The sequence below is a fragment of the Camellia sinensis genome, chromosome 3 (assembly GCF_055761805.1).
Source record: "Camellia sinensis isolate YWXY chromosome 3, ASM5576180v1, whole genome shotgun sequence".
Classification (NCBI taxonomy): Eukaryota; Viridiplantae; Streptophyta; class Magnoliopsida; order Ericales; family Theaceae; genus Camellia; species Camellia sinensis.
This window is the reverse complement of record NC_138963.1, coordinates 64,671,541-64,743,629: the sequence shown is the minus strand read 5'-3', so window position 1 is coordinate 64,743,629 and position 72,089 is coordinate 64,671,541. Positions and strand designations below refer to the sequence as shown.

Here is a 72,089-nt window from a genome sequence, read left to right as displayed (position 1 = left end):
CGTGCACACGGGCACGCAAACCGAGGCGGTGCATACGCAATGCAAATGACATGGAAAATGAAAAATGGACTTATACTAACATGAGAGAGCCTCAGCCACACTCACATAAGATGCCGATGGCAGAAAATGAGGTGCCTCGAAATGCGTGCACACGGGCACGCAAACCGAGGCGGTGCATACGCAATGCAAATGACATGGAAAATGACAAATGGACTTATACTAACATGAGAGAGCCTCAGCCACACTCACATAAGATGCCGATGGCAGAAAATGAAGTGCCTCGAAATGCGTGCACACGGGCACGCAAACCAAGGCGGTGCATACGCAATGCAAATGACATGGAAAATGCAAAATGGACTTATACTAACATGAGAGAGCCTCAGCCACACTCACATAAGATGCCGATGGCAGAAAATGAGGTGCCTCGAAATGCGTGCACACGGGCACGCAAACCGAGGCGGTGCATACGCAATGCAAATGACATGGAAAATGAAAAATGGACTTATACTAACATGAGAGAGCCTCAGCCACACTCACATAAGATGCCGATGGCAGAAAATGAGGTGCCTCGAAATGCGTGCACACGGGCACGCAAACCGAGGCGGTGCATACGCAATGCAAATGACATGGAAAATGACAAATGGACTTATACTAACATGAGAGAGCCTCAGCCACACTCACATAAGATGCCGATGGCAGAAAATGAAGTGCCTCGAAATGCGTGCACACGGGCACGCAAACCAAGGCGGTGCATACGCAATGCAAATGACATGGAAAATGCAAAATGGACTTATACTAACATGAGAGAGCCTCAGCCACACTCACATAAGATGCCGATGGCAGAAAATGAAGTGCCTCGAAATGCATGCACACGGGCACGCAAACCGAGGCGGTGATAAAATGCAATGAAACATGGAAAAAATGATATACAAGCATGCCAATGGAATTTCAGCAACAAAATATGGGGGAAAACAGTCCCGAAATGAAGCGAAATGACATGAAATGCAAGGAAAAGTCCCGAAATGCAACATTAGGCATCCGAAATGGCCTATAGCCATGCTAAACATGCATAATATGGACATGCAATGCAAAGACAGAAGCTAGACAGTCCCAAAATATGCACTTTCACAGTTATAAACATGGCCAAACAGCAAGCATAGGTAAGGGAAAAATAGCATACAAGAATAGGGGCCAAAAGAGGGGTAATGAAGCAAGTGGTATAAGCTAAATCCAAACTGAAAAATTTCTTTCTACAACACTCAAGATGGGCCAAAAATATGAACATTTACAGTATATGGCAGCCTCAAAATCAGTATACAAACATGCTAAAAATATGATGCAAAATGAGGCTCAAAAGGTGCTAAAGCATGAAGTATACAAAATAATCACCAAACAGAAAAAAAGTGTGAATAAAACATGAAGTATAGGCCAAAATAAGGCCACTTTCAGTTCGGACCAAGGTCCAAAAACAGAAGCAAAGAGGGCTATTAATTTACACAAAAATGGGGCCAAATAAGGGATTGAACTACAAGTGACATATAGAGACACCAAACAATGTTGAGCCCTTCTCCAATGTTGAAGAGGGGCTCAAAATAAGCCTTATATCAGTTTATAGAATGCTCGAAAATAAATTGCTCATGGGTCAAAAGTAGCATGCAAAAACATGACATACAAGAGGGTCAATGAAGCAAGTGTATTATGGAGGGCTCAAACAGGGTTGAGCCCTTAATGAGAAGTGAAGATGAGCTCAAAAGATGGCCCTTTTTAGTTAGGGCCGGAGCTTGAAACAAAAAGGAAGTGAGGCTTAGAAATGGATCAAGAAAAAGGGTCAAAAGGGTAAAAGTGTAACTTACCCTTGAAGATTCGAATTTTTGTTGCTTCTTGGGTTGATTTGCAGCTTCTTTAGCCTTCAAGAATCCCTCTTAGCTGCTGGAAATGAGATGGTGGTGGTGGAGCTTGGTGGTGTAGAAGGAATGAAGGTTAAAAAGTTAGGGTTTTTTGAAGAATTGAAGAAGAAGACAATGGAGTTTAGGGTTTATGCTTGGAGAAGAATTTTTCTAACCCTCATGAAGAAGACCCTCAGCTGGTTTATATGGTCAAGAAAGGGGTGTAAAAGGGGGGTCAAATGGAGAGGAAAACTCTCTCCCAAAATATCCCCCGGATACAGAAAATATCTAGGGGATATTGCCCCACAGCTGGAAAGGGCACAGTGAGGAGAGCACGGCCGGCCGCTCACTTTGGCCGGAGGTGGCCGGCCGGCCACACCCCCTAGCCGGCCGGCTAGGGGTCAAAAGGGTCAACCAGCTTTTCTGGCCGGCCAGGTATTGGGGAAGTAGCCCTATGTGTGTATAACACAACCATGTAATTGAAATTCCAAGAAAGTGGGCCCAAGGGGTTCAACAATGGCTCGGAAAGAGGGGGTCAAAAGGGTCAAGTTGACTTACTGGCCGGCCATGAACTTTTAGGAGCCTCTCAGGTGTGTACATCACAGATATGTGGTTCAAAGTTCAAGAAAAAAAGTCCAAGGGGTTCAACATTAGCCCGGAAGAAAGGGGTCAAAAGGGTCAGGTGACCTTAATGGCCGGCCATGAACTTTTAGGGGCCTCCCAGATGTGTAGATCACAGATATGTGGTTGAAAGTTGGCAACGCTAGCTCTAAGGTATTCAACATTAGCCCGGAAGTGCGAAAAACAGGCGCCGGGAGGCTCGGGAGGAGAGATAACTGGTTGCTGCAACAATTGCTGGCCTCCCACCCTTCAGTGACCTTCCTGGTGATAAAACAGAGGTACCTGCCAAAAATGAACGAAAACCGATGCAAAACGAATGTTCCGGAGCCAAAACACGCAGTTCGGGGTCCCGGAAATGGGCTGTTAAGGACCGAAAATTGTATTCGACCTCGAAGTGGGTTTCTTAGCCCCCAGTGTCCCTCAAAAGGGATGAAATAAGATGTATGCCAAAAATTAGAGCAAACGGAGATGGTTAGGCGGTCCCGAACCGAGGCACACGGCCTGACGGCTCCGAAAACCGGGAACCGGACTCCGAAATGGGAAAAATGGCCTACGGCCACCAAACGTAGCCCACGGGCACTGAGAGATAGTCTACGGGACCTCTCCCTTCCCTCAGGAAAAGAAACAGAGAAAACCGAGTCTGGTTCGCAAACCGAGACAAGGCACAGAAGAGGGTTCAGAAATCCGGAGGCGGGGCTCGCAGCCAAGACTCTGAAACTTCTGAACGAGCACATTATGCAATATCACCAAGTGCTCAACTGGTGACGTCTGAGTCTCAAGGTCGGTCAAAAATGGGGTGTCTACAGTTGCCCCTCTTTGACAGAACTCGGAAGTCACAAGTGACGGGAGTGAATGTCAAAGCCCAGAGACGACCCATTTTTGACAAGGCCGAAGACTTAGACAAACATACAAGATAAACAGAGACGTGCCCGCAGGCAGGGGGGCAAAAATGCAAATGATAATGCAAGAAGATTTTGAAGATTGGACTTATACGCTGCGCGAAGCCGGTTTTGAAAGTTGGACTTATACGCTACGCGAAGCCGGTTTTGAAAGTTGGGGATTCATACAATGCACTGTAATGTAGTGACTAAAATGCAATGTAATGGCCTAGAGGTAAAGGTACCTCACAGGGGTAATTGGCGATGACTTACCTCATGCTGTTGGGGATCTTCCGCTTCTTTTGGTTGAACTGCAGGTACAACTTTTCTCCCTGACCATGGTCGCAGCTTTCCCTATTCTCCAACAGGGTGACAGACTAGGTTGGATCAGTATCCAGAATTGAGGTGCATACAGGCTATCTCAACCTATGGGGCTTCCATACAGATTTCAAGCCGAGGACACGCCTCTGGGTATTTAAACCAGACTTTAGTCACGGAAATCCCGAACCTTTGTGTTCTAGGCATGAGCCATTCGAACTCTAGTTTCCACCGTCGCAGTTGGTCTCCTAGGAACTCACTGCAAACACAGGCAGGTGGCTATACCGGGCCACCGGAAGTCGTTCGGGCACGACAAACACCAAAGGAATTACACCTTTAGAGGATTTAAGGTCTCCTAGACCAGGAGTGCATAAGATAGTGCGAATAAAGATGCAGGATTTAAGGTCTCCGCAGACCGGAGGATTTAAGGTCTCCTAGACCGGGGAGTGCACAAGACAGTGCGATACAAATAAGGTGCGCAAGATAGCGCGATACAATGCACTAACAAGTACAGGTGAGATGCGCAAGATAGCGCGATGGAATGCATGCAAAATGCAAATAAGGTGCACAAAACAGTGCAATGCGCAAGAAAGCGCGAGTGATTTGAAATGCACAGGACCGTGCGATACGCTAAACAGCGCGATTGAAATGCACTAAACAGTGCGATTGATTCGAAATGCACAAGAAAGTGCGATTGAGATGCGTAAAATAGCGCGAAATGTAAACTGCACAAAACAGTGCGATGCCCAAAATGGCGCGAGTGATTTTTGAAATGCACTAAACAGTGCGATACGCTAAACAGCGCGATTGATTTTGAAATGCACTAGACAGTGCGATACGCTAAACAGCGCGATTGATTTGAAATGCACTAGACAGTGCGATACGCTAAACAGCGCGGTTGAAATGCACTAAACAGTGCGATACGCTAAACAGCGCGATTGATTTTGAAATGCACTAGACAGTGCGATACGCTAAACAGCGCGATTGATTTGAAATGCACTAGACAGTGCGATACGCTAAACAGCGCGATTGATTTGAAATGCACTAAACAGTGCGATACGCTAAACAGCGCGATTGATTTTGAAATGCACTAGACAGTGCGATACGCTAAACAGCGCGATTGAAATGCACTAACAGTGCGATACAACCACAAGATGTACAAGACAGTGCTAGTGAGATACAAAGTGTAAGTGCACAAGATAGTGCGAGTGAGATACAACCACAAGATGTGCAAGACAGTGCTAGTGAGATACAAAGTGTAAGTGCACAAGATAGTGCGAGTGAATGCATGTTCTATGCAAATGAGGTGCATTTTCTATGCAAAAGATACGAGCATATTCTATGCAAGTATGGAAGAGTGCATTTTCTATGCAAAAGATACGAGCATATTCTATGCAAGTATGGAAGAGTGCATTTTCTATGCAAAAGATACGAGCATATTCTATGCAAGTATGGAAGAGTGCATTTTCTATGCAAAAGATACGAGCATATTCTATGCAAGTATGGAAGAGTGCATTTTCTATGCAAAAGATATGAGCATTTTCTATGCAAGAAACAGGAGCATATTCTATGCAATATTGTAAGCAAATTCTATGCAGAATCGAAAGCAAGCATATTCTATGCATGAATCATAACGATGTGCGGCAGGCATGTCACAGAAGTGTATATGAAAGTGCACATTCTATGTAGTAGAGGAGCATCAAACATGTACTCTGGTGCCTCTGATTTACCTCTTAGAGGACTTTGCAACACACTCAGCTCAAAAGGGGCACACCCTGTTCATATTGGCGGGAGATAACATCTGCTGCTGCTGCTTTAATTGCCGTTCTGGCTTGAAGCATGCTTAAGCTTGGAGTAGAGGCACACTCATTCTTCAGGGCACTGGCAAGGCCTGAAGAGGTACATATGGAATGCAATCTCAGAATTTTCTGAAGGTGAAACACACTCAGATGCTCAAAATTTTCCTTATTTTCTTTTGCTTCGTAGTCCGGAACTTATATAGCTTCAGATAGGTCCTTGTTTTGCTGTTCTAACATAACCTGGGTTGAACCCTGCAGTTTTATGAAAGAATGAATCTCGTTTTGCACAGATGTGGAGAACGGCACGGCACTCGGAGCGCAAAACGATTTTATTTTGGAATTGATAAATGAGCTCTCGACCGGGTGTCGAGCCTACGACTGAACATAGCGAAAAAGACCCAACAAGGAAATAAAAGGCACACAACCTAGACACATCGAGTAACACTCGAAACGACTCAAAACAAGAAACGAGACAAACAAAGCAAAAGACATGACACACAGGCGTGCACAGGGAGCCTGTTTCACCGGGTATTATTCCCATCCTTTCTTATTTGTGATTCTCACATCACTCGGCTCTCAAGCTCGGTTTTTCTGAAAAAGCCCTCTTCTCACTTTTCCTCTCATCGCACATCTCTCTATTCTTCATTCTCTCATTTTTCATCCCTCCCCTGGGTGGTTGATGGACGAACAGCAAACTGTGGGCTCGTGTCCCTAGCATTCTGCTAGATTCTCTTTCTTCTGCTCACAACTAGTGAATTCTTCCCATGGAAAGGTTGCGCTACAACTGGGTGTGTAGCAAATCTGCAACTAACATCAGTTGATGATGCTTTGTTGGGGAGTTTGGACGTGGTAAGATCTGTCCGGATGACGGAGTGGAATATCTTGCCCCATTCTAGTTCGTGCTTCGCACTTTGCTCGATACCTCGTTGCTTGGAGGATGTGAGAGCTTTCTGCCCTTTGTTGTGCCCTTTTCTGGCAGATAGAGTGCCCTTCTTGGCAAGTATGTTGAAAATGGGAAAGACAGGAAGCCTGACTCAACTGTGCCCGTAGTTCATCATTTTGACCATTTTTTAGTTTTAGTTTTCTCCTAAAAAAAATTGACCAAAATGAGAGTTAGATTAACATGCTTGTTCAGTTTTCTGATTTAAAATCATGCAAGTTAGGCTATAAGCACTGAAAATTTTCCTCTTTTGGGTCCAAGAAAAGGTCCAGTTTTGAAAATGGAATACTTTTCGAGAAGATTAGTCAACCTCAGTAAAAATTCTCAAAAACTATTTTTGCAAACGACCACTGCTCAACGAGCATGGGACCTACTCTTGAGATGCGCAACCTCGGATCCATGGCAATGGAAAATTGCCCCTTGTCTGAAGGACACTGCATGGCAACGGAATGTTGCCCCTTGTTTGAATGGCACTGCGGCGTTCTGAATGGCAACGGAAAGTTGCCCCTTGTTTGGATAGCACCGCAGCGCATTGAATGGCAACGGAAAGTTGCCCCTTGTTTGAATGGCACAGTAGTGTATTGTAGTCAGTCCTCAGAGCGACGAACGCAACCAGACTCTCAGATATAGAGAAGGCAAAGATTATCAGAACCATTACATGGACATGATTGAGTTTGAAGTGTTTTATGGCTGGACTTCAGAATGAAGTTGCCTACGTATCCCAAAGATGGGAATCAAGCCTCACGTAGTTCGGGGTTAAGGTACACTCGGGTATTAACCTCTCCTTTTTAGGCTCTAACTTTTGCCAAGGCGCCCGTTGCGGGTTTTCGACCTTGCGAGCTTTGTTCTTCTTTTCTTTTCAATTCTTTTCATTTCTTTTTCCTTTTTTGATTTTTTCGTTCTTTTCTTTGCATCTTTCTTTTTTGTTCTCTTTTTTTCTTTTTGCATTTTTTTGCTTCTTCTTTTTTTTGTATTTTTCTCTTGCTCTAACTTTTGCCTGGGTCGCCCTTCCGGGTTTTCGGCCCAGCGAGCCTCTCAAGGGTAAAAGTATAACAAGTCCATGCCAAATGGTTTTGAGATCCTGGAGTCATCTGAATCCAGGAGAATGGCTGCTACTTTGCTTTGTAAGCTTCTTCTGATGAGATCTGATCTTCTTGACCTGTCTTTGGTGCCTCTTGTTCGAGGGCTGCTTCAAATCTAGCCACACAGGCCTCAAATCGTAGTTGACTGTCGAACCTTCTGATTTCAAGTTCAAGGTTTGGAAGCGAAGGGGTTGAGTCTCGAGACTGAGAGCGATCCTAGGCTGCACAATCTCAAGAGCGATTCCACACAGGTCTTCGCAAGACTGCGCAAAACATTTTGTTTTTGAAAGTTTTTAAGAAAGCGACAAATCGCTCGCGCTGAAGGTAGTGTGAAACCAGTCTGGATCAAGCCAGGGTCCTTCTCAGTACTCACGCTAACAAGCATGATTTCACTCATTAAGGGCTTAGCATGCCTCTCTTTCTCTCAAATGATCAAAGTTTTGCGAATCCCGAGGAATTCCTTCCTCTTCGTTTTCACCGCAGTGTTCAAAAAGTTTTGAAAAACTTAGGTTAAATGCAATGATTTTGGGGTGCAGAAGAGAGCAGGTGGAATGTACTGCCATTTCATTCAGATTCCGTCACAACTAGCACACGGCAGAAGCGAACATAGAAGTGCAAAAATTACTGCTGTTTCATTCAAATCTGTTGGTACAACTGGCTCCCTGGCAGAAACAGACTCAAAACAAAACGAAAAGACAAACACAAAAAAAAATGGTGACGCCCGAGGTAACACCCCCCGGAATCACCCGACTCCTGTACAACAGGACTGACTCGATACAACAAGACAGATCCAAAATAAAAAGAGACTGACTCAAAACAAAAAGACAGACTCAAAACAAAACAACAAGACTGACCCAATACCCGAGTCGGAAACCGGCATTCGCCAATGCTCAAAACAGTGCATGCCATCCACCATATCTGGAGTAAACTGAGCGCTGCCCGCAGGTGGTTCATCCCTCCAATCACATCACATTATCCCCTACAAATTCACTGATCAAGTGCCGATAGACTTTGCAGGACCTGGTGCGGGGATGACCCCATTGTCAAATAGATCCTGTACTTCATGGCGAAGACGGAAGCAGGCATTGGTAGTATGGCCAGTTTGTTGATGGTACGCGCAGTACTGGGTAGTATCATGTGTAGCCGGAAGAGGATTCGGGAGAGGCCGAGGCTCAAGGGGTTTGAGATGGCCTTGTCCAACAAGGATTTGGAGAGCTTTGGACAAAGGCATATAGAGGGCATGGAAGACCCTCCGACCTCGGGGTTGGTATTTCAAGGTTTGTGGATTTTTGCTGGACGCACCAACAGGGGGATTAGCAGATGCTGGCCTAGTTTGCTGATCTCTTCCGAGTGGAGGATTAGAGATAGCAGGATCGTCTCTAGTATGACAGTCCTTCTCCCGATGTTCCCTTTGATTCAGACCGCCCCCAACTTGAGCAGCGAAAGTGTCATCCACAGCTTTTGCAACAACTGCGAGGACTTGCTCTTTGTTCAGTCCCTCAGCTTTCAAAGCCTCAATATCCCACCGAAGGTGTTCATGGGGACCAATGCCTGCCCCTACTTTGCTCCTACTAGTCGCTTCCACTTTGTCAAGAGATTGGCTTTCCTCAAACGCAGCCCGTCCCAACATCGGGGAGTCTTTCGACATGAGGTTCCCGGTATGTGGTGTAGTCGATGATGGAGCCAATGTCTCGGAGGCCAGATCCGTCACGGTTTTTTGAAGATCTTTAATCATTCCCATCAACTCAGAAGTAGTGGGTTCACGGGTTTGAAATGGTTGAGGTTCGGGTGTACCCATCATGCATAAGTCCATGCTTTCTGGGATAAACACCTCAGGCTTGGGTAGATGGGTCGGGGTGATGTATATGCTGGGGTCAAAGGTGGATGGCAGTATGTGGATGTGATTGAGGTAGGCAGGAGATGCTTGGTCATTGGGGTCCGAAGGTGGAGCTATCATCCGGTCGTCGATGAGATTTTGGATCTCATGACGAAGGCGGTAGCAACGGTCGGTGCCATGACCGCGCTGCTGATGGTACACACAGTACTTGGCGGGGTTATGCCTGGCTGGGAGTGGGTTGGGAAGAGGTTGAGGATCGAGGGGTTTGAGATGTCCTTTTTCCATCAAGGCTTTTAGTGTGCTAGTCAGGCTCATATAGAGGGGGGTGAAAGTTCTACCCTGAGTTCGGGCTGGGCCAGCTGTTTGTAGGCTCGGTTTGGCAAAAGGGTCGGCTGTGGCGACCGTATTGATTTCGGTGGGTTTGGGAATAGCGCTACTACCAGTGTTGGTACTCCTTGAAATCACCTTCCTTGTCAGTTCCCTTGTCCTGGGAATGATCCCGCTGTTGAACGCATTCTCGACTTGAACCCCCAGTTCATGCAAACTTTTGAAAGTGAATAGTGGAGCGACTATCAACTTTTGCAACATATCATGCTCGAGGTTTCGGACCATCATCTGCACTTGATCCTTCTCAGAAGGGCGACGATCTGTCATTTGTGCTGCCTTTGCTCTCCACCTTGCAATGAATTCCACAAAAGGCTCTGTTGGGTTTTGGCGAGTTGCTTCAAGCTCTTGGATGGTCATTTCAACTTGGGTATTGTAGGAATACTGATCGACAAAGGCCTCAGCCAGTTCTTCCCAGTTTTGCTTCACTGTATCCTCCAATTTGGTATACCAAGTGGCTGCCACACCCGACAGGGTTCTTCCATACAAAGAGAGTTTCTGTGGCTTAGTCAGACCCATCGGCTTCAGGACATCTAAGAAAACTCGGATATGTACCATTGGATCTCCAGACCCGTCGAAACGGTCGATATATGGCATTTTGAATCTGTCTGGGAGCCGGATGGAAGCCTCGGTGTGCCCATCCTCAATGCCAGGAATGGAGTTAAGGCCCTGTGCCCTTTTGAATTGCTTCTCAAGGTTTGCAATTTTCACTGCAGTCGGATTGAACTCATCAACATGAAAGGGTTGAGTTTTCTCATTAGGCTGCACCAGGGGTCTGAGCACCTGAGCTTGAGCCAACCCTTCTTGAGGATTCAGACACTGCAAATCTTCAACTGGCGGAATTGGATCAAAGTTCGGCTGGGGTCCCAAAGCTAGATGTGAGGCAGATGCTCCAGATGGGCGCTGCGTTTCAATACTGGTCTCAGCCTGCATGGCAGTTCCCTGACTTAGCGCTGCTGTCACGGCCGCAAACTCTTCCGAACCTTGTGCCATCACGGCCTGCTGAGTCTGAACAAAGGTGATGTGACTGGTGACTGGTGACTGGCGGATTAGATGAACATATGAGCCCTGACCGGCTTTTCTTTACCTTGCCTCAGCGAAAGAACACTGATTACCCTTGAACTGAATCTCTGACCTGACAAAGTCTATAAGCACAAGTTCGATGAACCTCGGGGGATATCGGAGCCTTCTGAAGCGACAGTTCCAAGACTACCTAGCAAAAGAGAAAACAGACAGCACCTCAGCCTGATTTCACCTGAACAGATACGAGCATAGTTGAATGAGTGTGCCCTCTACTGAATTCTGCCCAAAATTCGGCCTCAAAATCTGAGTCTGAAACCCACGGGTAAAGCTGACTCCCAAACACTGATAGTAATGCCCGCAGGCCTGATGCCAAAATTCGCAAACTGGTGCCCGCAGGCCTGATGCCCAAACTCATATACTGATACATGCATTCCTGTAGAGACGCACTCTAAAGCACATAACAGATAAGTGAGAGCCAAAACACCCCTATGTTGGGGTAGGGTTTCCCTGTCCTATTTTGTCAGGAGCTAGGGTTTCATTACGCACACAGCGGCTTCAAACAACCTATAAACGGGTAAGCAACCTGTCCTAATTTGGAATGGTCACTATGGATCCGAATATGCACTAGGTCGAATGGTCAAAGAGGGTGCCCCGGTAAAACCGGGGTTTGTGTTCCCATACTGGCAGAGCCCACAACCGGTCAGCCTTATGGTCATGCCTTGACAAGACAAGCCTCTGGCAAACCGTTCAGGAATAGCAGATGGCAAACACGGTGTCCTAGGCGCACCAATGCAAATGCAATGCAAAGAAACACACAAGTGTAGTCAAAAACAGATATCAAGAGTTCGAGTCAAGTTCTCTAAATCCCCAGCAGAGTCGCCAGAAACTGTAACAAGCCCGCGGGGGACCTCGCTACAGCTCGGACTCGATTTTGTTGTCACGGTTCTAAATCTGAACCAAAGAGTCCAAATCCGGCAAATCGTTTTGAGAAAACAGATTTTTGAAAGAAGTGCCAAACATGGACTGCTTTGCCAGATACAGAGTCGCCACCTAAATATTTTATTTTGGGAAATTTAGGAAACCCTGACTCGGTGCCAAAAGGCCACGTGTCCGTCATCACCAAAGTTGCCTCGGCTCGGGAACTTGGGTACGATTGGGGAAGGTCACTTCGTGAGCACCCCCGCTCGCCCGATCAAAGATCGGCCTCTACTAACCGTGATATCTATTTTTGAAAACTTTGTGTGTTCTTATTCCGGTTATTAGCCTAGGTTACTATGTGATGCACACAGCATATAAGTATAGACTGGATCGCCCGAATTGGAACAAAACATTTCATGCTTGTTTATTTGAAAGATGATTTGCTACTCGCAAGTAGGCTTAAAATGCAGATTTTACCACCCGCAGGTGGGTTTAGAAAAGATGGTTTTGCCACTATCTAGTGGGCTTAAAACAAACAGTCGATGATTTATTCCAATCTAAACAACTCAACCTTCACCCACAGGCATTCAGGCAGATATATCACATAAGCACATAGCCTCATGGTAAGCATGCTATTCATGGCAGTCACTCACACGCATGCGAGGATGCTAAAGCATAGAACTTACCGAGTACTCCAAGCCAAAATAGGAACTACATTAGAAATCATGCATGATCCTAAGTATACAAAAATGCTTAATGCAACACATGCAAAATGCAACTATAGTAGGCTCGGCTATTCTAAGATGGCATATGAAATGCTACAACTAACATGTATTCAACTTGGAATTGAAAATACAATGCAGTTAGTATGATGCGCCGAGCCCGGTGCATGCAAAACAGATGAATGATGCAAACATGCTGTCATACTGTATGCTAATTTAAACATGCCCTAATCTAACCATCATAAGCGGATAAATAAAAGGGAGAAAGACGTGGGGTTGGAAGACATACATCACACTCACGCACACTTATTACAGTTGTGCCCTCAGTCGGAGGGTCCGAATAAATAATACAGTCCAAATATTACAGTCCCCAAAATAAAAGAATATTACAGTCCAAAATATTACAGAATTCTAATTAATTAATGAATTAACTAGAAAGCAAATAAACTGGCGTGCAAGCCAGGGACTGCCTTGCTTCTGGTGGATGATGCATGTCCGGATTGTCTTGCGCGGAAATCCACCGGAATGCCCCAATTAGCCTCTGTTTACACCTGTTATTCTTGAAAAGCGTGCCAAGTCCCGGAAAGTTGCTGATTCCTGATTTTGCTGCAACAGAGAGCAGGAAAGGGGCATAGCAATGTATTTGCACAAATATATGCATGTCTCGATCCTCGTGCCACCAATCACGCATACCGAGACATGATGGCAGAGGAGTCGAAATGCACAACTCAATATAGGATGAATGCACATGAAACTACAGCTAAAACCTAACTCCATCATGGATAATCCGGAGTGTCGGTGACTGGGGAATTGAGACACATTCCGTCACTCGGAGTACGAAATGTACCTCGTTTCCCGTGCCCGGACTAACCCCTATTCCGGACACGATGCAATATGCATGATATGCGTGAAATGCAACTAAGATACAATCCTAACATACTCAATGCTATGAAAAAGAGATGCCTCGAAATGCGTGCACGCAGGCACGCAAACCGAGAAAATACAGAATGCTATGAAATGAGATGCTTCGAAATACGTGCACACGGGCACGCAAACCGAGAAAATGGCATGTGTCTCGAAATGCGTGCACACGGGCACGCAAATCGAGGCGATGATGTGTGTCTCGAAATACGTGCACGCGGGCACGCAAACCGAAGCGATGATATGATGATGCAAATGACATGGAAAATGAAACATGGACTTATACTAACATGAGAGAGCCTCAGCCGCACTCACATAGGATGCCGACGGATAAAAATGGAGTGCCTCGAAATGCGTGCACACGGGCACGCAAACCGAGGCGGTGACAGAATGTAATGGAATGACATGGAAATGACGAATGGGCTTATACCAACATGAGTGAGCCTCAGCGACACTCACATCGGATGCCGACGGCAGAAAATGAGGTGCCTCGAAATGCGTGCACACGGGCACGCGAACCGAGGCGGTGACAGAATGTAATGGAATGACATGGAAATGACGAATGGGCTTATACCAACATGAGTGAGCCTCAGCGACACTCACATCGGATGCCGACGGCAGAAAATGAGGTGCCTCGAAATGCGTGCACACGGGCACGCAAACCGAGGCGGTGCATACGCAATGCAAATGACATGGAAAATGACAAATGGACTTATACTAACATGAGAGAGCCTCAGCCACACTCACATAAGATGCCGATGGCAGAAAATGAGGTGCCTCGAAATGCGTGCACACGGGCACGCAAACCGAGGCGGTGCATACGCAATGCAAATGACATGGAAAATGAAAAATGGACTTATACTAACATGAGAGAGCCTCAGCCACACTCACATAAGATGCCGATGGCAGAAAATGAGGTGCCTCGAAATGCGTGCACACGGGCACGCAAACCGAGGCGGTGCATACGCAATGCAAATGACATGGAAAATGACAAATGGACTTATACTAACATGAGAGAGCCTCAGCCACACTCACATAAGATGCCGATGGCAGAAAATGAAGTGCCTCGAAATGCGTGCACACGGGCACGCAAACCGAGGCGGTGCATACGCAATGCAAATGACATGGAAAATGACAAATGGACTTATACTAACATGAGAGAGCCTCAGCCACACTCACATAAGATGCCGATGGCAGAAAATGAGGTGCCTCGAAATGCGTGCACACGGGCACGCAAACCGAGGCGGTGCATACGCAATGCAAATGACATGGAAAATGAAAAATGGACTTATACTAACATGAGAGAGCCTCAGCCACACTCACATAAGATGCCGATGGCAGAAAATGAGGTGCCTCGAAATGCGTGCACACGGGCACGCAAACCGAGGCGGTGCATACGCAATGCAAATGACATGGAAAATGACAAATGGACTTATACTAACATGAGAGAGCCTCAGCCACACTCACATAAGATGCCGATGGCAGAAAATGAAGTGCCTCGAAATGCGTGCACACGGGCACGCAAACCAAGGCGGTGCATACGCAATGCAAATGACATGGAAAATGCAAAATGGACTTATACTAACATGAGAGAGCCTCAGCCACACTCACATAAGATGCCGATGGCAGAAAATGAGGTGCCTCGAAATGCGTGCACACGGGCACGCAAACCGAGGCGGTGCATACGCAATGCAAATGACATGGAAAATGAAAAATGGACTTATACTAACATGAGAGAGCCTCAGCCACACTCACATAAGATGCCGATGGCAGAAAATGAGGTGCCTCGAAATGCGTGCACACGGGCACGCAAACCGAGGCGGTGCATACGCAATGCAAATGACATGGAAAATGACAAATGGACTTATACTAACATGAGAGAGCCTCAGCCACACTCACATAAGATGCCGATGGCAGAAAATGAAGTGCCTCGAAATGCGTGCACACGGGCACGCAAACCAAGGCGGTGCATACGCAATGCAAATGACATGGAAAATGCAAAATGGACTTATACTAACATGAGAGAGCCTCAGCCACACTCACATAAGATGCCGATGGCAGAAAATGAAGTGCCTCGAAATGCATGCACACGGGCACGCAAACCGAGGCGGTGATAAAATGCAATGAAACATGGAAAAAATGATATACAAGCATGCCAATGGAATTTCAGCAACAAAATATGGGGGAAAACAGTCCCGAAATGAAGCGAAATGACATGAAATGCAAGGAAAAGTCCCGAAATGCAACATTAGGCATCCGAAATGGCCTATAGCCATGCTAAACATGCATAATATGGACATGCAATGCAAAGACAGAAGCTAGACAGTCCCAAAATATGCACTTTCACAGTTATAAACATGGCCAAACAGCAAGCATAGGTAAGGGAAAAATAGCATACAAGAATAGGGGCCAAAAGAGGGGTAATGAAGCAAGTGGTATAAGCTAAATCCAAACTGAAAAATTTCTTTCTACAACACTCAAGATGGGCCAAAAATATGAACATTTACAGTATATGGCAGCCTCAAAATCAGTATACAAACATGCTAAAAATATGATGCAAAATGAGGCTCAAAAGGTGCTAAAGCATGAAGTATACAAAATAATCACCAAAAAGAAAAAAAGTGTGAATAAAACATGAAGTATAGGCCAAAATAAGGCCACTTTCAGTTCGGACCAAGGTCCAAAAACAGAAGCAAAGAGGGCTATTAATTTACACAAAAATGGGGCCAAATAAGGGATTGAACTACAAGTGACATATAGAGACACCAAACAATGTTGAGCCCTTCTCCAATGTTGAAGAGGGGCTCAAAATAAGCCTTATATCAGTTTATAGAATGCTCGAAAATAAATTGCTCATGGGTCAAAAGTAGCATGCAAAAACATGACATACAAGAGGGTCAATGAAGCAAGTGTATTATGGAGGGCTCAAACAGGGTTGAGCCCTTAATGAGAAGTGAAGATGAGCTCAAAAGATGGCCCTTTTTAGTTAGGGCCGGAGCTTGAAACAAAAAGGAAGTGAGGCTTAGAAATGGATCAAGAAAAAGGGTCAAAAGGGTAAAAGTGTAACTTACCCTTGAAGATTCGAATTTTTGTTGCTTCTTGGGTTGATTTGCAGCTTCTTTAGCCTTCAAGAATCCCTCTTAGCTGCTGGAAATGAGATGGTGGTGGTGGAGCTTGGTGGTGTAGAAGGAATGAAGGTTAAAAAGTTAGGGTTTTTTGAAGAATTGAAGAAGAAGACAATGGAGTTTAGGGTTTATGCTTGGAGAAGAATTTTTCTAACCCTCATGAAGAAGACCCTCAGCTGGTTTATATGGTCAAGAAAGGGGTGTAAAAGGGGGGTCAAATGGAGAGGAAAACTCTCTCCCAAAATATCCCCCGGATACAGAAAATATCTAGGGGATATTGCCCCACAGCTGGAAAGGGCACAGTGAGGAGAGCACGGCCGGCCGCTCACTTTGGCCGGAGGTGGCCGGCCGGCCACACCCCCTAGCCGGCCGGCTAGGGGTCAAAAGGGTCAACCAGCTTTTCTGGCCGGCCAGGTATTGGGGAAGTAGCCCTATGTGTGTATAACACAACCATGTAATTGAAATTCCAAGAAAGTGGGCCCAAGGGGTTCAACAATGGCTCGGAAAGAGGGGGTCAAAAGGGTCAAGTTGACTTACTGGCCGGCCATGAACTTTTAGGAGCCTCTCAGGTGTGTACATCACAGATATGTGGTTCAAAGTTCAAGAAAAAAAGTCCAAGGGGTTCAACATTAGCCCGGAAGAAAGGGGTCAAAAGGGTCAGGTGACCTTAATGGCCGGCCATGAACTTTTAGGGGCCTCCCAGATGTGTAGATCACAGATATGTGGTTGAAAGTTGGCAACGCTAGCTCTAAGGTATTCAACATTAGCCCGGAAGTGCGAAAAACGGGCGCCGGGAGGCTCGGGAGGAGAGATAACTGGTTGCTGCAACAATTGCTGGCCTCCCACCCTTCAGTGACCTTCCTGGTGATAAAACAGAGGTACCTGCCAAAAATGAACGAAAACCGATGCAAAACGAATGTTCCGGAGCCAAAACACGCAGTTCGGGGTCCCGGAAATGGGCTGTTAAGGACCGAAAATTGTATTCGACCTCGAAGTGGGTTTCTTAGCCCCCAGTGTCCCTCAAAAGGGATGAAATAAGATGTATGCCAAAAATTAGAGCAAACGGAGATGGTTAGGCGGTCCCGAACCGAGGCACACGGCCTGACGGCTCCGAAAACCGGGAACCGGACTCCGAAATGGGAAAAATGGCCTACGGCCACCAAACGTAGCCCACGGGCACTGAGAGATAGTCTACGGGACCTCTCCCTTCCCTCAGGAAAAGAAACAGAGAAAACCGAGTCTGGTTCGCAAACCGAGACAAGGCACAGAAGAGGGTTCAGAAATCCGGAGGCGGGGCTCGCAGCCAAGACTCTGAAACTTCTGAACGAGCACATTATGCAATATCACCAAGTGCTCAACTGGTGACGTCTGAGTCTCAAGGTCGGTCAAAAATGGGGTGTCTACAATGGCGCGCTACGACCGCGGTGACCGTCATTACACTTGGACCGAGCTAACTATCTCCACTCCGACCGTGGTGACTGTCATTACACTTGGACCGAGCTAACACTTGCAATCCACTTGCTAAGCACTTTTTACCGCGGCTGACACCTTTACCTCGGCTGACCCCTTTACCTCGGCTGATATCTTTACCTCGGCTAACATTGCGGTCAACCAAGTTACTTCGGCTCTTCTCTCCGTTTGACTATCTTGCTTGGTAGCTCGGCCATAGCGTTGACCGCCACTAGGAAGTAGCTAAGTCCTCTAGTTAGGTCCCGTGGCTAGGTCTCATAGCTAGGCCGCGTAACTAGGTCCAATAACTTGGTCCCGTAGCTAGGTTTTGTAGCTCGGTCTCATAGCTAGGTCCAACAGCTTGGTTCTGTAGCTAGGTCCTATAGCTAGGTCCCTTAGCTAGGTCCTAAAAACATCTTAATCGCCACTCCAACCTAGCTCGGCCCAATTTGGCTACACAAATTACCCTCTCAATGTCTATTTTTATTAAGTAAAATCAATTAAAAACATAATATTTTAGTTATTAAATTTAATGAAAAATAATATTTTAGACATTTATATATACTTATATTGAGTTGAATAACTAAAATTTACTTTTCTGTCAATTTACTTAACAAAAGTAGGCAAATGATTTAGATTCAAAATCAATCAAAATATTGGAGTGTAAATTGACAAATAAAAAATTCAGAATCTATTTTGTCATAAGTCTCAAATTGCAGTTTTTTTTTTTTTTTTGGTGTGGTAATTGTGCCTAAAATTTAGGGTAAATTACACTTTGCCCCCCTAAAATTTCACCTATTTCTCGCTTTGGTCCTTTAAGTTTTGTTTTTCTTACTTTGGCCATGTTTAAGTTTGATTTTTCCCACTTTGACCCTTCATGTTTGTAATACTTCCCACTTTGGCCATTTATGTTTGTAATCATTCACACTTTACTCCTAGACTAACTTCCATCTGAAAAAGTAACATAATTTGTCACATCACTAACACATTAACTCCATATGTGATGTAAAAAAATTCACTAAAGATGCAAAAAAATAAAAAAATTGAAATTTATTTTTAGTCTTTAGTGAATTTTTTTTTTCTTTTTCAAATTTATTCATAAACATTATTATATTATAGATGCATCTAGATTAGATGCAACTATAAATATAAAAACAAATTTAACTAAAAAAAGAAAAAAGTTCACTAAAGACCAAAAAAATAATAGTAAATTTTTCATTTCAAAATTGGCAATACAGGTGTTTGAGTCAGGATATTTTCATTTTTTTTCGTCTTTAATAAACTTTTTTCTTTTTTTAGTTAAATTTGTTTTTATTTTTTTAGCTGTATCTAATCTAAATGCATCTATAATATAATAATGTTTATGAATAAATTTAAAAAAAAAAAGTTCACTAAAAACTAAAAAAATTTACAATTTTTTTGTTTTCTATTTTTTATTTTTTTTCCATATTTAGTGAATTTTTTACATCACACATTGAGTTGATGTGTTAGTGATGTGGCAGATTATATTAATTTTTTGGATGAAAGCTAGTCAAGGAATAAAGTGGGAATGATTACAAATATGAAGGGTTAAAGTGGAAAAAATTAAACTTAAAGGACCAAAATAGGAAGGATTACAAACATGAAGGGCCAAAGTGAGAAAAATTAAATTTAAAGGGCTAAAGTGAGAAATAGGTGAAACTTTAGGGGGACAAAGTGTAATTTATCCTAAAATTTATCATTAACTTAAGTGCCAATAATTTTTTTTTTTAATCCAATTGACTTAAAATAATCCATTTGATTAGATTAGAATGTAAGATAATATCAAAATTGAAAGTGATAGAAAATGAAGTGAATTAAAAAAATAGAAAAAAAACTTATTTTGTTGTACACATTTTGGTTAAGAAATTTGAAAAAAAAGTTACAGCAATCAGCTACTTTAATGGAACATAAATTTCTTATATATATATTTTTTATTAGAAATTAAAAGGTAAGTTACCAAGTTGATGTGTGTTATACAATAAAATTATTTACTTATTTTTTTTTTTTTTTTTTGAGGAAATCTCTGGTCTCTAATTAAAATTTTAATTAGATCAGACAATTGAGGCTTCTAATAAGAGTTATTAAACAAGAAATTCTTACCGGTCAGAGTCTTAAAAAAAATTTAGCTGGACCATATTTTCATAAATTTTTTTCAATAAGAATATTTCGTTTAATGATTTTTACTAATCAAAAAACTTAACTGTGTTTAGTTCAACTTTGAATTTGAGACAAGTTAAATCCTTTTATAACATTTCTATGGGAAACAAACCTGTGATTTTTTTTTCTTCTTATTTCTTTCTGCTATGTTTGTCTATCTACCAATTTACTTTTGTTTTAATGAGGTTGTTTGGGAAGTGAAATTTTAGCCTAATTTAGGTTAAAATTCACAAAAAGACAAAATAGGTTAAAATAGTCCATAAGATAAAATGTTATATTAAATCCATAATCATTTCATTTTTTCTCTCAAAAAAATCACATCTAACTATAAAAAAATTCAATCATCTTTCTAAACACAAAAATTATAGTCTATTAAAATAGTCAAAAACTAAAATAGTTTACTAAAATAGTAACTTTTCAAACACCTCCAATATATCAGCTATATTGATGGGATTCTTCTTTGTATTCCGTTTGAGGTGTTGGTTTTTTTTATTAAAATAATTAAAAAATCAAAACACTTAATCATATCGCTCTTTTTATTTATTTGTATGTTTTTTAATAAAAAATAAAAAAATTAACTAAAATAATTACTTTCCAAATGAGAATTTATTTGGTGCTCCTGGGATACGGCTCTGTGATGCCCCAAGAATATTGTGATTGATGGATCCACAATTTTGTGTTAGGAGATTCAGAAACAACATAAGGCATGGTGTATGGTGATTAATGAAAAAAACCACCACGTAACATCCCATCAGCCCCAAATAATTTTTTCTCCCCAAACACGCTCAAAATTCTTTATTCTCTATTTTAATGCATTCACAATTGAATAATATAGTTGGTGTATTTCAAAAAAATTTATTATTTGTTGTACGAGCACGAAATAATTCTTCTCGTATAATCCTGTTGATCAAGTATGCGCTCCTCCAAACTTCGTCGCGTTACTTCCTGAAAACACAAACGTGAGCTAGCCGGCGGGTGTGTGCCGGAAATCCCTCCGATACGTAAGTCAGCAAATAGACAATAGACAAAAGCTGTGTGTATTTAGTAGTCAAAATTGTGATACCTGTACATAGGTCCTATTACGAGCTTTTATAGATTCCGCATGGCACAATCCTAGCAGGACTCTTTATTCCTCAATGTAGAGTCTTCCTAGGAATCACATCTCTAAGAGATAATACTTATCCCTTAACACCCTTCTCACTGCTTTAACCAAGTGAAATGATTTTACCTCGGTAGTATGACAAAACGACCGAACTAACACTGCCATGCTCAAGCTTGGCAAATTTAGCTGAGCTCCACTTAGCTCAGTCCCACCTTGCTCTTCCGAGGCAGTCTTCCTGTACCTCGGTTTAACTTACTCCAACTGTTCTATCTCAGTCATTTATGACCGAGCTAACAAGGCCCAATGGCAAAGCCCATTTTACTCAGCGCATAGCTCGGCTCACTTCTGTCCCGTCTTAGCTCGGCCCAGATTTATACATTTTACCCTCTCAATTGCCCCTTAATGCCATCTGCAACGCATGATTTGGGATTATACTTCTCCATCCGAGCTAGAAACATTCAAGCCAACTGAGCTCACATTCCACCGAGCTACCGATGAGTCTGGTCCATAAATGTCTTTTTAATTGCTCTGTCACAGCTGTATTCGTACTCCGAAAATTTTGAACAGTCCCGCCTATTTTGTGTGTTTTATACAAAAACCTTATTTTTCCCAAATCAAACACTCCACTGTTCATCTTCTCTCATTCGCTTTCTGAATCTTCATTTTCACGACCATAGCGCCTGAAAAGCTCGTGCTCTAGCTTGGCATCTTCACTGTTTTGATCCTTATCCTCTTAACTCAAAACTGTAAGTGACCCACTCCTTCGCTTTCTTTGTTTATTTCATGAGTATGTATAGCATAGATATCTATATATACATATATTTTCCAAAACACACTCCTATAGTTTTGCACGAATAGGTAAGGACCACGAAAACTTGAAAACCACATCCTCAGACCATAATCACTAAAGCTGAATCCTTAATCAATTTGGAATGCGATCCTTTTGATCAAAAATAACACCATGACCGAACTAGGAGCTAGTTTGTGATAGGTGCATACCCGGCCGAACTAGAAAATCTTACCTAATAACCGAGCTAAAAACTCGTGTTTTGACCGAGCTAAGATCCTTAATGCTCAATAACCGGGCTAAAAACTCGCGCTATGATTGAGCTAAGGGTAGCAACCCACTTAGCCGATCTAAAGTTTATATTTATTTATCCTTCTTTCTTTAGCCCGGTTCAGTTATCTGGGCATAACACTTTTTATCTCCTCTTTGCAGACTTTGACTAGGTTGGCCAGGCACACCTTTGTACGCTCAACTGAGATATTTAACGTCATCTCACCACCGAGATAAGCTACCGCGCTAACTTATAACCAAATTAAGTTAAATGGGTAAATACTGTTTCTTAGTAAACTCCCTAAGGGCCATTGCCGAATTCTGCAAGGACTACAACATTCCTGACGATGTCCATCTCTCACTAGCCGAACTAGATGCCACGCCCTGGGAAAAACCGGGCTTTGTTCCTTTTATCATAATATCCATTGTAGAAGCTGGTCTTCGATTTCCCGTTCAGCCACTCCTTTGTGAATTCCTCAGGCAGACAAGGCTCTGCCCCACTCAACTCTCTGCAAACTTATACAAAAAAATAAATGGCATCGCTGAGCTAAACCGCCGGTTTGGCCTCAACCTCGGTTTAGCCGAGCTATTTCATCAATATTCACTTGGCCAAAATAAAGATGGCTAGGTGTATTATTTAAGAATAAGAAGACGCCGAGAGAAAATTTAAGAATAAGAAGACGCCGAGAGAAAATAATTAAAAATACACCGGACAAAGACGTGAATGACGATGACTTTTTCTGGATTTCTAGCAATTTTGAAGACCAGGAAGCCTAGATACTAGGATACGGTATTAACTGGAATAAAGGAACAGCCGGTATGAATACCTCGGCTTAGTTTGTCCATTTTTTGCTCTTGCTGTTTATAAGTTTTACATCGCACTAACTGTTGCCTTTCTCCTTATGCAAATTTGAACCAGCTAAAGTCACAATACCAATACCCCAATTTAGACGCGCCGCGCTTCGATACCGTGATCGAGGTTGGGCCGAGCTACTTAACTTCGAACCGACCTACAGATATAGCGGAAGGAGGAAGACCAGGGTGACAGACTTTTTCCTTGAGCCATCACCTGAACCAGATCCCACACTTCCTCAAATCAAGCTGATCCTACTAACAGATGAACAAGAAATGGCAAAGAAAAGAGCTGTGCGAGTGCTCATCACCGAGCAAACCACTGGTGAAGCTCAAACTGGGCTAGAGCCAGCTGGCTAGCCGCATGATACCGTGGTGGCCCTTCCAACTGCAAGGCCCTCCACATCTCGGCCGAGCAAACGTGCATGAACCGCATCAGTCGAGCCGCAACGCCTGGTTGAAGAGGACATTGTGTTTCCAGATACCTCAATGCCGAGCCCCGAGCTCGTGCATTCGAATTGAGCTAGCCCTTCGATGTGGGCTCCGAAAATAACTTACAAGAACCGCGCTATCTCGGACGCCGACTCAGTGGTTGCAGAAAAAAGACCACTCGCTTGCCTTCAACCTCGCCAAGAGCATGTGCCTGCCAGCCGACATGGAGCATCACGATCATCTGATCGAGTTGAAGGCCATTCGCTCGACAACAAAGTCGATAGTGCTGGTAAGTTCTCCCTTTGCTTATTTTTCCAATTCACACATCTGGTTGCACGGTTTTAATCATAATTGTTATCTCTCCTTTTGCAGGCCATGCAGAAGAATCACGTTGTTTACAAGCGCATGCTAGAGCTGCGTAAGACAGCACGACTGGTTGTGGCAGACGCCAATACCAAAACGGCCGAGCTGAACAAGGCCAGGCAAAAGATGACCGAGCTTGAATCTGAAATCGCCTGACTCATCGGGCTGGTCAACTCGGCTGAAGCAGATAAGCAGAAGGCTTTGGCCGAGCAAAAAGACCGTTATCTACATGAGCTGGCCAAACTAAAGAAGAAGAAGGATAGAGAAATCACCGAGCTGCAGAAGAAGATAGAAGATGCAGAAGATCGTGGCTATAAGGATGGGAAAGCCACCTATATTTTGCAGTGTGAAGCTGCAAATGACATATTTTTCAAGTGTGGATGGAAGACGGCTGTTTTGAAGCTCAGCCAGGGGCAAGAAAACAAAGTCTTCCAAAATCCTCCCTCTCACTTTATCCCAAGTTACATGGCGGACTACGCCAATGCCATCCAACAAAAGCTGCTCCAAGAGGGAGAGGAGGAGGAAGGATCCCCAGAGCCAAACAGCGCCCCACCAGTCATCAGTGAGCACGGTCTCCGAACTGCTCAATCAGCTCGGGTAGATCTACCGGTGCCAGACACGGTTGATGATGCGCTTGTGACCGACCTTCCTGCTGAAACCGGGCTACCGAGTGGTGAGGTTCGGGTTGACCTTGATGCAGATTTGGATGACCTCTTTGCTTGACCTAGTTTTTTTTTTTGACCTTTTACTCTTGTAAGATTTTGTAACCGGGCTTAAGCCCCTTTTTCTGTAGTGAATACTTTGAAGTGGACTGAAATGTGCTTTTTCTTCAACTGTTTGTTCGGTTACACTTACCTATAATTGCCTTTTAACATTTTATTGCCGAGATAGCTATCTCCGTTCTAGAGTTTTGTAACCTGCTTACATGTTGGTCATACCTGCCAACTTTCTTCAGCCTAGATCCTGATCTCGGCTGGAGAGAGATAAGTGTTGGTTATTCCAGCCAACTTACTTCAGCTTAGGTCCTTATCTTGGCTGAAGAGAGCTAAATGTTGGTTATTCCTACCAACCTCTTTAGCCTAGACCCTGATCTGGGTTGAAGAGAGATGACGGGATAGAAGTGAGCCGAGCTGTGGGTTGAGAAAAATGGGCTTTGCCATTGGGCCTAGTTAGCTCGGTCATAAATGACTGAGATAGCCCAGTTGGAGTAAGTTAGACCGAGGTACATGAAGACTGCGTTAGAAGAGCAAGGTAGGACCGAGCTAAGTGAAGCTCGACTAAATTTGCCGAGTTTATTATTTGTCTTAAATAGCTACTATATTAACGGGTGGATGCATGTAAGCTCTAGGCAGGTCACGTGCCCTCAACTTTTGAAAAATTATATTTTTGCTTCTTATAAATAATAATAATTTATTTCAATTTATAACCTTTCAAGTAATGTAGTGAAATTTTTATATCACTATTTTTTTTTTACCTTTTTAAATATATATATATATATATATATACATATTTGTTAGTTTAAATGTTTAATTATGTTAAAAATTTCTTATAAATTTTATATTATAGAAATGTTATATGTCGTTGATCTTCTATCACCTTTTATATGAATATTCATAATTAATTCATTTATTTATAAATAATTATTACATAATTAACAACAACTAATAATATATTGTTATGTGATTTAGTGATTCAAAATAGTGAAAAAAAAAATGATATATAGTAGCCTCTATATATTATTTATTCATCATTTCTTTTATTTCTTTCTCTATCTCTCTCTATATCTCTTTTTGTGTGGGTATCTTTATGTAATTTAATTGGTTAACTTAAACTTATATTTAAATATAACTTTTGCATCACACTAATTTTTTATTCTATCATCTAATAAAAATTAAATTAAATTAAATTGTGAATTTTATTTAAATTTCAATTCAGTCTCCCTTCTAAATTAAAATCTTAATTCCGCTATGGTCAAAATAAAAAATTTATTTTGTTACAATTCTCAAACCCTAGGGTCTTTTTTTTTTTGGTGGTAATTGTGCCTAAAATGTATCATTAAGTGCAAATAATTTTTTTTAATCCAATTGACTTAAAATAAGACAACTTATAGGTTCATTTGATTAGATTAGAATGTAAGATAATATCAGAATTGAAAGTGATAGAAAACGAAGTGAATTAAAAAAATAGAAAAAAAAAAAAACTTATTTTGTAGTACACATTTGGTTAAGATATTTGAAAAAAGAAGAAGAAAAAGTTATAGCAATTAGCTACTTTAATTGAACATGAATTTCTTATATATTTTTTTAGGGATTTTTATTGATAAGTCCAATTTAGAAGTGTTTTAATCCAAGAAGTCCATGAAGGAATTTTTTAACCCATTTAGTCCCATGTATGTATAGTTTTATTCCATAAAGTCCATTTTCTTGATTTACACTATTTTCATGGACACTTATGTCCTTGTATTTAATTTTGATACCCTTATAAATATTTTTTGAATGATTAGCAATTTAATGATGTGAACATTCATATTTTAAAATTCACATCGGTAGGAATGTAAAATTGGCCTGTGGCGGGCCCGAAACCCGCCCGCGAGCCAGGGCGGGCCCGGCCTGTTGATAATGTGAATATTCACATTGACATGTTAACATTCACATTAATAGGAGTGTAAAATTGGCCCCCGTCCCATGGCGGCGTGAAACCCACCTGCGGCCCGGGGGGGCTCGGTCCGGCCCGTTGACAATGTGAATATTCACATTGACATGTTAACATTCACATTGATAAGAGTATAGAATTGGGCCACGGCCCATGGGCAGCCAAAAGCCTGCCCGCAGCCCAGGCCGGGTACGGCCCGGCCCGTTGACAATGTGAATATTCACATTGACATGTTAACATTCACATTGATAGGAGTGTAAAATTAGCCCGCGCCTCGTGACTGCCCGAAACCCGCCCACGGCCTGTCGGCGGGCCCGGCCAGGCCTATTGACAATGTGAATGTTCACATTGACATGTTAACATTCACATTGATAAGAGTATAAAACTGGACAGTAGCCCAGGGCGGGCTCGACCCGGCCTGACCCGGCCCGTTAACAATGTGAATATTCAAATTGACATGTTAACATTCACATTAATAGGAGTGTAAAATTGGCCCCCGTCCCGTGTCGGCGCGAAACCCGCCCGCGGCCCATGGGCAGCCCGGGGCGGGCCCGATCCGGCCTGTTGACAATGTGAATATTCACATTGACATGTTAACATTCACATTGATAAGAGTATAAAATTGGCCCGCGGCCCGAGGCGGGCCCGGCCCGGCCCGTTGACAATATGAATATTCACATTGATATGTTAACATTCACATTGATAAGAGTGTAAAATTGACCCACAGCCCGTGGGCGGCCCGAAGCCCGACCGCAGCCCGAGGCGGGCTTGGCCCGACCCGTGACAATGTGAATATTCACATTGACATGTTAACATGTACATTGATAGGAGTGTAAAATTAGCCCACGCCCCGTGGCTGCCCAAAACCCGCCCACGGCCTGTAGGCGGCCCGGGGCGAGCCCGGCTCGGCCTGTTGACAATGTGAATATTCACATTGACATGTTAACATTCACATTGATAAGAGGGTACAATTGGCCCGTTACCCGTGGACAGCCCGAAGCCCGACCTCGGACAGGGGCTGGCCCAGCCCGTTGGCAATGTGAATATTCACATTGATAGAAGTGTAAAATTGACCCGCAGCCCGTGGACGGCCCGAAGCCCGACCGCAGCCCGAGGTGAGCTTGGCCCGACTCGTGACAATGTGAATATTTACATTGACATGTTAACATTAACATTGATAGGAGTGTAAAATTTGTCCGCTGCCCGAAGCTTGCCCGCGGCCCGGAGTAGGCCCGGACCCAAACCTGGGCCGTCCATGGACGCGAGTCAATTTTACACTCTTATCAATGTGAATGTTAACATGTCAATGTGAATATTCACATTGTTAACAGGCCGGGCCGAGCCCGTCTCGGGCCGCGCCACTGGCCGTGGGCGTGTTTCGGGCAGCCACAAGGCACGGGCTAATGTTACATTCTTATCAATGTGAATGTTAAAATGTCAATGTGAATATTCACGTTGTCAACGGGCCGGGCCCGCCCCAGCCCGGGGCCGGGCTTCGGGCTGCCCACGGGTCACGGGCTAATTTTACACTCTTATCAATGTTAATGTTAATATGTCAATGTGAATATTCGCATTGTCAACGAGCCGGACTGGGCCCGCCCTGGGCAGCGGGCGGCCTTCGGGCCGCCCACGGGCCACGAACCAATTTTACACTCCTATAAATGTGAATGTTAATATGTCAATGTGAATATTCACATTGTCAACGGGCCGGACCGGGCTCGCCCCCGGCTGCCCATGGGACGCGAGTCAATTTTACACTCTTATCAATGTGAATGTTAACATGTCAATGTGAATATTCACATTGTCAACAGACTGGGCCGGGCCCGCCCCGGGCACCGCCACGGGCCGTGGGCTAGTTTCGGGCAGCCACGGGGCGCGGGCTAATTTTATTCTCTTATCAATGTGAATGTTAACATGTCAATGTGAATATTCACATTATCAACGGGTCGGGCCGGGCCCGTTCAGGGCAGCCCACGAGTCGCGGGCGGGTTTCGGGCCGACCATAGGCTGCGGGCTAATTTTACACTTCTATCAATGTGAATGTTAACATGTCAATATGAATATTCACATTGTCAACGGGCCGGGCCGGGCGACCCGGGCCCAGCTCCGGGCTGCCCATGGGTCACGGGCCAATTTTACACTCTTGTCAATGTTAATGTTAATGTTAATATGTCAATGTGAATATTCATATTGTGAACGGGCCGGCCCGGGCCCGCCCCGGGCGGCGGGCTGGTTTCGGGCAGCCCACGGGCTGCAAGCCAATTTTACACTCCTATCAATGTGAATGTTAACTTGTCAATGTGAATATTTATATTATCAACGGGCCGGGTCGGGCCTATTTTTTTGGCCTGTGGGCCGGCCCGGCCCGACTCGAATTTTTCCGGGCACCCACGAGGATCGACATGGGCTAAGCCCCTACACATTGACAATAGGAACATTTACATTGACGGTGTGAACATTCACATTAAGGGTATTTTGGTAATTATGTCACCCATAGGACTTATTGAAACATAAGAAAATAATGTGAACTAAATGAAACATAAGTAGATGAAAATGGTATTTTGGTCTTCTTATCTCAAATTGGACCTAATGGAATAGTAAAAAAGAATATGGATTGGATGGAATAAACCTCTTAGAAAATGAATTTATCAAAAAAGCTCCCATTTTTTTATTAGAAATTAAAAGCTAAGTTACCAAGTTGATGTGTTATATAAGAAAGTTATTTCTCTTGCTTTTTTTTTTAGGTAATGGCTTTTCTCCAGTTAAAATTTCAATTGGATTAGACAGTTGAGATCTCTGGTAATAATCATTAAATGAAAGACTCTTATTGGTTAGAGTTTTGAAAATATTTAATTAGATCATATTTTCATAAACTCTTATTAGTAAGAGTCTTCTGTTTAATAACTCTTACTAATCAAAGATCTGAACTATCTGGTCTAATTCAACTTCAACTTGAGACAACTATTTTATTTTATTTATTTATTTATTTTTTAACATTCCTTTGCTAAAGAAACCCCGTGATTTTTTTTCTTATTTCTTTCTTGTATATGTTTGTCTATCTACCAATTTGCTTTTGTTTTAATGCATCAGCTATATTGAAGGGATTCTTCTTTGTATCCCGTTTGGGGGTTGATTTGTTTGGCTAAAATAATTAAAAAGTCAAAACACTCAATCATATATATCACTCTTTACTTATTTGTAAGCCTTTTGCAAAAAATAAAAAAATCAACTAAAATGATTATTTTCCAAACGAGAAGTTATTTGGTGGTCCCGAGATATAACTTCGTGGTGCCCCAAGGATATTGTGATTGGTGGAAGATGTGAGATTTACAATTTTGTGCTGGGAGATTAGAAAATAATAAGAGATGTGGTGTATGGTGATTGATGAGGAAGACCGTCATGTAACACCCTATGAGCACCAAATAATTTTTCCTTCCCAAACACCCTCAAAATTCTTATTCTCTAATGTGTTCACAATTGAATACTAGAATCAACTATTTTAGTTAACTTTTTTTATTTTCTACTAAAAGAAATATAAAAATAAAATAAAAAGAATAATGTGATAATTTATAGTGACTTTTTGACTTTTTATAGTTGGTTATCAATACTATACAAAAATCCGTGTCATCTAATTGCATGACACATTTGAGTTTGGCAACAATTAAAAAAGCCATTTGTTTTTCTAAAATTTGTCTCAAGTAATTTTTTTAATAAAAATTTTGAGTTAATTTTATTTTAATTTTCAAGTCCTAATCTATAAGAATCTAAAAAAAAAAAAAATTCACTTAAGAAAAAAATTTAAAAGACTTTTTAGTCTAATAAGATATAAAAATAAAATTATTTTTAAAAAATAAATAAAATTCACTGAGGACCAAAAAAAAATTAGCAAAATAAAAAAAAAATGACTAGAAAATAATCCCCAAACATGACCTAACGGAGTGGAATAAATGATAATGACAAGTCGAATGATATAGGGGAGCAGTCAGCTGTAGATCTCTGAAACAAAAGGCACGAAAGAATTCCAAAATACTACGGTCTGTTTGAAATACTCAAAGTGTCCAAAGCCAACTTCGCTTTCAGGGTAAGCTTTTTTTACTCCATATGTTGAAACATGTCCAATTCCATTCTCAATCCCTCTTTATCTTTAAGAATTTGTTGGTATTTTCAACTGAATATTCATTATCGTTCTCTGTCCAAACAAACAGTGTTTAAAGAAATCTAAAGTAAAACCCATGCATAAATATTCAGACACTTTTTCATTATTTTTATCTTAAATATTTTGAACATTTTCTAGTCCAATTGGTATATGTGTTAAGTATGCTAGCTGATCCAAACCACCTCAAGCTTAATATGGATGGTGCTGTAAAAGGCAACCCCGGTTGGGCTAGCGGGGGAGGCGTTGGATCGCCGGTTTTTGCCCGTGTATGGTCATGGGTCAGCTATTGAGGCTGGAAAAATTATATAATAATCCCAAAGTATTATGTAGGCATACTCTTTCATTAATCACCATTCATTATGTCATTTTATATTTCTCAATCACTCAACACAAATAATTAATATTCTACCTTCTTCACCAATTATGCTATCATAGAGTACCATGTGACCGTACTCTAAACCACCAAATAATCACTCATTTGAGGCTAAGCTTTGGGACGTGGGGTCCTTGTGATGGGTAATCCCTGCCGTGCCGGTTGTGCCTAAAACGGCACCGTTTAATATATATATATATTTTTTTTGTTTTCATGTTCTGACTTTATTTTGTAGCATGATAAATTACACTTTGCCCTAAACCTTAAACCCTAAAATAAAAATAAATAAATTTTAAGAATTAAACCACAAACCCTAAAATAAAAAAATAAAAAAATTTAAGAATTAAACCCTAAATCCTAAACCCTAAACCATAAAATAAAAATAAAAAAATTTAAGAATTAAACCCTAAACCCTAAAATAAAAAAATAAATTTTAAGAATTAAACCCTAAACCCTAAAATAAAAAATAAATTTTATCCCTAAACCCTAAAATAAAAAAGAAAATTAAGAATTAAACCCTAAATCCTAAACCTTAAAATAAATTTTTTTTTCTCTCTAAACCCTAAAATTAAAAAAAGCAATAATTTAAGAACTAAACCCTAAACTCTAAACCCTAAAATAAAAAAAAATAAATTTTAAGAATAAAAGTAAAAAAGTGACCAACCAAATGCGGTTTCTTTTTTTTTTTTTTGACTGGACATTTTTTTATTTTAATTCTTAAAATTTATTTATTTATTTATTTTAGGGTTTAGAGTTTAAGATTTAGTTCTTAAATATTTTTTATTTTAGGGTTTAGGGATAAATTTATTTATTTTTATTTTAGGGTTTAGAATTTAGGGTTTAATTCTTAAATTTTTTAATTTTATTTTAGGGTTTAGGGATAAAATTTATTATTTTTATTTTAGGGTTTAATTCTTAAAATTTAATTTTTTATTTTAGGGTTTAGGATTTAGGATTTAGTATTTGATTCTTAAATTTTTTTATTTTTATTTTATGGTTTATGGATTAGGGTTTAGGGTTTAATTCTTATTTTTTTTTATTTTAGGGTTTAGAGATAAAATTTATTTTTTTTTATTTTAAGATTTAAGATTTTGGGTTTAATTCTTAAAATTTATTTATTTTTATTTTAAAGTTTAAGGTTTAGAGCAAAGTGTAACTTATCATATTTAAAAAGTAAAGTCAGAACATGAAAAAAAAAAAAAAAAAAAAAAAAGATTAAACGGTACCGTTTTAGGCACAACAGGAAATTACCCATTGCAGGGACTCCGCGTTCGAGATTTGGATCCTAAGAGATGGGCTGAACTTAGAGGTAGAAAGGAATTATTCCAGACCATTATTGTTGAAGTGGATGTTAAATTGGTTTTAAATCTATTAACTACTCCAAACATCTTTCATCATAAATTGAGCAATCTCATCATTGACTGCAGATACTTATTTTGTATTAATTATGAAGTAGCTTTTATAACAAAGATTGATTTGGGATTTACTCAAAACCCTCAAGAATATTGTTCACATTGATGGCGTTGTTGAACTGTTAAGTTAATAATATTTTATTTTAAGGCAGTGGCTTTGGTCCGGTCTAAGATTGAATTAGACTGTGTTGTTGGGCCTGTGGAGGCTCATCACGGGTCCCGTTTTGATAATTCGAATGTTCAATGTGTAGAACTCGTTGAGTACTATATGCCTGTAAAAAATCACGTTGATCAGATATCGATAGCTATGTGAACAAAACAGTTTTTTATCAACCGTTAATTTTTTCACCGTCTATTTTTTTTATACAAAACTGATTTGATCACATAACTATTGATATCTGATCAACGTGATTTTTTTACAGGCATGTAGTATTTGACGAGTTCTACACATTAAACGGTTCAGATTATTAAAAAGGCCCAAAAAATGAGCCCCATGAACCTAACTGGACGGGTCCAGTCTTGATCTCAACTTGAGACAAGCTGGACCTTTATTTTAAACTTTAAAAATTCATGATTTTCATAGTATAATTATATTTTTAACAAAATATATATATTTGTAATATACTCATTGAGATTTATTAAATAAGTCCACGTTGAATATAAATTTTTTAAAAAATATTTCTCAATTTTGCATTTTAAAACTGAAAATTTTAATAATTTCTATGTTTGAAAAATTAAGCCTCCGTTTGAGAAGTGATTGACTTTTTGGTTTTTTTAACTATTTTAACCTGAGCTAAAAAGTTTGGTTTGGGAATGATTTTTTAATTTTTTAACTTTTTTTGACTTTTTTTGTAAGAGAAAAGTGTAATGATTATAGATTAAATGTGATATTTTATTTGTTATAACTAAAATAGCCAAAAAACTTTCTTTCCAAACGGTACCTCAATTTTATCTTTATTTATTACAGAATTTCTTAGCTTTTGGACTAAGAATTTTTTGGGGTTGGTTGGTTGTGGTTGCCGTCAGGCAATTGTACAGTTTGACACTAGGTTGTGGCTACGTGGAAGATAGAGAGAGAGATGTTTTAGGAGTAACGACAATTTTGTAAACCTGGAGGTCCAGTGGGTGGCCCAGTGGGTGAGGGAAGAAAATCTGAGGTTTGAGAGTTTACTCCTCCTGGAGGTTTGAAGTTCGAATCCCACTCTCCACGGGTTACTGTGCGGGCCACTGGAGGTTTGTCCGATCGTTAACTTCAGGGCCCTCAGGATTAGTCTCATACTTCGGCTGTGGGGATACCTGAGTCATCAAAAAAAAAAAAAAAACAAAAAAAATTTTGTAAATTAGATTTTCATTTAACTATGTCATTAGACAAAAGCTCTACGTAGGAGACAGTTTAGTTTCGTCAAACTAAAAAAAGTTGCTGTAATTGTCAAAAACATGAGAAGAGGAGCTTGAGTCGCATTGTGATTAAGGCTTCGTTTTGGAACATGTTATTTTAGTAATTTTTTGATTTTTTAATTAAAATATGAGGTAAAAAAATTAATATGTTTGGGATGACTTTTTGACATTTTACGAAAAGATGTGCAAAAAGTAGAGAGAAAAGAGAATCTTTAATTTTTTTGTATAAATTATAAATTTTTTGACTTTTTTAATAACTTTTTGACTTTTTGACTAAACTGTTAACTTGTCAAACGAGATCTAAGGCTATGTTTGTTTTAGTCTAACGCTATGTGATTGGATTAGTAATTTCATGAGTCTCATACAAAATGTGTTTGTTTTTGAACACACATAAGATAAATTGTTTGATATAATATTTATTTATAATTTATTAAGTAGAAATAGTTTAAATAAATAAAAAAAACTAATTATTTAAAAGTAAAAAAAAAAAATACTTTTAACTTTTACATTGTGATTATTAAATTTTAACTTAAAAAAATTCTACTAAACAGGACCACTACAGATTATGGCAATACGTTGCAACATCAACAATCAACTCTTAAAATTAATTTACAAACTTACTAACATTTATTTGTCAAAAAAAAAAGAAAAAAAGAAAAAATTAATAAAGATCAAATTAAACACTTCACAAATTTGTATAGAGAACATCATATAATTTTTCCTACAGGAGCTCAAGTCCAAATTTGGTGGACCAGAGGGAGAAAGCTTTGTTCCCTCCTCCACACACAAGGGCTGTTTGGCAAGTTGAGTTTGAGTTTTATTTATTTATTTATTAAAATTTACAAAAAGACAAAATAAGTTAAAATAATTAATATAATAAAATATCACATCAAACTCTTAATTATTTCATTTCTTCTCTCATAAATATTACATTTAACTACAAAATAAATTCAATCCTCTTCTCAAACATAATTATTTTAACTTGTCAAAATAATTAAAAATTAAAAGAGCCTATTAAAAAAACCAACTACTCAAACGAGATCACAGACTCTTCATTATGGCCAAGTTTGGCAACCCAAAATAAGTACATACTTTTTATCTTTTTATCTTTTTTTCATCACATCATCTCTCTACTTTTCTGCACATCTTTTCGTAAAAAGACAAAAAGTGCACTTATTTAGGTTATCCCAAACAACCCCTATGCCTGTCTCTGCACACAAATGAAACTCTACTTCCCATTTCTTTCCCTATATTTTCCTTGAGTAATGTTAAAAATTATAAAAATTTTATTTTTTTAAATATTTTATATAAATATGAAATTCACATAAAACTTATTTAAGGGTGATTTGACATAATTTAAATAAGTACACTTTTTAACTTTTTATGAAATATGAGTTAGATATAAATTGAGTTTAAATGATGTGATAAAGACATAATATGACTTAAATAAGATAGTAATTCTTTAACTTTTTAACTTTTTTAAAATATCCCAAATAAGACTTTAATGTGAGTGATACATCTTAAAAAAAAATTTTAAAAACAAAAATACTTTGTACCCCAGTTTTTCAGACCCCCAGTGACCCCAGTGTTTTCTTATTGGCTGAAATTTTTTTTTTTTTCCTTCTCTCTACCAATCACAGAGCCCCACGTGGAGTGGGGTGCTGGAGGTTACCCCCACTGGGGTCCCAGCACGGTTGTTTTAAAAAAACATCTGAAATCATTAATATTTCCCATTTATCTTGAAAAATACTGCTCCAAACTGACACTTTTCACAGATCAGATTTATACATATATAAATTTATATAATATATTTATATAGATAGAGAGTTGATTTATAGTGAAGAAAAAATAATAAACACCCACCTTCAGATTTTCTCATTCCTTTCTCTCTGTCTCTCTCATTTCATTTCCATTATGAGCTCCAATCTTTGCAAAGCTCTTCAAATGCTTTCTCATTCCTAAAATGTCGACCGTAGAGAATCCCAGTACCGATATTGAAACCCGCCGTCGCAGGCGTCACCGTCGCCGCCGTAAGCGGCGGACTTCAGTCGCCGGAATCACCGAAACCGGCACCGACGACGGGAGTCTCTGCTTCTCCGACACCGAATCCGACGACCAGTCGTGGCGCTCGACTGTCGCCGGAGGCTCGTTCTCGGAGATCGAGTGCGTTTCGGACCCTCACAGTCACAGGGAGTCTTCTGGGTCGGATTGTTTGTCGCGTGAAGTGGATTTGGAGAGTGGGGATTTGGAGTTGAAAGTGCATTTAGCTAAAGAACAAAGAGATTGTAGAATTTGTCATCTGAATTTGGTGGGTGGTGGTGGTGGTGGAGATCGAGAATCTCAGGTCGCGATTGAACTGGGTTGTTCTTGTAAAGGCGATTTGGCTGCTGCTCACAAGCATTGTGCTGAGACTTGGTTCAAAATCAGGGGTAACACGTAAGTTTAAACCATAACTTGATGTGTTTGCTTTCGTAAAATTATGGGGTTTTGGGTATTTTTTGATGCATTTGTGAAATTTTGAGTACTCATTCTGAATTTCTCTTGGATTTCCTAAGTGGAAGAGTTCAAAGAAAATGAATTGATTGTGATTCTGTGAATTTATTCTTGGTGTATGTGTAATTTTATGGAACATTTTGATGTCTGTGAGGAACTTTGGGATGTGTAATTGTTGGTTCTTCCAAATTTCTTGTTAGAAGTGTTTAAGATGTTGAATTTCAGTATAAATTATGATAGGTTGCTTGTGTAATTTAATTGTCTTTCACTATATATGAGAATTCTTTGAGATTTTTCTTTTTGGGTGGGTATCTTTGAGGTTTTGTCCTGTTCTCAGAATGTTTTTGTAGTTTTTGCTGCTTCTCTGTACTTATTTGCTGTTTTTTTGCGATAGGAAAAAAAAATTGTAAAATAAAAGAGACTATAGACTTTATGCTAGGGTTTGATGTTTGTGAGGAATTTCTCGGGTAGGAGCAGAGCAATTTAGTGCGGATTGAGCTTTTTGCCAGCCACTGCGAAACCACGGTTCACCCAAACCAGTGGGTCGGTTGATTTGTTTAAGCAGTTTCAACTTGGTGGTTTTGTCTATTAGGCTGTGTTTTTTCCAGTTTCTCTCACATTTTCCTTCCCATTTCCAAACCATTACCCTCAATTCCATGACCCAAACACAGCCTTACTATCATTTTATCTACGCAAGCAGAGATAGCATTTTCTAGAACTTTGAATTGCGTAGGCAGCTTGGGCGACATTTTGCACACCCCCTTTTTTCGGGTAGAACATATTCAAGCTAATGCCTATAGTGTGTGTTTTCTATTGTATATGATACTTGGTGTCACTGAGATTGGAATTTAATGTTGTTACTATCTTGCTTTTCTGTTTCTTGCTCTGTCTTAGGAAGTTGAAATTCTAGTCATGTTTAGGGTCTTGAAGTTTTGTACAAAGCATCAACTCTCAAGGAGAGTAAATGTCAGATCCTGAGTCTCATTTGCTTTGTTTGGTTATTTGAAAAAATGAGTGGATTGAGACATCATTTTTTTACTAATGCTTCAAGAAGGAAGGCATTACTTTCCTAATCTTTGTTTGCATGCTTCAATGCAACGTGGCTTCATTTTGCTACACTTTGGTTCTTCCTACTCATCTACACATATCATTTATATGTCATAATTTGTTTCAGATTCTGGGTTTTCTGTTTCTTAGATGTTAGAGAACCATATTTCACCTAAATTTAGTATATTGATGGGTGAATCACAGAAACTTTCTTAAACATGAGTTAAATTTGAGTTACTGTAGAAAAGATTGGTTAGTTGTAGGATCAGACTTGCCCTGTGTTTAACAGAGAAATGCTTAAGTTGCATGGTATCTTTTGATGGAAGGATATTTGCCTCTTCAGTGTAATCACATTGTCAAGTTTTTCTCTACTTCATTGAATGTGGTTTATGAGGTTTTTTCTTCATGTTAACAAGTATTCATGATTTTTTATTTTATTTTATTTATTTATTTATTTATTTATTTATTTTTCAGACTGCCAATTGTGAGTTTGATTATAAATTGGGCTATCAATTTTGTTGTTTTTAAATGAATTCCGCATGCCTTTACAGTAGATTGATCACATGCACACAAATCTATATAATTTCCGAATTGAAGTGTTTGGTGCACACTGTTTTGTGCTTGTCTGCAGTTCTGTTCGCTGCATAATTATCTTGCCAACCCCTGCTCCTTTCATGTCATTTTCGTCATTGTTGTCCTCATTCTTTTGCCATTTTATTGTCATATGGTATCAAATATAACAAAACCATCAAACAGAACATCAATGATGGATAAGAACAAAATGTGTGGTTACCACATGTCGCCTCATATTTATTTGCAGAAAATTTTAACCTGTGAAGTCTTTTAAGTGCACCCTGATTTGGGATGAGTACCATGGATTGGTTGAGAATGTGGGCTCCAATTAAAGCTATTGACTTGACTGCTCGAACAAACATTGATTTTAGGGACAGGACATGAGCAAATTTACAAATGTAGAAATTCAGTTTGTAGTCATAGAATTCTGTTCTCCCAAACACATAGTGCATAGAATTCTATTCTCAAGATGTGTAAAGTACCCGTCATTGATCCTGTTTTTATCAATATCAATGTTTTCTAACGCAGTAGAAGGTAACATTTCCATCATTTTCATATTCTATAATTTTTTTTTTCCTTGCTATGGAAAAAGGTCATGCTAAGAATTCATTGCTCATATTTTACTAAAATAAAATAAAAATGGAATTCATTAGCCGTATCAGAATAGTTTATTGGGCTTTTGTTGAAGTTGGATTTATTTGTAAAAATCAGTAGATTGCTTGGTGAGGGACTGTTTTGGTCTACGTTGCTAAGATTTCTACCTCACTAAGATTATTTAGTTACTTATAAGGATCGTCTATCCTCTTTGTATATCCGTCCTGCACAAAGATATTGGAGTTACCAAAGGAGTACATTGGAATAGAAAACATGTAAGAGGCTTTTGATTGTAGAGCCATCAAATTGCAGTCTGGGGAATTTTTTAGATCTTCCTAAAAAATTGTCTTCCAGACCACATCTAAGACCTAAAAATAACATGACCCCTCATACAACCCAGAATAAAATTACCGTCTCTAGGTAAATTTGAAATTACCAAAATGCCCCAATTGGGGTAGTATATCCTTTTATTATTATTGTGATGATAAGATATAAGCACACTCATTGAGTACATTGGTGATGATGAGAATGTACCCAATATTGATGTCTTTGTTGTGGCACAAAGACTTGTGATAAAAGCATTTTTTGTAAATCCTCCAATTTCAATGGAAGAAGAGAATCGCAGCTAGATGTACATAGTTAATTTTGTAGCATTCAAGATATGATGTCTCTCGTAAAGGTTGGGGCTCGCAAGTTTGAAGCAAATGCACAACTATTTTGGCAACTAGGAAAAAAACCAGCTTATTAGCTTATTTGAGTCACATCACCTCTCTATTTTTTTGCATATTTTTTCAAAAAAAGTCAAAAAGTTAGCTTTTTTCCTACTTCCCAAAATAGGCTTTTTTCCTAGTTGCCCATATAAAGTTTTAAGGGACTATAGTACTCTTGAATGTATAGTAAATACGAAACACCTCACAACATTGCATATCTTGCATCCGTGCTAGTCCTTCGGTTTAAAAACTTAGCTTCTTACCTTGATCTGATCGCTTGTAAATTCATGCTCCATGTCAAATGCATCCATTCGCTGTCATTATTTTTTTATTTTATATTTTACTTCTTATAGCCTAATCTATATGCATTATACATGTATCTGCAGAACCTGCGAGATCTGTGGAGCCACAGCACTCAATGTCGTTGGAGAGCAGCCAAACGAGGGAAATGGTGCTACTGCAAGTGCCAGTGCAGCACCGGCAGGTCCTTCGATCCTATCTGAGACCCGAAATTTCTGGCATGGGCGTCGAGTCATGAATGTCCTCCTTGCTTGTATGGTCTTTGCCTTTGTTATTTCTTGGCTCTTTCACTTCAATGTACTAGCCTGAAACCCATAGAAGTGCCCCACATTTTTTCTCGATGTGGAGGGGGTATCTGTATCTTATGTTGTCTTAAATATAGAACTATGTCTGAGCCATTGTAGCGCTTTATTTATATGTTGTATTGATCATAGAAGTATCTCTGGGACATTCTAGTACATGAAATGTAGCATAATTGGTGCCTTTAATGTGAGAATGGGATTGGATTTGTTATGCTTCTTGTAGCAGGGTGTGGAAAGGTTTCTTCTTTGTAGAAGATCTCCAAAATGGTAATTTAAGTGACTTGCTTTGTGGTCCAGACATTCAATTATTCAATTCTAGATGTGAATTCATGAGGGGTGTTTTCATTGTTTAAAAGTTCCTCTTCATCTAGTACTGTAAAACTAGGTTTGTTTGCTTGTTTTTTTAATTTTTGTGATTGATAGTAGCATTACAAGCATTTGCACATCTTCGTATCTTGGGTGGTTTAAGTTGGAAGGGTTTTTTTTTCCCATCCAATACAATTTATGTTTTGATTGTGATATTTGAGAATGGTTTAAAATGTTCTAAATAAGTACATTTTTTAATTTTTTATGAAATGTGGGTTAGGTATGAATTGGATTTAAAGTGATATGATAGAGAGGTGATGTGAGTTAAATAAGATGATTTGACTCAAATAGGATAGTGATTTTTAAATTTTTTGACTTTTTTAGATTATGACAAATAAGACTTTAGTTTATAAAAAAAAGGATTTTAGTTACCTTCTTTGTGCTTCTATGAACAAAAAAGGGGCTTATAAGCTGCAATTTAAAAACTAAAAACAAAAAGTAAAAATGCATTCAGGAGTAGCTTGCCTCGAGCTAAACGGTGCTGTTTGGCCTGTGAGAGCTTTTCACAGGTTCCGTTTTGATAATCTGAACCGTTCAATGTGTAGTATTCGTCGAGTATTATATGCTTGTAAAAATTCACATTGATCGAATATCGATAACTATGTGAACAAATTAGTTTTGTAATAAAAAAATAATGAATGGTGAACGAATTAATAATTGAAAAAAAATTAATCCTGTGAGATAGGTATCAATATCCGATCAACATGATTTTTTATAGACATATAATACTCGATGAATTCTACACATTGAACGGTTCAGATTATCAAAACAGAACCTGTGGTGAACTTCCACGAACCAAACAATATTGTCCAATCTGATTTCAAACTGGAGGCAAGCTACTTTCCTTCGTATAAAGTGACTAGCCACAACAATTAAAAGATATAAAACCAAATTTTGTCTCCTTAAATATTATTAAATTTATCAACACTTCATTCATCCACAAAACAACACAAAATTCCACGTCTCCAGGATGTATCCTCCTCCTACAACATACATGTCTTGTGAAATTACAGGCCATGCATCATTTGGCTTAAGCTTTCCATGAAAGCGATGTTTGCTTTGATCAAAAATCTTCATTGACATGTTTCCATGAGTAAGTCACTTACCCAAGTGAAGATACAAAAACTGTACAAACTGAGCTCAGTCACCAAACACTCTCTTATCCAAGCTAGACCCTCCCAACAGGCAAAATGGGTGGAAGATACGAAGCATGGCTTGCAGGAACCTCTGGTTGCACCTGGTTCGAGCTCTTTATTCCATCATTCACCACCACAAATGGGGCTTCTTCAGACAAATTATCTTCAAACAACTTGTTTAATTCTGGAACCTCATATGGTTTCCCACTATTCAAAACTGCTATACATACGGAGAATGCTTGTAAATATGAGAGCGACGAATTAAATTCAACTGAAAAGATCCTATCCTTGAACGGGGACAAGCTGAAGATAGGCCTATCATCAAGCACTTCTTCCTGCAGAAAAAAGGTATAGAGGTTCAGTAGAAAAAGAGAAAACGACAATCCTAACTGGAAAACAAATGGAACAGTGGTTTAAGGGCATTTGATCATATACATGATCAGAGAAAAGCTCAAATCTATCTGCTGTGTGATGGGTTTTGGATGAACTTGATCTTCTACTAAGTTTAGTCTGGTTGGCAAGAACCCTTAATCTGCAACCCAAATCCCAACCTCCACAATCACATGATCCACCCGATTTCCATCTTTCAATCAATCGAGAAGGCTCTCCTTTACTTGGCAGTCCATGAACGCCACCGGGTAATATAACTGTTGCGCTAAGAAGATCTTGACTTCGAACAAAAGACCCAACTTTGGCGGTCTCTTTTGGGAACTTGACAATAATGGCGGCAAGCTCATCATTTGGCTCGAGTTCTGACGCGTGCTGATCTGCCTGGGCAAACAAAACAAACTCCCCAATGCTTAGTTCATCAACAGAATCGTCTCTGACCAAGCTGGAGATCCGAGGAACAGAAACTGTCATTTGAGCAACAACATTTGGGACGTAACCATGATTTTTACCTTTGCCTCCTTGATTTATCCAACCGTTCTTTTTCTTTACTTCATGAACAGTAACAATTGTATAGATCCAGCAGTTGTCATCCTTTCCTGAAGAACATTCCTTTCTCATTGTGGCTGCTAGAATGTCACTATTGTTGTCAATTGCAAATGTAAACAGAGGAAGCTCATTCTTTATGGTGATTTGCAAAAGAGCTTGCACAGTTGATGATCCATGTTTCTTCTTGTGATGTGAATCATCAACATTGACAGTCTTACAACTTGTCAAATCTAATTTTACTTTCGCTGAATGTACAGTGGAAGATTCTACTTGTCCATTGGCTGATTCGGCAAAGTGATGGGAGTTTGCTGCCTTCGGCTTCAGCAGTGGGTCAAGTAACCTTTTCAAAGGGCTGGACGATCTATTTGTACCACTGGGTTTATCACGACTTGAATCTTCCAAGCAAGAAGAAGCAACAGCTTTCTCTGATCCGCATTTGAATGTAACATGTTCTGAACTGTCTTTGGAGCTGAAAGTCCGGCCAATTCTACCTAGGCCAATGCTAAATCGGCGAGTTGGAGAAGAGTTTCTCGACTTAGAAGCCTCTACTGTGCTCTTTTTCAGATCTGATCCCTCAGAAGATTTGATTGCAATTGAATTTCTAGGCATTACTTTTGACTTCTTCTCTTCTACGTTCTTGACTCTGGATGGGCTGATTGACAAACATCGAGAAGGTTCAGACGGTTCAGATGAAAACTTGATACTCTTTGAATCCACGGAACTTGGTTGTTTTATCTGCAACGAGTCTTTAATGTTATCGTCTTCACGAGGCAGTGGGCATGAATGTGGGATGTCAGAATGGGGATCTACATTGTATAACTCCTTTGGAAAAGATCCCTCTGAAAAGCTCCTTCGACTTGCTGCTTCTTTGCATCTTTCATGGTAATTATGATGAATATCACAACATGGTTCTCGCAAATCCTTCACTCCACTAGTAGATTCACCATCTTGAGTCTTTTCCTTTCCCTTCGACCATGATGCTGCCTCATAACTGTTTAAATACGTGGAAGTTTCAATTTTGGGAACAATCCGTGGCTCAGCGTCTTTCATCTTGCACTCTTTCAGCTTGATTTCTGATTGGTTTTTGCTAAAAGACTGGTACATTCTAAAAATACTTTTTTGTCCTTTTAAGGGGTTGTTACTTGATGAAGCTTTGAGATCTTGAAACTTTCCAACATTTTCTACAACGGTTTTGACACCTTTAGAACAATCTTCTTTTGGGGATGATGCATTCAGATGGAATTGTAGTGTCAGCCGGTGTGTCCTTTCACGAGCAGGTGAGCAGCTGTGGGCCCGGCTTGAACGGGTTGACGATCCATCTGTTGAGAAGAATGAGGAGGTATTGCTGCTGGACGGTGAACACCTGCTACTATGGGAGGAGTTTGGTTTATGGGTATACTGCCATTTTTCTAAACGACGCCAGTCAAGGACTCCAACATTCAAGGCTTTTTCCTTGAGATTTTTTCCTTTCTCCAAATAACTTGGTAAATTCGACATGTATTTAACAAGTTCTTCATTCTCAATTGCCTTTCTTCCAAGCTTTTGCTTTTGGTGATTTTCTGACAATGCTGGTGGGATGTTGTCTACGTTCTTCGTCACTTTTGAATTGAGATCAGCATCAGACACAATAGGCTTTTCTAATTCTAGCCTGTCCTGCAATTTTGTACTTTGGCTTGCTCGGGTTGACAATATATCCATTCTTCTTATGGCTTGCTGATACTTTGAATCTTTTTCAAACTTTAAACATTAGTCCATATGCCTGCAAAGATGGTGATTATGACATTTTTCCAATGGCATTACGTCAGATTAAAATACTTTGAAATTTATCTCAAGCTTGCAACAAGGAAAACCAATCATGTTCATACAGATACGGTCCTGAAGTAAAAAGGCAAAAGTGAATGTAGTAAAAACAGTTGAAGAAAAATCACATTACTCTATAAGCATTTGAAAATTTCACAAGCAAGACACGGCAATGACATGGGAAGGAGAAAAAAGAATATCCAAGCAAGCGTGAAACGTCAAAGAGAAAGGAGTCAAATTTAGTATTCAAGAACTGAAGAAGTTCTGAAGGGAAGATTTCCTATGTGCAAGGTTGTTGATCTCTAGATTGCACGATAAGAAATTCATGAAACAGAGATGTCCAAAGAGAGCAAATTCAAAATATTCTCTAGGCAAACAATACTATTTCCAAACTCCAAATAAGGAGTTCAAAGAGCTCATTCAATGGACATAGTAACACAAGATAAGATCTCCGTTTGTCAAGGTTACCAGTTATCACTAACTGAGGTGGTTAGGGTTCCAGAAAAAACCAAAGAAACCGAACAAGTCTAAGATTATAATGAAGAGCCAAATAGCAGACATGTTTGATGAGTTTCTTATTCAAGCATTGAAGTAGCTTAGAGAAAGCCTGCTCCATTTGAGCTCCAGAGTCTAATTCTGCAGATTTATGGAGGAATTAGGTTTTGCATATCAAAGATATATTGTTCCAAAACCATAAAAGACCTTTCATGCTTGAAATCAGAAGTTAGCATCCAAAAAAAGAAAAAGAAAAAAGAAAGTAAATGACAGTGGTAGCTGATAAATATTGAGGAATGTATACAAATTGGTTCTAAGGATAAAGAACAAGTGGTAGATGATACATACAGCAAACACACAATTGTCCCCAACAATAAAATAAACATTTCAGCAAATAAACAATTACTAGCTAATGTTCCATACCAACAAGATTCAGATAATCCCATTGCGATTGCACAGACTACAAATTCTACTAGCTACCCAGAAGAGAACGATGATTTCTTTCTTTCTTTTTTCTTTTCTTTTTTACCTTTTCTTTACCAATCATAATCATTAAATCTATCCCTGAAACTGATTCTGAATTTCATTTTTCTTCTTTATAGAGCACCAAATTGTGCTGAATTTTATGGTCCACACAGATCAAACAAACAAACAAAGCTAAGAGAAATTCCTATGATAATAAGTAGTGCCAAATGGTTGAAAATTTAGCAAATTGATGATAGGTGCAAGAAGACAACCTTCAATATGTATTAAAAAAAAAAAAGAAAAAAAAAAAAAAAGGGAGAGAACAAGCCAAAGAATGGGGTGGTCCTTAGAACACATTCGAAGTGAGCTAAGAAGATAAGGTACAATGGCCAGTCCTTATCGAAACTTCAAGTGCTGGAATCAACAAGGTCCCAGCTGGTCAAAACCAGAGCAGCACATGATTCAAAATTTTAAACACAATCCCCCGTTTGGATCGCAGGAAAAAAGAACAGTAAAGAAATTAAAGAAGAAAAGATGAATGCTTTTAAGCATTTTTTTTGCCCCCTTGTTTACCTATTCTCCTTGCCTCAAAAGTAGTTCCTTTTCGTCTTTTTTTCTTTTCTTTACATATTTTCTCAGAATCCAAATGGTCAAGCTGAAGATTCAAGCATTTTGATACCAGAATTCTAGTTATGTTTCGAATCCAAAGCCACCCAAAAGACTTTTGCTTTTGAAAAAAACAACGTAAATCAGAGCAAGAAAAATACTTCAAATTCCCCAACAAATTCCAAGAAAACAAACAATTGAAGCGAACTAAATCTACAGACTTTTCTGAGAAATCAATCACTTGGACAAAGAATCGAACACGTACCCATTATCAGGAAGAACAGAACCCACCATCAGAAACTCCTCAGAATCGAAAAGTGTCGGTGGTTCATAGATAAGACTAGTAATTGAGCAGAGAAATCAAAAGCTGAGAAAGAGAGTTCGCAGGAGACCCAGAATAAAAGAGAGAACAACCGATCTTTTCGTATATCCCCAATTGCTTCTCTTTTTCTTCTTCCCACAAACTCCAAAGCTGAAAGAATACACACAGAATCACACATACACAGAGAGAAGGGTAATTATGCAGTGATCGTGATATTTTATAATATTATAATTAATAAAAAAAATAAATATATAAGATATTAGTATGTTAAATGATTAAAAAATATAAAAAAATAAATTAAATAATAATTAATTAGAAATACGGACACATAGGAGAGACAGTATTAGAGAGAGAGAGAGAGAGAGAGAGAGGAGGTCGGTTGGCTGGATGCTCACTTCACTTGTTGTAATGTTATGTCAGCAGAGTAGGAGAGAGAGAGAGAGAGAGAGAGAGTGAGAGTGAGTGGGGGTGGATGGTTTTCATCGGACGGCTAATAGAGAAGGATGGGATTAGCGGGGAGTCACATCAAGAATGGCGCGCTGGGACCCACATCATGATGTAATCCACATTTAACTTTGGGATAAATTGCACTATTTTTTCACTTTGCCTTTAATTTTTTTTTTAATCATTTTTGTTCTTCATATTTATTTATTTTTATTTAAATTTAGTTAAAGTTAAATTATGGAGTGATTTAGAAAGTTAATTAAAAATTGTTTTTTTAATTTTTTTTATCTTTTATGTAAAAAATATAAGAAATGATGTGGCTCATAATAGATTAAAAATTAAAATTTTTAATTAGCTTCCAAAATTGTCCCTATGTCCAATATTAGACTTTTGCCTATTTTAAAAAGTAAATTAAAAGTTAATTGTTAAAATTATTTAAAAAAAATATTAAAAAAATTGAGAGGTGGTGTGACTTACAAAAATCAAAAGGTCATAAATTGACTTTTAACATATTTCTCAAAATAAGTCAAAATAACATATTAACTGTCACATGCTATAAAAATATTTTATTATAGATAATTTACATTTCTGACATAAATTCAAAGTAAAATATAATTTATATTTTTTATATTATGTGATAGTTAATGTGATATTTTCTATCTTATTTTTAACAGAAATTAACTTTAAGAATAATTTTTTAAGAAAAATTTAAAATATAAAAGGTCAAAATGAAAAAAAATAAAATTTGAAGATTCAAAATAAGAAAATGAACAAGCATAATTGAGAAAAAAAATATAATTTACCCTTAACTTTGCTTTTACTGAAAAATTATGTGATAGTTCTCAAGTAAATTTATGTGATATCTTAATTTAATATTTATAAATTAGAATTATGAAACCTAATCACTTTCTTTGGTTTTGATTGATTTTTTAAAAATTATATTTTTTTATTTTCGTATTATTTTATTTTTGGTAAATTTTTTTAGCATTTTAATTAATATTTTTACTTTTTATATGCACATAACTTAAATGCACCTAATGTAACAACCCTCATGCTGTTTACTGATTAATGACTGATTGATTACCGATAATCACCGATTACTGCTAAACGGAACTGATAATGACTGATAACTGACTGATAATTGAACTGATTAAAGTACTGAACTGACTGACCGAAATTTAAACTGAATTAAATGAATACATCTGTTTGAATTGCATTCTATCTGTTTGACTGTATGATTATCTGTTCATGCTTATATGTTTAGACTGCTAATTGAAGGCCTTATCGGCGGCCGAATCCGGAATTGGTCAGTGTTTTATGACCCTCGTAATTAATGTGATTTTATGGTGTATTTACCTGAAAACTGATTAGGTATGATTAAATTAGATTAAAATAAGCTAATTAAAGAGTTTGACGTAATTACACTTTTGCCATCTAGTGGGGCCTTTGTTTACTCATATTTGGAGCCTTGTGTATGCTTTCTCAAAACATTTCATCAGCCATTTCTTCTTGTTCTAGCCGAATTTAGAGAGAGAGGAAGTGAGAGCCTTGAGTTCACTTGTAGAATTGTTTGGAAATTGAAGAAATTGTAGCTCCCTTCTTGAACTACAAGACTAAAGGTAATTCCATTGTCTTCTTGTTCATGTTTTGAGTTGATTGTTGCATGGTCCATGTTAGATTGTAGAGCTAAGTCATGATTTGGGTCATTAATGGTGAATTGAAGCTCATTTCATGCATGCATGTTTGAATTAATGAGTTTTGAGTTGAATTCATGGTATAATGGTGCATGCATGTTCATAATTTTGTGGTACCCCATGAGTTCATCTTGTTTTTGAAGGTTTAAGCTCTTTTGAAACAGCATTAAAGCTTTGAAAATGATTTAAGATCATGCATGTCATGTTTGAGGATTGTTCTTGGAAAATGGTTTGAAAATGGGTTTGAATATGGTTTTAATTGACTCACTTTTGGGGCTTGAATTCACAAATTGAGCTTTGAAACTTGTTATACATTGAATTTAGCTATGTTTTCCAGAATTTGGGCCCAAGAGGTCGAGTTTGGAGTGGTAGAATGCTTGGTTTGAGCTTGGGAGGCAAATCTGGAAATTCCAGATTTGGCTTCCTCGCTCGAGCGAAGGATTCCCCGCTCGAGCGAGCACCTTTGTCCAGGGATCCGCTCGAGCGACCATCGAGCGACCATCGCGCGCAAAATCACAGCATCCAGTAATTTTACTGTTTCGACAGACCGCTCGAGCGAAGTATTACTCGCTCGAGCGAAGACTTTGATTTTGGACTTCCGCTCGAGCGAAGAAAGTCTCGCTCGAGCGAGGCGCCTATTTTCAGCAAAGTTTGCAAAATGTTTTCTAAGTGTATTTTTGCATCCTCATCCCATCCTAGGCATTCTTAGGCCTAGTTTAAGACATCTTGGTGAGGATATCGTTGTAGAACACACCAAGGCAAGTTAGGGATTAAGTTATGATATTTCCCAACTGTGTAGCTTAGTGTGTTCGACCTGTGAACTGTGTAGGGTTGGCGACTGGGGAGACACGCTCTAGCATACCGTAGCCCAAACTCTGTGAGTAACAATTGTGTAAAGATATGTTCAATTGATTATCTTTGAATACTGAACTGAACTGTTTACTGAACTGGTAATATTTACTGAATGAATGTATGTCCTTTATTTCTGAACTGTACTGTGGCATCCTTAGCACCTACTGTTTACTGTTACTGTTACAGAGATCTCTGTCGGTTCCCTCGTGGAACCACTACTGTTTACTGACTGATGGCCATCATTACTGTTCGGTCTTCTAGACCTACTGTTTACTGCTATGCTAACGGATGTACCACATATGACTGTTTACTGTACTGAACAACTGAATGACTGATTGAAATGAACTGTTTTCATACTGTAAGGACATTCATCCTTAACCTCTTTACGCTTTATGTTATTCACTGGGCTTTAGCTCACTGCTCATATATATATATATGTAGGTGTACAGGCACCAGACCGCGGCTAGGAGCGTCAGGGTTACTCCAGTTTTGTCAAGCCAGCCTTTGTGCCTCACTGCGAGGTTCCGAGCCTATCTGTTAAGGCTTAGGGGTGTTTTACAATTCCCCCTTCTGCACTGTCTTACTGTTCTGTAATAACTGAATGGATTGTATAGACTGACTGCTTACCGTACTGTTATCAGGGGATTAGGTCCCCGTACTGTGTGACTGTAAATTTTCTATAGACTGTACTGTTGTATGTGAATGCATGAAAAATCTTTTGGCATACAGACTGTCACAGCTCACTGGACACTATTTACTTACTGTATTGGCTTCCGCCAGCCCCTGTACTCTGTTTTACTGTATTACTGTTCAGCAGGCCTTCGGTAATCTCGGATTACTGGCCGGTTACGGTGCTAAACCCATAGGGCCGGGTTTGGGTCGTGACACCTAAATACTAAAGTATTTGTGAAAAATATTTAAAAAATAAAATAAATAAAAATAATACGAAAATATATTAAATTTTTATATTTGATAATTTTTAAAGATTTTTTCTATAAATATTATATTTTTTAAACTTATCTAAATTAGTTATATTTAAAAAATATTAAATATTAAAAATTTTAACTATAAATAAAAAATACAAAAAATAAAATACTTAGTTTTTTAAAAAACGGATTTATTTTTTTAAAAATACCTCTTACTGGCATTTTAAGAAATAACTTAACACGAGAAGATAAATGGCATGAGGAATATTATAATGTGTAGTAATAATAGAGATCTCACAAAACATAATTTATATAATTTTTAAAATAATTTAAATTATTCATGTCACTGTTAGAAGTATTTTTTTTTAAAAATATATCAATAATCAAAACATCAATGAATACTGTAAAGGTGTTCCTTTGTAAAGGTCGTAAACATTTTCATTCCAATTAGGGGTGTTCGCGGATCGATTTTGTGTGGTTTGCGGTTCGGTTTTGACCCGCCCGCATCTATGCGGTTTGGGAAAAAGTCAACCCGCAACCGCCCGTAGTGCGGTTTGCGGTTTGTGCAGATAGGGTTTGCAAATTTGCGAGCAGTTGCGGGCGGTTTGCGGTTTACACTTTTTTCTTTAAAAATTAATTTTCGAATTTTTTTTTCCCAGCGAATTTAGACATCAAATTCATTTTATATATTTGCGATAACAATTTTTAATGAGTTTACAAATAAAAATTGAATATCAATGCATTAAATGAAAGTACCTAAAACAAAGAGACCCTACACTAACATTTTTGCTATGAAAAAAATATATATCAATGCATTAAAGGTTGTACTCAATTAGAATTGTCAGTTCAATAATTGATAATCAAACTATAAGTTCTATCGACCATTAGAAGGAAAATTTTATTAGGAAAAAGTGGATGAATCACCAATGAAAATCATATAAGAAACCAAGTTTAGGACTAGATAATTCTACGGCATTAAGAAAGTTGAGAAATACTTAAAAATAAGGATCCTAGTGTCATAGAGAATATAATGGTACTCCTGTAAAAGTTACAAAGTTGGTATATAAAAAAAAATAATAATAATAATAATTAAAGTGCGGGCGGTTTTTGCCGGTTGCGGGTTTAAACTGCGACCCGCCCGCAACCCGCAAATTTGTCATATTTCAAACCGCATCCGCCCGCATTATATTTGCGAAACCGCCCTTTTATATGCGGATTGGGCGGATTGGGCGATTTGAGCGGTTCGGATAAACCGTTGCCCACCCCTAATTCCAATATTTACAAGGCCATCAAATATCACTCGCTTTTATTGGGAAATTATTTTGCATATTGATCTATTCCTAGTGGTGGGCCTAACCAAAGATAGTGACGTGGGTCCACTTTTTTTGAGGTAGTATATCCTTGGACTATATGATGATGGGCTTTGGACCTATGAAATTTTTTATTGTGTTTGATGATCTAATAAAAATTTAAAGCTAATTACATTCACAGCCCTCAAATTTCTTTGAAATTGCACTAAAATATAACTCACTATCTTCACTATCATTCTCTTTATAATATGAAATATCACTAATTTTTCTTACTTTAAATAATTATTATAACAAACAAATCTCTTTGTCAATCAATCGTTTATTGACTTAACAAAATTTTGTTTATGTTAACCAAAAAAATTCATAAATAACAATTGTACTTTGACTAATTTTATCTTTTTTATTTAAACCTTACCACTAAGTTTCTCTAAAAACACTAGCAGTAAACCCTAAACAACGTCTTTATTCTCCTTCTTTTTTCATAACCCCACAATACTTACACCGTTGAACCTAAACCAATCAGTAACACCTCATGCCATTGGTCAAAAACAATTACTACCCACCTTTACCATTACTCTAACTCATCCTTCTACCGCAACCTCACTTTTGACTAATCACCTCTACACTTTTGTGCACCACTACTCAAATCTCAACTATTTTTACAACCACCCAACAACCAAACTCATCTCATGTCCACTATGTACCTTCAATTAACAAAGACCCAACCAAGAGAATATAGAATACCATTGCCTTGTTGCTTGCATCACTACCCAAAACACATCTGTTACACAAGATCACAATCCATTACCAATTTGTGTTAAATCCTATAAATTAAGCCTTATTTATGCTGTATTTGATTAGGAGATTTGGAAGTATGTGAGACTAAGTAAAATGTAGGTATATTTAATTCATATTTCACTTCTTTTTTTCATTTTCCTTTCCAAATCTATTCTTAAATCTTCCAACCAAATGCAGCATTAGAAAAAGAGAAAAATGAGAAAATGATACTTGAGGGTGGTAGATGTGATGTTGGGAAGGATGAGGGACTATAGAGTGAAGTTGGTATGGTTTGACGTGAAGAGAGCAGTTGATACCGATAGTATTTTTAGATTAGTTGATAATGCTTTTAGATGGATGAGAAGAGATATATTAGATAATAGGTAGAAGAGAAAAGCGGAAGAGGAAGAGAAAATAGAGAGGTTGGAGATGGTGGCTTAGGTTTTTCTGTAGAAAAGAATGAGACATGAAAGAAGAAAAAAGAATGAAGAGAAATAAAAAAAGAAAAAAAAGAAAAAAAAAGAAAGAATAGAAAATAGATAAATTTTTATTTTAACAAATAAGGATATTTTAGTAATTTTATTATTTTCATTAACAATATTATCCGACAGGAAAGTCAGTACCATTTTAAAAAATAAAAGGATGACAGTGCGATTTCAAAGAAATCCAAAGCATGTCAGTGCAATTTACCTGGATTAAAAATACTTCTCTATTAACATCTCAATAAATATTTTTTTAATTAATTTAAATTATTTTTTTATTTTGTAAATTATAAATAAAAAACAATAGAAAATACTCTGATACAAATTATTAAAATAAATATATATATAAATAATTTTTATAAAGTTACCAAACATTTTAGATGATGAGCTGGTTATATGTTTGGTTTAAGGTTGTCTTTTGTGTTGTCTAACACTGTTTTAATTTCTTATTTTAATGGCCAAGGACGAGGAAAGCAATTGTCGTCCAAGGTCAATGTTTTAATTTAATATTTTACACATAAAAATATTATTTTAATAAAAAGTTATGTCACAGTCAAACATTTGAATGTCTAACATTCAATTATCATATAACAAATTTATTACTTGTAGCTATTTTGATAGAAAATTTAGGCGATGTTTAGTTTGTATTTATAAAATAATTTTAAAAAATACTTTTTTGAAATGAGTTTACAAAATTTAAAAATTTATTTGATTGTATATTTTTAAGATGATTTCGGTATTTTGGAGTTTGTGATGATTTAATTTTTTTTGTAGTTGAATATATGGATGTGAGAGAAAAAGTATTTAATTGATGTGTGGGATGTGAGAGAATGAGACAAGAGAGAAAAAAAATTAATTGATTAATGTGTAGTAGAGTGATAAGTGATTTTGATTTTTTTTTTAAATTTTTTTTACCAAACAGAATTTTAAATTTTTTTCTCAAAAGACAAATCAAACAAGGCTTGAAGGATTCCAACTCTAAAAAATAACTTATTTTTTAAGATAAGTCAAAAAATTATTTTTTTAGCCAAAAGAACTTGTCAAAAAACTAATAACATGACTTATTTAATTATTATAAAAATAAAAATAAAATCATAAATATGTTAAATCATCTAAACAATTTGGTTTATAAATTGCAACCAAATAATCACTCTTCTTTTGGGGGATGTGACCCTGTGGGAACTTTTTATCCAAAAGGTTTTACTTTAATTCTCCAAAGGAAGGAAAAAGAAAAATGTAAAAAACAAAGATCATCCAAAACCAAGCATCTTGTACCACTTTTCTTTTTGGTAAAGCATTAGAAACTGTTAAATAAATAAATTAACATTTTTATTCACATTGTCTTCATTTTTTTTTCTTTTAAATTCATATTTCAAATAGAACCTTAAAAAAAATAGCATGTTATTGGAATAGGCTCAAAATAAATGCACTATATATGAGAATTGTGTAGGTGCACACAAAAGACTTGCATCTCATGCACCATAAAAGTAAGATTATTTTACTATTGCCCAACTGATTTATAATTTTTCCTAAATTTCAAACAATAACATGTGAATTACAATATGTAGATAAATAAATAAAACATTGAATAAATTCCGATTGTATTGTTCATTTTGTTAGACTATGCATGTAGACATTCATAAAAATAAAAAAAATTTAGATTGATACAATCATCATAGTATGATTTTATTATATTTGTTTGTAAAAAAATAATTAGTTTATTTGTAAAATAATATTTATCGTCTATTTTTCATAGACAAATATCATCAAAATATAATTATTATTATCATATCAATCTTTTTTTTTCTCCATAAATTATCTATATGCATATTCAAACAAAATGAACGATTTAGACTATCAAAATAAAGCCCATGATGAGTCCACAAGGCCTAACAACACTTTGAGTTCACAAAATGGACTAGAGAAAAGCCTCCCATTTTGAAATCATCACATTTAAATGAGATACTGTAACATTTTAAGGCGAATCACCTCTATCTCAATCAGTATGAGTTTTGCCGTTTTGTTATTTTATGTTTTTTTAATAAAAAACTATAATATATAATAATTTAAATTTTATTTATCTGATTTAAAAAAAATTATCTTTTCAAGATTTACCAAATAAAACTTATGTTAAATGTGAAATTCTAAAAAGAATTTAAAAAATGTGTACTATATTAACAGGAAATTCTAACTGTCTATGTTTTATTGTTTTCTTAAATATATTTCAATCTCAATATTACGTGTAACTTAAATTTCATAAAGTTAGACTTTATTACAGATATTAAACAAACAATTTCAACATGAAAATAGTTATTAAATTGGATAGTTAAATACACAACTAGATCTAACTGTTTTTTTTACTATGTAAGTGAACACGATGTTCAGAGTGTGTTCAATCATTGACCTTATCTGGTGTTGTGTTTAAGGAAGACACCAACATTAAAAAACATTAAGTGAAACATATTAAAAACATTAGTTTAATTGTACAGTTATTAATGGTCCTGCTTGTCTCTAGTTGGAGATTAAGATTGGACTGTCTAGTCTGTTCTATGAGCTTATTTTTAAATCCCGCTTCGATAATTTAAACCGTTGACATTTTAAAGTTCGTCGAGTATATTATCCTTGTAAAAAAATCAAGTCAATCGGGTAATGGTAAATACATGTTCGAATTAGTTTTGTACAGTGAAAAAATAAATGATTCATATAAAACTGATTCGAACATATAATTGCCGTTATCCGATCGACTTAATTTTTTATAAGGATAATATACTTGACGGATCTGAAAATATGAACGATTCGAATTATCGAAATATATCCCAAAAGTGAGTCTATAGAATAGACTAAGCGGTCCAACCTCAGTGACCTGTTATTAATTACTTGCCCGAAACAGTCCATGCAAGCATCGCCAGCTAGGGATGAGGATATTCAATTTGCAATATATTTTTGGGAAGGAACCGGCTCTTCAGCTCAATAGATGATTCTATTATTATTATTGTTTTTGGGATTAATGTAATAAATTTAATATGTTATAGTTATTAAATTAATTTAATTTTTTATATAAATAATATATATAAAAGGCTCAATAAAATAAACAATTTGAATCATCGAAATGGAATCCATGATAAACTCATAAAATATCTTTTAATTTAGATCAGGTCCTAGTCCTTTTCAAAAATTTCATTATACACCCTCACAAAAAAAGTGTATCATATGTCTCAATTATCACTTTTGTGGTATTTTGTTATGATTAATTACGGTTTGGTTATGATTTAGTTATAACTTATTATAATTATTCTAGATATTTAGTTATGCTGGTGTTTGATTATGATTCATTATGATTCTTTTGGTTATGATACAAAGTAATATTAACATCACAAAATATTATAACTTGTATTTGATATACCCTTTTTTAAGGATGTCTGTTTCATATTGGGGGTATTTGGTACAGATTAAACAAGCTGCTTATAATTTAATTTGGGAGTATGTGTTAGATTAGTATAGGTATAGGGTAAACTACTAATAGGATCTAATAATTGGATTCAATTCTCATCAAGTTCTATTGAAAATAAGTGTTAATACAATTGTTGTTAAAAATAATTTTTTGTGAAGATTTTTTGCATGTCGCTAAAAATTGACAATTAGTGACTTTTTTTGTCACGATTTTTATAAATTGTCGCTAAAACTTACAATAAGTAATGTTTTTCTGTGATGAATTTTTCAAACTGTAACTGAAAGTTGAAAATTAGTGATTTTTTTTTTGTGATGATTTTTTTTAAACTGTTACTAAAACTTATAATTAGTGACTTTTTTTGTGACAAAATTTTTAAATTGTTATTAAAAATTAATAATTAGTGACTTTTTTTTTTTTATAGTGTTTGATGAAAAACTCCATTAATTATTATATGACCTATTGGATGATAAATCACCTATTAGAATCTACATGTAAGTCCCCCATCGGTATATCATATACTTACAGTTTCACCTACTTATGTTTCTCTTAATTCAAATTATTTTCGTATGTTCCAATAAGTCTTATAGTTGACATAGTTATCAAAATACCCATAATAATAATATTCACATTGACAGTGTGAATGTTTCGTGATATGAACATTCACACTGTAAAATTTGAATGTTCACATCACCAAATTGCTAAGCGTTCAAAAAATATTTGTAAGAATAAAATTGTCCATAGAATATCTTAAATATGATAATTAGAATTTAGTGAATAAAATATTCAAATAATAGGATATATTGAAATATAAAAATATGTTATGGACTAATTGAGATACAAGTACTTGAAAATAATTTTCTAATAAATCCTCATAAATAATTTAAATAAGTTAATTATCTAAAAACAAAGGGATGAATACTTTTAATTTCTACTTACAATAAATTGTACTGAAAAGATCTATTTTTAATTTTACCGTACTTCTAATAAATAATAAATTAAACATAAAATCGAAAATTAAACTTACGGTAAAATAATCATAGATCCTGCTAATAAGTGCTCCAGTGACACTAGTTAAGATATAATAAATCCAGATGCTGTATTGAAAAAATTCATAATAAATGGAGTTAGATTTATTGAAAAAACCAACCATTCATTATTTATTCTTACAATTTTAAAGTAATCATAAATATTTATAATTTACTTTTTAATGACTGTTTTAACCTTAACCTTTTGTAAAGAAAATTAATTCTTTTGATTGAAAATATGAGCTAATCCTTGAATTTTTATTTTTTTTACTTTATGAATTTTTTATTTATTTGACCTCCAAACACTCAATAGTTATTTTTTTTTTCAAACAAAGAATTAAAAAATAAATATTTCAAATAAAATTTAATTTTGATATGAAAAATAAGTAAACATAATTGGTAATCAAATTTAAATATATATAACTCTTTCAAGGATAAATGAAAAATCAGGTTTGATGTGTAATTTTTTTTTATCAAATATAGATTTTTTTTAATTACATTAAATAAAAAGTCAAGTTAAGTTATTTTTGTTATTTGTAATATTGTTGACTTATTTTAAACATACTTTATTACTTTAAAAATTTTGTTAATAGACCCATCAAACAATAATATTTATTATATATTAACTATGTACCTTAACATAATTATTTATTGACTTTTGAAATTTGCTAAATGTTTGAATGCATTGCTTTCGGTGCATTAAATCAATGATGTGATAGCTTTTAATTTGTATTGAATGCTTTGATTTTGTATCTCTCCTGTTATTTTCTTCATTCTGGTTCGTCTTTGGGAAAATATTTTTCACATGTTTGATTTTATTTTTAAAATTAATGTACTAATAGTTACAACAGTGATAGTGATAAGTTAGAGGTGAAAGTGGAGGTGTTGAGGGTGGTGGCCGCCGTAGTGGTGCGGAGGTGATTGTGGCTGCGGCGGTGATAATGATGTGGTAGTGGTGGTGATAGTAATGAGGTAGAGATAGTAGAGGGTGGTGGCTATGGGGCAGTGGAGGTGGTGACAGCAATGGTGATAATGGTGATTGTGATGATGGTGGTGGTGGAGGTGATGGTGATGGTGGTTGTGGTTATAGTAGTGATGGAGGTGATGGTAATAGTGACAATATGATAGCACTGATAAAATTTTAATTCGAAAAACGTTTTCTACCTAAATAAGTTTGTTTTGATTGATTATAGAAAATATATTTGGTTGACTTTTGTTTTATAAGGACAAAAAATATAAACAGTACTTTTTAAAAAATATTTTCCTTCCAAACGAAAGGAGCATTAATTCAAGTAAAACAAAATGCTAACAACTTGTGAGAAATTTTTCTTCAATTCAAAAAAGTGGATGTTTAAATATTATATTAAAAAATCATTCTTAACCATAGGTGGGTTTGGATTGGTTCTTAACTTTTTTTTTTTTTTGATTTTGTTAAAAAATTGAAATAGTTAGTGTGTTTGAAAAGTTGTTAAAAATTATCTTTTGGGTTAAAAAAAATTGATTGGATAATTGATTTTTTTAGTTGATAACAAATAATTAGTAATTTTTTAATTTTTTTAAACAAAAGTTAACTTTTTAGCATTTCCAAACGCCCAATGCTCGTATAAAAAAAAAGGCAGGCAATCCATTAATCTAAAGTAAATTTTGCTGGGTCAAAGTCAATACTCTAAAATACTTCGCCTATAAACACATGTGTAAGTAAAATAACCAAAAGACCTATATATATTCTATATGTTGTATAAGAGCATCTCCAACCGTGAATCAAAAATTTCACCAATTCTGAGTTCAAAAATGGCCATTTCCTGAATTTGATACTTCAGGCTCCAACGGTTCACCTTCACCAAATCTATCCCGGGACAACCGGGTGGTCGACCGGCCGGTTGACCGGTTAGGCCAAAAAATTTTTTTTTTTTTTTTTTTTTGCGAATTGTCTGAACTTTTTTTGAACTTTCTGAACTTTTTTCGGGACAACCGGGGTGGTCGACCGGCCGGTCAACCGGCCGGTTGACCGGTTAGGCAAAATTTTTTTTTTTTTTTTTTTTTTAACGGTTTGAACTATTTTTTCTGAACTGTTTGAATCTTTTACTGGTTGACCGGTTGGTCAACCGGCCGGGCAACCGGTTGGTCGACCGGTGTAGCATTTTCAACGGTCAGTAACAGTGATTTGGTAAAATCTGTGTCTTGATCTCAGTTTGATGTCTTGTTTACTAAATTCTCATTTTGGTATGACTTTGGTGCAACCGTTGGAGCGTGAAAAAGTGGGTTTTTCATCAAAATTTAAATCTGATGCTGGGTTTGGTTCAGCGTTGGAGATGGTCTAACAAATTAGCCCCTTATCTCTCTCTCTCTCTCTCTCTCTCTCTCTCAAGTCTCTGTTCTGCTGTCATTGTATCTAAACTCCCTCATCGTTTACTTAGTCTTTGTATTTATTATATTGAAGACTTTTTTTTGTTTGTAAAAAGACTTGGTTTAGGAAATTGGTGTAAGCTTACAACTAGGCTTTTAGACTTTTGATGAAATGAAGCATTGTAAATTCTCACAAAACTCTCTCATCGTTTATTACGTCTCATATTACTTCCTCAATTAATTAGTTAGAAAATATATTTACTAAGTATTTTGGTATCAGAGCCCCAGTAACGAATTTGGTTAAAAACTTCATAGCAATATCAAGTTCTATGTAGGTATACTCTTTCAAATTTTATTTATTTTTGATAGTTCTATAACTAATAAGTTATTGTGGTATTTTTTGTTTCACTATTAACTATCAAAAAACTCATGATCTTGTTAATCTTCAAAGCTCATATACCCACAGACTGTTAACACAAAATCGCCAGTTGAAGGCTCTTAGAGTGTTAGTCATTTAGGGACACGGTTTTAGGCACTTAAGGAAAAAACAAGAAGGTTTTAAATACCATTGATAGTCTAATATGGCAAAAAATACTCAAGAAAATATTCGATGTATGGCTACGCAAATAGGAAGGTTAGAATATGAATTTGATCATATTATGAATATAGATAACCAAAATAGTAATAATTTACTTGCTGTAACCTCTATTATTAATGATATGTGTGATTTATTTTTTTCTTGGTTTGAAAATACAAAAAAAATATAAAAACATAATCATATGTATATAGACAAGAAATTAGATGTTTTGCATCAGACTTTAGTAAATGTGGAACAAAATGTTAGAAATCTAGGCAATATAATTAATATAGATTTAAATGAAAAAACAAAAAAACAAATGGAAAATCTAATAACAAAAATACATTTTCTAAGCGAATGTAACGAAGGTTGGGATCCTCCTGAGGATACCTCAATATCTCGTCTGTTTTATGGAAATGATGAAATAAACATCATTCAAAATTCAGTTTCTTCTCATAAAAAAGATGAATACGAAAATCTTGTTGAAGTCATCGAGTATAGGAAAAAGTTTTACGCAGATCCAACATCAACTGTTGAAGAACGCAAAAGGTTGATTACTCAAATTCATAACTTATATTTAGAAAATGAAAATTTGTTTAATCATTTTGGATATCAAGTTTTTATAGATGATGAATTTGATGATGACTCCTCTTCTCATTTCATCAACGCAACTAGCATGATGATTAAAGAAGAATAGACTTCAGAATCTGAAACTTCAGACTTTGAAATTTCTGATGAAGAAACCAAACCTGCAACTACAGGTAAAGGCAAAAGAAAAATAAATGAACCATTAGATCCAGAAGAATTTGAAGCAAAACAAGAATTTCATGAGTTCATAAAAACTACCGAACAAATGGTACCAGACATATCCACTAGCGAAATTAAACCTAGTGATCCTAAACCATCTTACCAAAGAAAAGATGATTTAAACAAAAATCCAGTGACCCAACACGGTACTTATTTAGATTTAACACGTGTTGTTTTTAAAGATCAATTAAAAATTGATGATTGGGCACAATCTATGTCTATTTTAATAACAAATTATAAGTCAACATGGACAAAAGAAAGATTCGTAGATTATATTGCAACAACTTTACAAGGAAATTGTTTGCAATGGCTAAGACTATGGGAAAAATCTAATTCTGGAAAAAGCCAGAAAACAACTCTTTTATCAAACTTTTTAAGTGATTTTCTGCATGATCTTATCAAAACTTACAAAGTTTGATAAAAGAGTTGTTTTATGATTTTTTTCCAGAATTAGATTTTTCCCATTGTCTTAGCCATTGCAAACAATTTCCTTGTAAAGTTGCTGCAATATAATCTAAGAATCTTTCTTTTGTCCATATTGACTTATTATAACAATCCTCATTTTTCCATAGTCATATTCCTGAATATTTACATGATTTTGGTTTGTTAAGCTTGCATGTTATGAACTTTGAAAATTTGTCTAAGTATGCTAGTTTTGTGCTGCTGTGCCTTGTCTAAGTGTAAGATCCATGCTTTGTATGTTGAACCTAAGCTATCTATCTTTGCTACCTTATGCCTAGGTTACACCTTTGAACCTCTTACACCTAGGCCATTGAGCGTTAACAACTAGGATCATCTTGGAACACCTTAGTTGACCTCCACCTTCACCCTGGCATCTTGGCCGAGATGTGCATCATCTAGGCCGAGACGTTTATCATCTAGGCATCTGAGATCTTTGATCCTTGAACCTTGCAACCTTTTTGTGCACCTTAGCCAACACCTAGCAATCTTGTTCCTTGACTTGTAGAACCTAGGCCGAGATGTGTCACACCTAGGCCAAGCGTCACCTTTCCTAGCCGAGGTCAGAGAGACCTTACTTGTCTGAAACCTATATTGTGATCTAGGATCATTGCCTTGCCAAAATGCTCATGCCACCTTACTTGTTATACACACTTTGACCTACTCTTGTCATTTCATTCTGGCACCTTTTTGTGGAGACTTGATTAGGTGATGCCATATGTCCTAGTAGTGGTCTAAGTCAGTTAGCTGTTGAGAAACCCATATCATTTGCCATATCCTTGTCTAAGAAGAGAGATAAGCTCTAGGAAGAAGAATAAGAAGTTCTTGGAGTGAGAACTAGATTTCCAAGCTTGATTATTAGAGTTTGAACCATTGGATTCGTGTTTTGAGGTTAGAATCTTGATATACTCTTGTTGCTCTTTATGTTAATTTGATCACATTGCATGATCTAGCGTGATTTATGAACCATGCATTGATTAAAGTTTTGTTTTAGAAAGAGAAAGTGTTGTTCTTGTGTTCTTGAAGAAAAATCATGTTTTGATCTAAAAGTTTGTGTCAAGTTCCATGTTTTTGTGTTTGTTTTCATGAAACCTTCAAGTATGGGTACCTAGGTGTAGACACGCCCGCGCGAGGCCTTCGCGCTACAGTTCGGACTCAATTTGTGTCACGGTTCTTAATCTGAACCAAAGAGTCCAAATCGGGCAAATCGTTTTGAGAAAACAGATTTTTAGAAAAGAAGTGCCAAACATGGACTGCTTTGCCAGATACAGAGTCGCCACCTAAATATTTTTTTTAAAGGGGGAATTTAGGAAACCCTGACTCGGTGCCAAAGGCCACATGTCCGTCATCACCAAAGTTGCCTCGGCTCGGGAGCTAGGGTACGATTGGGGAAGGTCAGCTATGAGCACCCCCTCTCGCCCGATCCGAAGATCGGCCTCTACTAACCGTGATATCCGATTTTGAAAACGTTATGTGTTCTTATCTTGATTATTAGCCTAGAATTACTATGTTATGCGCACAACACAAAAGTATAGACTAGATCGCCTAATTTGGAAATAAGCATTGCATATCCGTTTGTTTTGAAAAATGTTTTGGAATTTGCTACTCGCAAGTAGGCTAAAGCACGGATTTTGACGAGTTATTCCAACTCAAACAATCTAACCTTCACCCACAGGCATTCAAGCAGTTTATAACACATAAGCATCTAGCCACATGGTAAGCATGCTGTCATGTCAACATCCACACGCATGCGGTATGCTAAAGTATAAATACTTACATAGTACTCCAAGCCAAAACAGGGAACTCGTTAGCAAATCAATGTATGATCCAAGTCCATGTTAAGTGCCTAATGCAACGCATACAAAATGTCACTAGAATAGGCTCGGCCAATCTAGAAGTGGCATGTGAAATGCACCAACATCATGTATTCAAGTTAGATTTGAAATACTAATGCAGTTAGCATGATGCGCCGAGCCCGGTGCATGCAATACTGATGAATGATGCACGCATGCATAGCATAAGGTATGCTAAATTAAACATGACCTATTACTAACCATCAAAGCAGGTAAGTAAAAGGGAGAAAGAAGTGGGGGTTGGAAGACATGCACACACTCACCCACACTTATTACAAATTCGCCCTCGCTCGGAGGGACCGAAAGAATAATACAAATTACTTAACTCGCAAGCTAATTAATTATTACAAATCACCTAATTAATTAACAAATTAACTACGCTAAGAAAAGCAATAAAAAAAAAGGGGCCTCGGGAAGATGGTCCAATACACGCATGCTCGGGTCTTGCTCGGAAGTCCAGTGCCATGCACAAGCCGCCTCTGTTTTCCCTGCTCTGCTTCTCTAAAGACTGCCAAAGTCTCAGGATGTGCTCACTGGATGTTGGGGAATGCCACCGGCTGGAGGGCATCATCATCGGCTGTGATTTGGTGTCGATTGGCCAAAAATGAATCCATCGGCCACCGATGGATTGCCGGTCGGTACTCTGTGAAGTCGATCGGCAAAAAGTTCCTGCAGAATCCTTTTGACAGCAGCAGAGGACAGAGCTTTGCATGGCAATGCAATTCAAGCAATGTATGCACCAACCATATCCCTTATCATGTTTATGACTCAAAGGGACATGATCCTCGATTTTCGGGCCACCAATCACGCATTTCGATACATGATGGCCCAAAGAATCGAGTGTGCAACTTCAATTTCAAATGTAATGCAATGCAAATAAACAAGCAAAGGGGCTCAACCTCTATCATGCTCAACTCAAGAGGTATAGCATGCATGTTAATGCAATGCAATCCTAAGCATGTGAGCTAGCCTGCAACATAGGCAATGCAATGTGTACATGCAAGTATGCAAGCAAACATACAAGAGGAGGATGCAAACAAGCAAGGAGACGGACTTAAACTAAATTAGGCCACTCTCAAACAAGCCTAAATCAGCGGCCAAAGTGCTCAAACATGAGGGCCAACACACATACACGCATGCACATGTTAAGACCTAAACACTTAAGCATCAAAGGATATCCTTTAAGCACACTTCAAGGGGAATAATCACGGACATATGGCATGCATTGGAAGCTTTAAAATCATGCTAAATATGATACCAAATCAATTAAACATGACAAGCCAAGGCATGCAACCAAGGTCTCAAAACTCAAAGTAAGCTAAGGGGCATTAAACTACCCTTGACAAAACCAAACATGGCATGCATTAAACAACTAAAATTAGATTTCTAGCATGTTAAAACAAAGCCAAAAGACTACTTAGATGATATCTAAGAGGCCTAAACATGCAAGCGCACCAAAGAGGCTAAACATGAAGCATGGAATGTCGACCTTTGAACACACTTAAGGGACATCAAATGCAACCACACGAGCATGCTAAGTGGGCTGAAATAACATGGCAAGTGGTTCCAAACCACTGAAATGAGGCAATGATGCATGCTACACACTCACACCCTTGAAGCCTACAAGCTAAAATGCAAAGAGGCTATGCAATGGATGCTAAAGTTGACCCAAACAACTAAGGACAGACCTTAAACATGGCAAAATAAACATGAAAGTTTCACAAAGCTAAGCCTAAAGCATGCTAGAACAATGGTTTACAACCTAAGGCATGTTAAGGCAACAAAATGGCATTACAAGGCATGTATGCTAAGCAAGAATGATGTACCAAAACCAACTTAAAACAATGCTATATCATGGCATAATAAGCATAAAAAATAGCCAAGGCATGGTCAACATGAGCCTAAGCTAGGTGCTCCCTCAAGAGGCAAAAAATGATCCTTTTCAAGGACAACAAGGAGAGGGGGTGGCCCTCTCCTTCTTGGGACCTCAAGGCACCATCCTCACCTCTGAAATCCCTCAAGATTTCAGTGGTGAGGACGCCCAAGCACCAAGGTCTCGGAGCTCACCCAAAATGGCACAAAATGGAGCCTTACAAGGCTTAAGAGGGGTCAAACAACCCCAAAGCTTGAAGCAACCTTAAACAACTATTTAGAGGGCCTAAAAATAGAACTTTTTTTTATGTTATATACTAAGCTCAAAAACAGATGCAAGATAGGCTAAAAAGCTATGCAAAAATGGGGTAAAAAGGGACAAAAGTCTTACCCTTGTAGACCCTCTTCACAAATGGTGGACCGGCAGTCTCCTTAGGTCCAAACCAGCTTCAAAACTCTGAAAACAATCCCTTAGAACCTCAATAGCCAAGGGAAGGTGTAATGGTAGGTGTTTGTGTGTAATACTATGAACAAACACACCTAGAACACTTAAGAGAGAGAGATATAGAGATGGAATATATATATAAGCCCTAACCTAAAAACCAAAGCTCTCTAACCATGTTTTTCTCTCTCTAACCTTAGAAGAGGGAGGAGAGCCCTCCTCTTATAGAAGCTCTCTCTTGCAAAGCTTACAAAACAAGCTTGCTAAGAGGGAAATCCCTCCATACACGTATATAGAGGGGAGCAAAGGTGGGTGCCAGCTGATAGCTGGCACAAAATATCTACTAAAAGTAGAAGAACAGTGATCGGCCATCCAAAATTGCCATTTTGACAAAATAAATGGCCGATCGGCAACAAAGAATGCCGACCGGCAATATATATTACCGATGGCATAAAATCACTGGCCGGTGGCCTTGAGCCATGGCCGGTGATGTGTGGGGATGCCTCACAAGGCATTCCCTGCCCCTCCAAGGCAAAACACAAGTGTTTGGTGCAAAAACCAGACACAAAACAGTCGAGTCGAGAGATCCTGAGGCAAGGCGCGCAACCGAGACCTCCGGGAACTCAAGACGAACACAATCATGGATGATCACCGAGTGTTCCAACGGTGACGTCTAAGTCTTGAGGCCGGTCAAAAATGGGGTGTCTACACTAGGTCCATGTTTTTGAACTCATATCATGAAATCTTAGATTTTAAACAAGAGGTTATGATCTTAGCATTCATGTTCTTCAAGAGGAAACCCAGATTTCTAAACTTCACCATTTCCCTAAGTGTGGTCACCAAGACTCACTCTTGTCCAAACCTCACACCTAGGCCATGCATTGTATCTCACCTTGGCCTACCTTGTGTAATCACTTGTACCTTAGTCTATCTTGCATGCACACCTAGGATGACCACTGCACGCCTAGGCCACCCACTGCACACCTTGCCAGCACCTTGTAACATCTTGGCCAAGGAGACCACACCTTGGCCAAAAGGTATGGAACCTCAGCCAAGACCTTATGAGTTCACCCAGCTAGGCCATTTCGGCCCAGCTCATCTCTGTGCATCCATTCCAACACCTGGTTCGTACCCAACATGTTTTTCTAAGAAGAAAAACATGGATTTAACTCCCATCACCTGTTTTGCTTCGTCTTGACTTGGTTTTGGAAAGAAATGCCAAGATCTATTTTACTCTTTTGAAGCTTGTTTTGAGAATGCATTGCATAACCATCTTTGAGCATCTCTTCTTGTCTTTTTGAAATGCATTCAATGGATTTTGCCATGTACATGTAGGTCTTGGATCCTTGCCTTAATTCCTACACCCGAAAAACTATTGTGAGTGGTATTTTTAATAACGTTATGTTATAAAATTTTGATAAAGCTTTGCTTTGTTTTGAAAAAGTTTTTGATCAAGCATGAATGATTATCCTTTAGTTTTGTATCAAGTATTATGTTTGTTTTGATGACATTCTTGAAAGGTCCTTAGTGCTAGGGGACTTTAAAGCAACTAGCACCCTTGTTTGAGATATCTCCCTTGTCACCGACGGGTGGGCTTGTCTAATTAATTTCGGGTTGGTTATTCTCTTATTTTGTCAATGAATGTCATCTCTTGTATTATGTAGATGTTAGTAAACATCCCTTGAAGCTTTGAAAGACTTTGATTGATGGACTTGGTTCATCCCTCGTTTTGTTACAAGTTATAATATGTATTGTTTTGGCAAAATCTCGGATATCATTCATTCAAACCTTTATTACTTATATGTTTTCAGCTCACCCTTCTCCCTTATATATATATATGTAGGTGATGATCAAGAAAGCAATGTCGCCTAAGCTTTGCTAGAAGATGTGTTTTACTTTATGCTTGTGTATTCATCTTGAAGATTATGTTTCTTGGCTTCGTAGTTTATTTCTTTTGTATGTTTTGGCTTGAGAAGCCTTTTGATCAAGATGTAATATGTACTTTATTTTATCTTGTTTTCAAGTTGTAAAACCATGTTAAGATGTATGTTATTTCATTTAATCTATGTACAGCTTTTATGGACTAACTAGATTTAAATTTATTACTTCCGCACATGTATGCCCCATATGTATACTCTGTTTGTGTGAATATTTGTAAGTTGGCCGCTGGTAATCTCGGATTACTGGCCATCATGGCATCATTCTATTAGGCATGGAATGGGGTCGTGACACTTATAATTTGTTATTAAAATAGACATAGATTGTGCCCAATCATCAATTATTTTTAATTGATCTTTAAAAACAACATGTGTTAAATCCCAATAAGTACCGTGTTGGGTTACTGGATTTTTGTTTAAATCATCTTTTCTTTGGTAAGATGGTTTAGGATCACTAGGTTTAATTTTGCTAATGGATGAGTCTGGTACCGTTTGTTCGGTAGTTTTTATGAACTCATGAAATTCTGGTTTTGCTTAAAATTCTTTTGAATCTAATGGTTCATCTTTTTTTTTCTTTACCTTTACTTGTAGTTGCAGGTTTGGTTTTTTCATTAGAAATTTCAGAGTCTAAAGTTTCAGATTCTGAAGTCTGTTATTCTTTAATCATGACGATGAAATGAGAAGAGGAGTCATCATCAAATTCATCATCTATAAAAACTTGATACCCGAAATGAGTAAATAATTTTTCATTTTCTAAATATAAGTTTGGAATTTGGGTAATCAACCTGTTGTGTTCTTTAACAGTTGATGTTGGATCCGTGTAAAGCTTTTTCCAATACTCGATGACTTCAACAAGATTTTCATATTCATCTTTTTTATGAGAAGAAACTGAATTTTTAATGACGTTTGTTTCATCATTTCCATAAAATAGATGAGGTATTGAGGTATCCTCAGAAGGATCTTAGCCTTCGTTACGTTCACTTAGAAAATCTATTTTTGTTATTAGATTTTCCATTTGTTGTTTTGTTTTTTCATTTAAATCAATATTAATTATATTACCAATATTTCTAATATCTTGTTCGACATTTACTAAAGTCTAATGCAAAACATCTAATTTCTTATCTATATATATATGATTATGTTTTTATGTTTTTTTTTTTTTTTTTTTTTTTTTTTTTTTTGTATTTTCAAACCAAGAAGAAAATAAATCACACATACCATTAATAGTAGAGGTTATAGCAAGTAAATTATTACTATTTCGTTTATCTATGTGCATACTATGATTAAATTCAGATTCTAACATTTCTATTTGTGTAGCCATACATCTAATATTTTCTTGAGTATTTTTTGCCATATTAGACTAACAATGGTACTTAAAACCTTCTTGTTTTTCTCCTCAGGTGCCTAAAACCCAGTCCCTAAATGACTAACAGATTAACAAGATTATGAGCTTTTTGATGGCTAATAGTGAAACAAAAAATACAACAATAACTTATTAGTTATAAAACTATCAAAAGGAAATAAAATCTGAAAGAGTATACTTACATAGAACTTGATCTTACTATGAAGCTTTTCACCAAGTTCGTTACTTGGGCTCTTGTCAAGACCCAAACTCGCTCCTAAAGTTTTAGTGTCGTAACCGGCCAGTAATTCGAGATTACCAAATGCATGCTTCATAGTAATACAGTAAATGGGGCTGGCAGAAGCCATTTAATAATAAAATGTATCATCTAATGAGTTGTGAGGACTTAAATGAACAAAACAAACTTTATATAAATGGATATCAACATATATGGGTGTAATTTTGGCCTGGGCCGGGCCCATGTCTGGCCTTGCGGGCTCCCGCCAAAAAATCGGGCAGGGCCGGCCCACGGGCAGAAAACTAGGCCCAGGGGTATTCGGGCTTTGGGCGGGTTAGTGGGCTGGGCCTCGGGCCGAGCCCATGGGCTCGGGCTTTGGGCGGGCCTAAACAAATTTTTTTATTTTTTAAATTTTTTCTACCCAAATTTTATTATTTCCCATTAAAAATAACACCGGGCATCAGGTGGGCTGGGCTTTTGGATGGGCTAATGGGCCGGGCCACAGACCGGGCCAAGCGGGCTGGGCTTCAAAACGATGGCCCAGGCCCTGGCCCAAGGCCTCGGATTGGGCTTGGGCTCGGGCCTAAACGGGCCTTAATGGGCCGGGCCTACCTCGGGCCGCGAGCCGGCTTCAGGCCGCTCGCGGGCCACGTGCCAAAATTACACCCCTATCCATATAGTTCACATTAGGGGTTAAATCCCAAAAAGAAAATGGTTAAAATAAAAGCCTTAAATAAAAACTCCATAACATAGATCACATTTCAGATGAACAATTTGTAAACCACCCAATAGCCTTGGTACCTGATAGTTTGGAACCTCGCGGTGAGGAATAGTAGTTGGCTTGACAAAACTGGGTTCAAATCAACGCTGCTAAGTCTGATTCGGTGCTTGATTACCTGCATACATATACATAAACAATGAGCTAGAGCCTAGTGAATAATCTCAATGTAAAGAGGTTAAATGAATGAGATCCATAACTTTAGCAAAATATATAACGTTCTTAATGTAGTTAAAGTACACTTCGAAAACGCATAATAGCAAATATGGATCATTGAGCGTTTCATGGATTAACACATTTCATAGGACTCCGTAGGCTTATCAAACTTGACGGATTATTGTACAAAACGTTGACGGTGGAACGAAGCATTCGGAACGCCCTCATTGGACGACTTCATACAGAATGCCCAATTAGACGACCCCATATAGAACACCCGTATAGGACGACTTCATACAAAACGTCCTTATTGGACGACTATGCAAAACATCCACTTAGGACGACTTGGTACAAAACGTCCACTTTGAACGAGCTCATGCGGAACGCCTACTTTGGGCGACTTTATTCGAAACGTTTATAATGGATAGATATCATACAAAACGATTACAATCTAAATCATGCGGAACAATCATTAAAGATCAGCATCATATAAAATGTTACAATAAGTCAATAACTTATACGAAACGTACATGACGAGTTGAAGACGATACAGAAGTCATTGGGGATCAAAAGACATTTCCTACATTGTTACTATAGTTGTTCAAAAGGCAACTCATTCATTCTTACCCAAATTTCATTTTCAAAGCTTATCATATCATACTCAGTTTGGAATTTCATAGCATAACTTATCGTTCAAAAACACTCATTCGGAAACCTTATTACATCATGAACAATTGGGAATTCGTAACATATCTTATAATTTCATCAACATACTTGTCTTAATGAATATTTCATAATCAAAATATAGATTGCATAATCATCGTCTAACAAAGCCAATTTAAAAGTAGCTTGTACAAAATATCTTTACAAAGACATTACTCACAGTGTTTGGCCGGATGATACTCCTCGTGCAAGTGACCTACTCAACACATTCAATCATAACATCTCAAAGTTCGTTCAATTCATTAAGTTGGTTTTCAACCCATTCGGTTCATTTGTTACTTATTCGTTTGGTTATTCCTATTCTTTTCTTAATTCCTTTCATGGTCATGACATGTATATAAACTTGAAATACATGTAAAAACCATGCAAATGGAGGCTCAAAAGTTAGGAAAACGGAGAGAAAACAAAACTGAGATTGCTTTGCCAACCGCATGTGTAGTGGCCCTGGCCGCACGTGCGAAGCCAAAGCAGAATGCATTTTCAGGCATGAGAGGCTGGTCGCATGTGCGGGGCCTTAGGCCGCACATGCGATCTGGGTTAATCTTCAATCCGAATTTCAGCTCAATTTTTGGAACTCATTTTTTGTAATTTAAACTTTAATTTCATGCATTTCAACCCCAAAATCTATGGAGTTTCCTCCTTCAATTTAAAGAATCAAGCAAGAATTCAAATGTGTGAACAAGAATTCCATGGAATGAAGCCATGCATGTCATGTTCTTGAGCTAATTCATCAAATTTCTTCCTTATCTTGTCTATATACATATATATATATTCTACTTGAATTACTCCATAAAACTACCAATTAAGCTTGAATTCTTCATTATTAAGCTTGAATTTCATGAACTCATGGGTGATACAACTTTATTTCAACATAGATTACATGATTTATGCTCAAAAATAAGATTCCACGGTAATTTCTTGCATGCCTGTATGATTCATTACCATTTTCTTCATCTTGATTCATTTCTTCAACTTAATCACAAGTTCTTCTTGAATTCACAAACTATATGACTTCAATTCACAATTTAAAGCTTAATTACATACCTAGAGTCCTTAATGACACCAATTCTAGCAAAATCTTGTATTATCTTCTTCATCTTTGAGCTCAAGAATATAAGCTTAAACGCATTCATAGGCTCAATTAGTTTGATTAATTAATTAAGCTTAAGTTAGATACTCAAAGCTTAGATTAATTGAATTTAATCTAATTAGTTTGATCTAAATCAATTTTTAATTAAATTTCATAATAGACTATAAAAATTATGATGATCACAATAAAGTAAGCAATTTTGGTTTCTGTCACCTTTACGGGCCTCAATTTCAAATTTTAGCAGAATTCAAAATAGATTTTCGTACGATGAGCATATATGAATTCAAAACGCATACCAAACACATAAGTAGTATTCAAAATTACATTAAACACATAATCACATGTATAATTAATAAAATAATAGCTTAATACGGAACATGGTTGTCACATTCTTCCCCTGTAGGGATGTTTGGTCCTCCAAACTTAGGTATCTTAATTAATCTAAGCATATACAGCTTTAATTAAGTTCACCAATTACACAAATA

At 37.5% G+C, this 72,089-nt stretch overlaps 2 protein-coding genes across 4 annotated transcripts; one reads left to right on the top strand and one right to left on the bottom strand.

The window, feature by feature from the left end:
- Positions 1–35,629: 35,629 nt before the first annotated feature.
- Positions 35,630–40,108, top strand: LOC114307086 (uncharacterized). The gene is made up of 2 exons (XM_028252447.2): positions 35,630–36,314; positions 39,682–40,108. The coding sequence occupies exons 1-2, from the start codon at positions 35,842–35,844 to the stop codon at positions 39,902–39,904; spliced, it is 696 nt and encodes a 231-aa protein (XP_028108248.2). The 5' UTR covers positions 35,630–35,841; the 3' UTR covers positions 39,905–40,108.
- A 1,037-nt stretch (positions 40,109–41,145) lies between these two features.
- Positions 41,146–46,430, bottom strand: LOC114307087 (uncharacterized). Of its 3 annotated transcripts, none has more exons than XM_028252448.2 (3): positions 45,967–46,430; positions 41,835–44,094; positions 41,146–41,734 (listed from the first exon to the last, which is right to left on the bottom strand). In XM_028252448.2, the coding sequence occupies exons 2-3, from the start codon at positions 44,031–44,033 to the stop codon at positions 41,432–41,434; spliced, it is 2,502 nt and encodes an 833-aa protein (XP_028108249.1). In that variant the 5' UTR covers positions 44,034–44,094; positions 45,967–46,430; the 3' UTR covers positions 41,146–41,431. The 3 variants fall into 3 exon arrangements, with proteins under 3 accessions (XP_028108249.1, XP_082776039.1, XP_082776037.1); XM_082919913.1 differs by having other exon boundaries at positions 45,669–46,189; XM_082919911.1 differs by lacking the exon at positions 45,967–46,430 and adding an exon at positions 45,054–45,196.
- Positions 46,431–72,089: the final 25,659 nt, after the last annotated feature.

What these genes read in the sequence shown, in the direction of transcription:
- LOC114307086 (XM_028252447.2), top strand. Translation starts at nt 35,842, where the DNA reads ATGTCGACCGTAGAGAATCCCAGTACCGATATTGAAACCCGCCGTCGC. An exon ending in TTCAAAATCAGGGGTAACAC is followed by an intron (nt 36,315 to 39,681) that starts GTAAGTTTAAAC and finishes ATGTATCTGCAG; the next exon opens with AACCTGCGAGATCTGTGGAG.
- LOC114307087 (XM_028252448.2), bottom strand. Translation starts at nt 44,033, where the DNA reads ATGGATATATTGTCAACCCGAGCAAGCCAAAGTACAAAATTGCAGGAC. An exon ending in TTGAGCTTTTCTCTGATCAT is followed by an intron (nt 41,735 to 41,834) that starts GTATATGATCAA and finishes TTTTTTCTGCAG; the next exon opens with GAAGAAGTGCTTGATGATAG.